Source organism: Castanea sativa, chromosome 1 (assembly GCF_040712315.1).
Source record: "Castanea sativa cultivar Marrone di Chiusa Pesio chromosome 1, ASM4071231v1".
Classification (NCBI taxonomy): Eukaryota; Viridiplantae; Streptophyta; class Magnoliopsida; order Fagales; family Fagaceae; genus Castanea; species Castanea sativa.
The window spans coordinates 43,225,741-43,297,829 of NC_134013.1; the positions used below are offsets into that span (position 1 = coordinate 43,225,741).

Below are 72,089 nucleotides of genomic sequence, written 5' to 3' on the forward strand. Positions count from 1 at the left end.
TGAGATGCATAGTATGTGATTTAGTCACAGAAGATATAAGTCACAAGTTCTTTGTAAACTCAGAATTTATAGTTTGTAGTCGGTGATGAAATTGGGCATTTCATCTGCAAAGACTATAACGTATCAACTAAGATGATTTGTCTTGATCATGGAAGTAGAGACTTCTAGTTGATATGTTGATATGTTTTAAGAGTTTAGACATATTGAACTGGACTGCTGTGAAATTTATTATTCTCCTAACGACTGTCAAATGAATAATAAATTTCACGGCTTCTATCTGCGTGAACTCTTAATCCTGAGAGAATAATGGACTTGATTATGAGGTGTAGGTTACTTTGATATATTAGGAGTGAGATCTAGAGTAACGGTCAAAACCTCAGTATGTTGGGCAGCCACATTAAGTGTTGATGGAACATATATTCTCAAGATGGAATTCATAATCTCTTAACAGAGATATAAAATATTCCCTTGAGATAAGTTTAATGTGTTTGGTAATTCAGAGTGTTAGGCCTAACCACTTTAGTAAAGAGTTACTAAAATATATATTTATGAAATTGGATTTCATAAATATATGATGAATAACTTAAAGGATTAAACCGGGTACTCAAGGATTAAGATGTAGTAATTTTTAAAGTGGCAGTCTATATTTATGACTTTGTATTACTAAGAATATTTTATGAAGGGGTTGCATGTACAATAAAGTCTTGGGATATAATTTATTAATAAGGCCTAGAGTGAAATTATATTTATATAGTGGTATTAAATATAATTAATGGTAACTTTGGACTTGTCAAGAGTTGACGGAAAAGCCCAAGGCTCATTGGAGCTAGTGTCTTATTGGTTCCTTTTGGTCTCACTCCAAGCCGCACTAAAGCCCAATTGGAAAGGCCCAATATGCTAGCCCAATTAGATAATCAGTTAGTTATAAAGGGAGAAACATACAGAATTTTTTATTAAGAAAAAGAATTAGAGAGAGACGTCATTGTGAAATGGTGTGTATGTGAGAGTGAGACACTCTATCATTCTCCCTGGAAAAACTGATTAAGAGACCACACATCTTGGGCATAAAGTGGAATTGAAGTGAAGATTAAAAGTGTTCCCAAGTACTTCTAATCTTTGTTTTGAATTTCTACACACCAAGGTACGCTATCTTGTTCTTAAATTATGAAATTTACATAGTGCATGTTGTCAATCATGAATGAAATAGATCCTTGTTTGTTGCTTCCACTATGTGTTTTGTATGAGATACAAAACCAGATTTTCCTTCAACTATTAGAAAACCTAACCCAAGTCCAATTGCTAAGTTGCCCATTAGTGGGTGTGATGAATTTTGTCCTTCCCTTCTTTAAACGCCCTTAGCATCTTTTCCACCTTTTCCCTCGAACAAAGTCTTCATCTCCACGGCACAATCCTTTTCTTCCCATGGCTTCCATGGGTGTGGTGCCTTGAATAACTCATTAGGGCCCTCTTCTTGATCAAAAAAGGTGCAATCTTCCTCTTCACACAACCAATCAAGCTCAATATTGGTGCAGTAGTCTATGTGGCTAAACTTGTCGTCATCTTCTTCCTCATCATCTTTGTCTTTGCTTGGGCCAAGGCGAAGTACCATTCAACGTCGAGAGGTGGGGTGGTGTCTCATTCAATCAAAATGCGAGCAAGGATGATCTGGGTTGTCCCAACCGTTGAGGCCCAATCTGGCCAATCATGATCTTCCCAAGATCCTACGCTTCACATTTCAAAAAAGTCATTGACATGAGCCCTTGTGAAAGTCCATGGCCCAAGAATAGGCTTCAGCACCAGGAAAAGAAAGCGGACCATTCCTTCAATCGTCACATGGTTAACCTCCTCTTGAGTCATGTCCTCAGACATCATGGCACATGGGAAATCTGGAAGAAGCCATCAAAAGTGTGAAGAAATGTCCCTTAACAAAAGTTTCTTTTATCTAGATGTTCTTAGAAAGTCTTTAAGTTCATTTTAATGGGCTTTCATTAGAACGTGCTTATAGATTTTCAGCCCTTTGTCTCAAATATGGGCCAACAATGTATTAATCACCCTTAGGCTCTTCCTTTCTCATATTCATTATTACCACTCTTTTTGAAGTAACCCTTTTGCTAGAATATATCGTGGCCTTCCTCTCAAAGCCTATGAGTCTCTCATCATTTTGAGCCTTTACATGCAACAAAGAGACCCAAGATTAGGGAGATTCATATTGACTTGGTAGGATCTTGGATGCTAGGTCCATAGCATATTTGTTACCTTAGGCCCAAGGCCTTCTTCCTCGAAAGACCTTTGATTTGGGGCTTATGATAGCAACTAGGCTATGATCCGATGAACCTTTTGAGTTATGACATACCTTTTGATTTTGGGAAAAGCCTCTTATATGTGAGAACTTTTTTTCATCCCATTGTCTTAGGGTATGGCATAACTTTTAGGCCATCCTTTCATGTTTTAAAACTTTTATTTGTCCTTAGAATTAGGTGAACATAAGATATATCGTTGAACAAACAAGTGACATAAAGGGTACCCTCTTTTGATAGGAACTAAGATCTCGCTAAGTGTGGGTAAGCTCCTTAAAGCACGGATTGTGAGTGGGTGGGATGAACTTTTGAAAATTTTGGCCCGAACGGAGCCTCCACTTTCCCACTCATCACCAACCATGGCAAAGAGACAAAAAAAACAAGTGAAAATGTGTGCAAACAATATTAAACAAGCCTTTATCAAGATTAAGAAATGGAACACATTAGAATCAAATTCTCTATCCCCAATAGAGTTGCAACTGTGGGCGCAAGCGCCCATGACATGGTGGTGTCATCCTCGCATGTGGGTGAGTACGCCTTGTGTCACGCCCCAAACCCAAAAGGGTCCAAAGCATGAGAAATAAATCCCAAGGGTACCTATAGATTTTTCCTTTCTTTTCCACAAGATAAGAATATATAACCATACTACAATCTCCACATTACAAGTCAGAGCTCTATAACACATTTACGAACAATAACTAAAAATCATGTGCCTCCACATAATACATGAATATATTACAAAACTCTGATTAAATTATACAAGTCATAATCTTATCAAGAATAAGGACCTTAACATCGAGTCTAGGCCTACGATGCCAAAGGATAACAAACGTCAAGCAACCCACCTCCAATAGAATTAATTAAGGTCTTGTTGAGCATAGCAAGATCGAGTCACCAACCATTTACAGCAAAAGTCTCCAAATTTAACATAGCACTCTAATCATGACCAAAGAAGTAAGCTCCATACCTAAGGTATAGCTAATAAATCTGAAAAACTGTTAGAGGGTGGGATGAGCTAATGCCTAGTAAGTAGCATAATTAATGAGGGTGGGGGAAATGCAAGTTTCATCTTCAATAATAATAATATGACATGACAAGAATGACTAAATAATGAAACACAAAGTTTCTCAAAGTAAATACCTTGAAACTATATACTATAATCTGTGAGCACCAGCAATATAATTTCCAAAGCCATAATATTTAACATATAATAATTTATCACAAATATACCACACTACCACATAGACTGGTCAGGGGATCCACCCATTCACAACTGGCACAATATTGTTCTCTTTGGTATACAGACTCTTGGCCCATGGACAACAGCCACCCATACCCTCAAGGTTTTTCTCTCCCCCCATAGGCAGCAGAGAGAGTGCGTCAAATAGGACCTCTCTTGTATGTGGTCTCTTGGCCCATGGGCAGCAGCCTCACCCACGCACAATCAAGGAACCTCTTCCCCCCCATGGGTAGCAAGGAAGAATGCGTCATCCAAAGTGAAATGGCACTGACCTGGATTTGATTCCGTTATCGCAAAGACTACGGAAACCAAATTGGGTGATCACCGGGAAATCACACATGGCATGGTGTTAAAACCACATAAAGCTCACATGTTACATTACTTTCAAATATACATTTGTATCTAGGCAATTTCAGAAAAACCTTAAATAGTCTAACTTCCACAAAGTTTGTAAGATTTTCAACTTCATTCTTGTCAAAAGATTTTCTATCAATTTCTCAAATAACAAGACAAGATAAACGTCTTTAAATTTCCAATGTACAGTAAAATCCATGATTTCCTTATCAAAGATTAAATAAAAGATACTCATTTTTCCATGTCAACAATTCATGCATTTCCCCAAATGCAATACCAAATATGATGCATTTTCATATATAATAATATATAATAGGGTCACAACACAACACTTTTAAGAAAACAGATATCCATATATAATTTTCCAAAATGTGTTTAACCCAAAAACACATTTATGAAACATGGTTATTTTCTAAAAATTCCATTAAAAAGATACTTACCTTGCAACTCGCAAAAAAGCCTAATTCTCTAAGCTCCAAAGAAGATTAGCTAGAACCTCAACAATATCAAGCAAACCTAACACAATAAGCATAAAGCTTAAAATTTTATCTAGCTACAGTTTAGGAATTGCCAAATATGCACTTAATTAGGCAAGCCTAGTATTTAACATCATCAATAACATATTGCTCTTCCAAAGTTTCTCAACAAATTAATTCACAAGGCATAAACTCCAATTTATAAATTTAACCCATTCAATATCATCTCCAACTTTATGACTAGCTTCCATAAGATTTACACAACATCATCAAGAGACTCATGTAAGTAAAATCAAAATATTCTCCAAGACAAGAAATTTAGAACTTCAACTAACTCCAAATAAACCCAATAGCAATGGAAAAATTAGATTTATGAACCATCACATGTTATAGCTCAAAACCCCTAAATTTCCACCATAAATAAACCTTAAATAGTCATCATTAACACAAACCATAAACCCACTCATCAAATAATTCCACCAATACAAAACCCATACATATAAACACATAAATATCACTTCCAATGCTCATAATTCACATGGGTATCATTATTAAAGCTTAGATAAAAATATAACCTCAAGCAAAATATAAAACTCACCAAAAGGATTAGAAATTTTACCTCAAATAAAAGATGAAGATGCTTAGAGGTTCCTAAGGATTTTCCAGTGACATTGCTAGAAAATTGATGGTGGAGATGGTGGCATGGAGGTACCGGTGGGAGAGTGTGAGGGAGTGTTTGTGAGAAAAAGAAAGAAAACAAATGAGAGGAAAGGGATGGCCGGCCAAAGGGAGTAGATATATTTGTGAGATGAGTGGTGGGGGTTAAATGGGGTAGGTGGGCACATGTGGTCCAAATAAAATCTGACCATTACCTCTTTTTTTCTTTCTCTTTTTTGTGACTGAGACGTTGTACCTTGGCCTAGGGTGGACCATGGAGGAGGATGTAAATAAAGTCACCACCTAGTTTAGGTATAGGAACCATAATTATGGGCCCTTCGTGGAAAGACTGGTCTTTACCAGAGCACGTGTCTGGAGTTTAGGTATGGGGATGGAAATGTCTAAGGCATCCAACCCCACCCAACCTATGGGTCAGCTTCCCCTCATTGTGTTCCAAGTCTTAATCTCATTAAAGGAATATTTAACATAATATTCTAACTCACACACATTCATCTAAAGCAAACGACATGGCATAATCATCCCCTAACCAAACATTCATCTATCATGGCATTTAAAGAGCACATCCAAGGGCAAAACATCACAAGGCAAATCAGGATGAACATACTATAACATCTAAACACCAAAAAAAATGGGATTCAATCAAGAATATTATGTTCATCAACCAAAAATTACCCAACAATCAAAACAAATGCATTTTCATGTGATAACGCATGACTTACCTCACTGCATCATTGTTAGGATTAGTGCCCTTAAATTCTATTCTATGATGCTATGTATGATATTAAGTATGACATTATGTATGACTTAATATTGTAATTAATAAAGTTGTTCTATTATTATCTAAAAATAAAGGTAACATGAATATTGGGACATTATCATATAGTCCATGAGATGCATAGTATATGATTTATGTGAAAAGTCACAGAAAATATAAATCACAAGTTCTTTGTAAACTCATAATTAAAGTTCATAATCGGTGATGAAATTGGGCATTTCATCTGCGAAGACTATAACATATCAACTAAAATGATTTGTCTTGATCATGGAAGTGGAGACTTCTAGTTGGTATGTTGATATGTTTTAAGAGTTAAGACATATTGAACTAGGCCGCTGTGAGATTTATTATTCTTCTAATGACTATCAAATGAATAATAAATTCACGACTTCTATTTACATGAACTCTTAATCTTGAGAGGATAATGGACCTGATCATGAAGTGTAGGTTGTTTTGATATATCAGGAGTGAGGTCTAAAGTCACGATCAAAACCTCAGTATGTTGAGCAACAACATTTAGTGTTGATGGAACATATATTCTCAAGATGGAATTCATAGTCTCTTAACGAAGATACAAAATATTCCCTTGAGATAAGTTTAATGGGTTTGGTTATTTAGAGTGTTAAGCCTAACCACTCTAGTAAGGAGTTACTAAAGTATATATTTATGAAATTGGATTTCATAAATATATGATGAATAACATAAAAGATTAAACCGGGTACTCAAGGATTAAGACGTAGTAATTTACAAAGTGGCAATCTACATTCATGACTCTGTATTACTACAAATATTTTATGAAAGGGTTGCATGTACAATAAAGTCGTGGGATATAATTTATAAAGAAGGCCTAGAGTGAAACTATATTTATATAGTGGTATTATATATAGTTAATGGTAACTTTGGACTTGTCAAGAGTTGAGAGAAAAGCCCAAGGCCTAATTGGAACTAGTGTCTTCTTGGTCCTTTTTGGTCTCACTCCAAGCCACACACTTAAGCCCAATTGGAAAGGCCCAAAAGGCCAGACCAATTAGATAATCAGTTAAATACAAAGGAACAACACGCTTGTGAAATGGTGTGTGTGTGTGAGTGTAAGCCACTCTCTCTAATTCTCCCTTGGAAACTGATTGAGAGACCACACTTCTTGGGCTTTAGTGGAATTAGAGTGAAGATTAAAAGTGTTCCCAAGTGCTTCTGATCTTTGTTTTTTGAAATTCACCGCACCAAGGTACACTCTTTTGTTCTTAAATTCTGAAATATACATAATGCATGTTATCAATTGCGAATGAAGTAGATCCGTTATTTTTCCACAACGTATGTTTTGTATGCAATACAAACATGTATTCATCCAACAATCAGAACACCTATGCAACAAAGTATGTTCATATTCATATGCATGTTCATGGTATTCAAACAAAATAAAAACCCTAATAAGCATAAAAAGATTAAAAAACAAACAAACAAACAAACTAAAGAAAAACAGGTAAACAAAGACTAAAAGATAGGCAAAATGGATTAAATAGAGGCTAAAACAAGTGAAAAAAAAAACAACGGAAACAACATACAAAAAATGAATTAGGGTTTCTGGGCTTGAGTATGCGTGTGCATACATAGGGCATGTGTGCACATCCCAACTGTATGTGTACGCATATTATGAGTATGCATATGCATACTACAGGTATGAGTACGCATGCAAGTTGCATGCACATGCATACACACCCAAAACCCTAATCCCAGAAAACTAGAACTGAAAACAAAGAAAACACAACAAAACCAAGGAAACTAACAACCTAGCATGCTTCTAACACAAACACAAAATAAACCTGAACTAAACAAACATAGAATTCCAGAGCTTGATTTTAACCGTTCCGCTCAATCAATCTATTCACAACCAAATCAAAGATGAGTTAGCAAACATAGAATTCCTAGATCAAGACCAGAAAATGTCTCAATCAAGAAAAATTTGACTTGAGTATGTTTAGTGAAAAACTCCCTCCTTGATTCACTATTTTCTAGTGAATCTTATGTGTTTTTCTGCTAGATTCCATCCTTCTTTAAAAAGTACCTTCTGTGGCTATATATATTCAAAAAATAGGAGTTTGGGCGGTAAATGCAGGCAAATGTAGAAAACTTGCCTTACATAGTTTCAGAAACCCTAGCATGTGCATGCATGCAAGTATATGCGTACGCATGCATGAAGCATGTGCACGCAAAGCTTGAGCATGCATGTGCATACACATGTATGCGCATGCATGCTCTAGGGTTTTCGTGGCCTTTCTTTTCCAAAAATAGTTTATTTATTCCAAAAATAAGTTATATTTTCCATAAACACCTTCCTCAAAGTCGATTTTCATTTGATTGGGCCTTAAACCAACATTGGGCTTTAGAATTCTAACATCATTGGGGAACAAGGGCCCGAGTCATAAGAGGTACAAAATACAGTGTCTACACTAACGAATCAAAAGATGGGTATTTGTAGACACCACATTTTATACCCCTTGCAACTTGGGCCCCTGTTCTCCAATGATGTTAAAATTCTAAAGCCCAAGGTTGGTTTAGAGCTCGATCAAATGAAAATTGATTTAAGGAAATGTTTATGAAAAATATAACTATTTTTGGAAAAGAAAAGCCATAGAAATCCTAGTGTGTTCATATGCATGCTTAAGCTCTACGTAAGCATGCTCTCTACATGCGTGCACATACATATGCATGTGTGCACATACACGTGCATGTATGCGCATGCTAGGGCTCCAAAAACTATATAAGGCAAGTTTTTTGCATTTAAACTAGGTTTGGAATTAATCCCACATCGTCTAGGAGCTGTCCCAAACCCCTATATTTTGACTCTATAAAACCATAAAAGGTACTTTTTCAAGGAGGAAGAATTCCAGTGGTAAAACACATAGATTCACTAGAAAATAGTGAATCAAAGAGGGAGTTTTTCAGAAAACATCCGCAAGTCAAATTTTGCTTCATTGTTTTGATCTTGGTCTTTGAGTACTAAGTTTATTAACTTATTTTTTAATTGGTTTTGACTAGATTGCACGGGAACGGTCAAAAGCAAGCTTTAGAGAGTTCTAGTATTGAAGTAAAGTTTTCAACTTTAGCTCTTCGCTTTTCTCTAATTTTCTTTGTTTATGTACATTTTTATATATGTTTATGTGTTTATAATATGTATTTTTTAGCTTAGGTTGTGTTTGTATTCTAAGCATATTAGAATGTTAGATTCTTTGTTTTTGTACTTCTGTTCTGCAGTTTCTAGTTTAAGGTTGTAAAGTTGTGATTTACAACTATGTTCTATGTTGGCTTCATTCCATGACAAAAAGTGTTGTAATTGCATTAATTTTTTTCCTTGTATTTTTGTGGGATTTTATTGTATTGGGTTTAGTATTAAGTTGGTGAAGACTCAAGTTTAATTGAAGATCAATGCATTTCCCGACTAGCTTGCGAGAAGTTCACGAGAAGGGTTCCCGTGAAAAGGGCATGTGAGAAGCACATGACTGGAAGCTGAAGAGTCGTGTCAGGTTGTCAATTTCGTGAGTGTCTCATGGGTCAGGCCTTCTCGCGAGATACCCGCGAAACTCTCTGCCTGGAGGATTTTTGAGTGTGACCTTCTTACCCTTCACCTATACTATATATACCCTCATTACCCACAAATGTAAGTGAGGCCATTTAGAGAGAAAAACCCTAGATAGGTTTTTTACAACACACACACCCATCTTTTAAAGAGAGAGCTACTCATCCTTAGTGAGAAATCATTCTAGCATCTTCTCCTTCCCTCTCCCATTGCCATACCTTGAGAGGAGATTTGTACCAAACACAACCTACACCATTTCAGAGTGTAGAGAGTGTTTTGGAGCTTGGGAAGCTTTGGGGATTTGCCAAAAGAAGCCGGTGAGGCTTGGCAGATGCAATCAGGCATATTGCAGGATTTGGAAAGCTAGACAAGACACGGTTCCGAGAAGCCTTGTTAGGGTAGGAGCTTGAAGGGCTTAGTACATTGGGTAGATTAGGCTTGGAGGGTCTCTTGCTATTCGTGTATCCCAACTTATTTTCTAGTGGATCGATTTACCGCTTGGAGGGCGGCGGAGAGGTTTTTCGCCGAGTTCTTTGGTTTCCTCTTCGATAACACATCGGCGTGTTATCTTGTGTTTGCATTTCTCTTCCCTACTCTTTTAGCTTCCATTTTACTGTTGTGTTGTGATGAATATGGCTTAGAGTAGTTGTTTTTCTTGTTTGCTTGCATTTACTCTATTCCGCACTTAGTTTAAGTTAGAGTAAAATCAACCGAGCCGTAATTTGTTAATTTAGAGTCTAAACAGCTCTTGTTTTTTTAACACATATCCGAGCTTTCAAAGGTTCTTGGGCTTGTATAAGTGTGCATGCTGCATACATATGTACGCATATTTATAGTATGCATACGCATACAGATGGGCTGCGTATGCATGCCCTATATATGCGCACGCATACTCTTGCCCAAAAAACCTAATTCACCTTCTATTTGATTTTCCTTTGTTTTATTTACATGTCTAGCCTCTGTTTAACCAAGATTTTACACCTGTACACAACTATTACCCTGTTTTATTCTACTTTGTTTGTTTTAATTCTTTTCTGCTTATTAGGGTTTCTTTTTTTTTTTTAAATGCAATAACATGCTTATCCAGGTTTGTTTGGTGATGTTTCTGCCCTTGTTAATATATGTTTATATGTCATGAGACATGAATGTTTAGGTTTGGGATGATTATGCCATGTTGTATGCCTTAGATGCATGCTAGTGTTTGTGTGTGAGTTAGAATAATGTGTTAAATATGCCTAATGAGATTAAGATTTGGAACACAATGAGTGGAAGCCGACCCACGAGTCGGGTGAGGTTGGGTGCCTAACACATTTCCATCCCCATACCTAAACTTCAAACACGTGCTTTGGTAAAGATCAGTCCTTCCACGAAGGGTGCTATATTTATCTTTCCTAGACCTAATCTAGGTGACGACTCCATTTATACCATCTGCCATGGTATACCCTAGGCCAAGGCATACTCACCCATTAATGCAAGGATGAACCACACCGTCGCGAGCACTTGTGCCCACAAGAGCTCTGTGGAAAGTAGTGGGAATTAGCTGGAGGTAGGTGAGAACAAAAAGCTAGGGGAACTTTTTTTCTTTCACCGACAACAAGCGTTTTCACACCTATTTTCTCTCCATTTTAGAAAGAAATTTTTTGTGGGCCCGAGTGGAAAATACCTGGTCCCCACCCAAAAATTTCCTCCTCTTCTCTCCTTACCAAACAACATCCACTCCTATTTTCTATCATATATTCTCTCCTTTAATTTCCATCCATCCTATTCCACCTCTAACCAAACATACCCTCGATGCTTAACTACTAGTCGTCAGGCACCAAGTCTCAAACCACTCTATTCATATTTATGTTTTTCTTGAGTTTTCTTTCTCATTTTCTCACCTACCAAACATCCTAAATTGTACATCTTTCTCTCACACGAAGGCATACATGGCCAAAGATTCAAGCTCCTCTCACTGGTTGCCACCACTCACCACCACCATGGTTTCTTTTAAACTCAAGCCCTCTTATCTCTCTTTCTCTCTCTCACAACTCCCCCATGGTTGAATAAGGAAAAGCTTCTTCTCCGACGTAGCTAGTCACTACTATTAGCCACTGTTGTTGGTAGTGCTACATCTTTGGTTTGATTAGACCCAAATACTCTCTCTTTTGCGCATCTAAAATATTTGTTCGAACTGATTTCCAAAGGTCGCTGAGATCAATTTTGTCACCAGACTTATTTTTCTCTGGAGGTGGCTACCTTAGATTGAGTTTGAGGAACCAAATCTAGATGATCTATCCTTTTTGTAAAATGCTTATTTTCTATTTTTCCTTTGTTTTTTCCTTAAAGCCTTGTTTGGTTGTTAAGAAAGCTTTAGCTTAGGAAATGAAAATAAAAGAAATTGTAATATAGAGGATATGTTATTCACCTCCAGTCATTTTCATGTTTATTTTGGTGTTTTTAGCAATAATGATTACAGTGATTGTTTATCTCAAACTCACTTTCTAATATATATTTTTGTTAGTTAGACTTCGATTATTTTGATTTGTGATTTTCTTGAAATTTTTCTTGGATAAAGAGAAACTAGAGAGATAAAAGGAAATTTCAAGTCTTTGATTTAAAAATATTAATTAAAAATAATTCTTTGATTTTAATGGGTTAAATAAGTGGGTTGAGTATTAAATGGGTTAGGTGAATGATGAGTATTTAATATATATTTTAATGGGTTATAAATAGATAATTAGATAATTATGTATCCAACCCATTTATAACCTATAAAGTTGTAATTTACAACTATTTTGTGTTGGCTTTAATTTTGTGCCAAATTTGATTGTAGATTTTTTCAATCTTTTGTACCCTGTATTTTATGTGGGATGTATTTGTAAGGGTTGTGTGTGAGAGAGAGAGTGTGAAGATTCAAGGCATCTATTGAAGACAAAATGAATTTTTGCGGATGACTCGCAACTAGCCATCCCGCAAAGTGATGCATGTGCCCAGCATATGACTGGAATGCGAAGAGTCATGACAAATGGTGACAGCTGGTTTTCACGAGTGTCTCGCGGGTAAAGCCTTCCCGCGAGATACCCGCGAAACAGTCTGTTTTGCGATTTTGTCCTATCTGCTCCACTACATCCTCATACACACTCTACGAGACACCCGTGAAACGGTCTATTTTGTTATTTGGTACTATCTGCTCCACTACATCCTCATTCACACTAGATATACCATCATTACCCGCATATTGAGTAGAGAGCTTTTCAGAGAGAAAACCCTGGCCTCAAACCCTTGAAAGTGTGAGATTGTCATACCCACAATTCTCTACACCATCCATTATGGTTTTCCTCTACTCCTACCTCTCCATTTCCAAATCCTTGAGAGGTAGATAGCCCAAAGACTTACCACACCCATACTGAGTGTCTAGTGAGGTTTTGGTGCTGCTAGGAAGCATTGGAAGAAGCCAAGTTTTTGCGGATGCAATCGAGCGCATTGCGAGATTTTGAAAGCTAGACAAGACATGGTTCCGAGAAGCCTTGTTGGAGTAGAAGCTTGGAGGGCTTAAGTGCACTGGTTAGATTAGGCTTAGAGGGTCTTTTGCTATTCGTGTATCACAACTTATTGTCTAGTGGATCGATTTACCGCTTGGAGGGCGGCGGAGAGGTTTTTCACCGAATTCTTTGGTTTCCTCTTCGATAACACATCGGCGTGTTATCTTGTGTTTACATCTCTCTCCCCTACTCTTTTAGCTTTCATTTTATTGCTATGATTTGTTGAATATGGCCTAGAGTAGTTGTTTTGTTTGTTCGCTCGCATTTACTCTATTCCGCACTTAGTCTAAGTCAGAGTAAAATCAATCGAGCCGTAATTTATTATTTTAAGGTCTAAACAGCTCTTGTATTTTTAACACAAATCTAAGCATTCAATTGGTATCAGAGCGGGTGCACTTGTTGTGGTTTCATTACCTAAGTGCAATCCAAGACCCCTTTTGTGATGGATTGGTCACAATCTCTCAATGCTCTACCATACTTTGATGGGAGCAACTATGCTTTTTGGAAGGTTCATATGAGGGCATTCCTTTGTTCTTTAGATGAGTCTATATAGGATTCCATTCAGGATGGGTATGTTAGACCCATGACAGCCAAGTCCGAATGGGACAAGGCAGCTCTTGCTTTGGCAAATGCCAATAGCAAAGAAATTAATGCTCTCTTTTGTGGTGTGTCTATTGATGAATTTCACATGATATCACATGTGAAGACCACCAAAGAAGCTTGGATGATTCTTGAGACTACCTATGAAGGTACAAAGAAAGTCAAGGACATAAAACTCCAGATGCTTACCAATCAATTTGAAGAGCTCAAGATGAGTGACGATGAGTCATTTGATTCATTCTATGGGAAGCTCAATGAAATTGTGATTGCCAAGTTCAATCTCGGTGAAAAGATTGAGGATGCTAAGGTGGTAAGAAAGATCTTGAGGTCATTACCGGAGAGCTACTGTGAAAAGGTCACTGCTATAGAAGAAAGCAAAGATTTGGATGAGATCAAAATTTAAGAGCTAATTGGATCTCTCCAAACATATGAGCTGGGACTGTCTTCTCACAAGCCAAGCAAATCACTTGCTCTCAAAACATTAATGAGAGAATGGATGACTCTTCCGAAGAAGATGATGTGGAAATAGAAGTAGCATTCCTTGCAAAGGTGGGAAGTCTTTCAGCAAATGAAAGTTTTCATCATCCAAAGGTGGTAGGAAGGAGTTCAAGAAGAAAGATGGGAAGGACGCCCAACCCCCCCCCCCCCCAAGGAGTTGTGTGCTACGAATTCAACGGCCATGGACACATCAAGAAAGAATGTCCAAACTACTTGAGAGGGAATGGTAAGGTGTTTGCCACTACTCTTAGCGACTCTGAAAGTTCAAATTCAGACATGGAAGAAGAGTGTGACAGTGACGGGAACTATAGGGCCTTCATGACAATTACCTCCGTTGAATCTAAGGATGATTTGAGCAATTTGGTAAATGAACTTGGTGAGGAAGTTGAAGAATCGGAAGATTAAGATGTATGCCACAATGAAGGTGAGAGCAACCTTCAAGAAGCATATGATTCTTTGCTAGAGATTGTGGAAAATATGCCAAGGTTGAGAACCATGCTGTGAGAAAGATGAAGAAGATTGAAGAAGAGTATAGGTATACTCTTGTGCAACTTAAAAAGGCAAAATGTGAAGTAGAAGGACTCAAGGGAGAGCTGGTTGAAGCTTACTCTAAGATCAAGTTTCTTAAGCTTGAAATAATCCAAGCTAATGTCAAGGTTGAGTGTATCTCCACCAAGAAACTTGACAGCGTGTTGTCCTCACAAAAATCTTCACATGACAAGACCGGTTTGGGTTATACCGGAGAAGGAAGCTCCAGTAGCGAACCTAAGAAGGAAGTGAGGTTCGTATCAACCAAGAGTATTGAGAAACTTAAAGAAGTGACACCGGAGACTGTGCCCCTGTTGCTGAGAAGAGAACCACTGGTGTAAAACCAAAAGATAAAGGGAAGTCATTACCCAAAAATCAGAGGGGGCCTCAAGTGAAGCGTATGTGTCATCATTGTGGCGTTCAAGGGCACACAAGACCCAACTGTGTCAAACTTCATGCACTTAAAAAGGCTGACTCCATGCGTGGCCAAGAAAGTTCAAAGAAGAGACCAAAGGGAACACAATCTAAGGGAAAAAATGAAGGACATCTCATTGGAGATGTCATGGAAATGCTGAAGAACATCTCTCTATGCCTTGCTAGCTTCACTCCGAGGTTGGAAAGCTATGTTGGTCGTACCCCTCCATCCAAGGCTCTCATCCAAAACACTCGAAAAGTGTGGGTAAAGAATGGTACTCATGCATGATTATTCCTATGCCTATGCATTAATTCTTTCGATGTTTAGGGTCATAGGTTCATGCATCATGTCATGCAAAATCTTCTTGTGTCATTGCTTCCTATTCATAGCATGTTTCTTTTGCTAGCTGCATTTTGTTTTTTTGATTTTACTTTTCTTGTTATGTTTTTTAGTGTGTTGAAAAATTCAAAAACTCATAAAAATTGAAAATTTTCTAAAAGGTTTGATCACTTGTTTTGTGTATATCACATGAGAGTTTGGCCTAGTACCTTCGTACTAATGGCGTAGTGCATTTACGAGCTTAGCTTGTTTTGTATGCACATCTATCTTTGTGGGACAAATCTTGAAATCTATGTGTGATTGTTATAAATCGATCTTCAAGCTTGTCATGAATGATTAGTCAATAGTCTTGTTGGTCTTGATACATGCATAGACTTGTGCCTATATCTTTTCCCACATTTTTATGTTTTTGCTTAAAGAGCTCATCAAATGTAAATCTCAAAATGAAAAGAGATATTGAGCTACAAAAGCCATCGCACATACTAGTAATTGGCTAGGAAAAAGGGAAAGCGACTTGTATTGAAATGTATGGTGCCTCAAAAAGCCAAATGCTCACTCACAAAGTTGAAATATAAAAAATTTCAGGCATCGATCTCAAAATGAGATGTTTTGTTCAAAATTGATCAATGTTATGAATTGTAAAGAATCCAAATGAAAAGGTTCAAAGAAATGTAATCATTTTCTTGTGAGAGATCATATATGTTCATTTCTATAATTGGGATAGTTCACTTGACTTAGTACTAGTTGTGTATGACTTGATTCAATTGATCATTGAAGCTTGTGTTGGAAAAACACATGGAAAATACGTGTTTGTTTCTCATACAAAACATGCGTAGTGGAAAACTTACATGTACTATGTAAGTTTCAGAATTTAAGAACAAAGAAACGTACCTTGGTGCGGTGAAATTCAAAACCAAAGATTATAAGGACTATTCCACATTTGATATTCACACATAGCACACAAGACTTTGTTCAATGAATGCTTATTTCATTTGTGTGATTGTACATGTTCAAATGTGATGTGTATACTCAATTGCTTGCCGATCAAACCCAAATATATTTTTGAGTATTTTATATGTTTTTTAAAGTGATTTTATACTTTCGTGCTTTAAGTTTTTGTTCAAAATGCATTTTTTTGTGTTATTCTTCAAAAACTGGATTAGAGGCATTTTTGCGAGAAGCTCGCGACTAAGAGCTTCCCGCAAAAAGAGTTTAAGGGAAATCTAAAAATCTCATTCTCATATAGAGAGTATCACGACTGTATCGCGACTATTTCGCGACCAAGCACTTCTTGCGAAATGATTTTTAGGCAAAAACTGGAAAACACATATTTTAGATAGAGACTTTCACAACTGTCTCACGACTGTTTTGCGACTAAAAGCTTCCCGCAAAAGTGTTTGTGCTTCAGTGGTGTTTTCAGCGAGTAATTTCGAGACTGTCTAACCTGCAAAAAATGCGTGTTTTCAGTTTTATAGGGCTGATGTGATTGAGTTTTTAAAACACTCTTAAGTTTACTCCATTTGCATCACTCGAACCACTCTCAACCCAAAACTAATTTTTCACACAAAACCCTCAAATTTCAAGACCAAATCTCTGCAAAATCTCTTCAAAGGTATGTTTCTTAACATTCTTTTAAGCTTTTCATTCTAGATTATGCAAAATTTGTGTTAGGGTTCTTGAATTGGGGATTTTTGATAAAGGGGTTGGGAACTATGATTTTGGGCAAAAAAATTTCAAAATTTTGATTAGGCTGAGTCCCATTTGGTTTGTGTGTATCTGTGTTGGCCCCTTGTGGCATTTTACTCTTGTATTTAGGCAGATTTCTTTGTGTTCATGCATTGTCCATACATGTAGAACAATGTTGCATGCTAAGTGTTTGAAAAAATGTTTAAGTGACATTTTTGTGTTGAATTGGACTCAAATGAGTTCCAATGTTTGGGTTTACCCTTGATTGAACATGCTTGACATGTTTTGATTATTGGGTGTATGTTTTACACACTTTGCCGAATTTGTGCCTCAATGCCATGCCATGCATCACCTAGGCACACACTAGGCACCCACTAGGCACACTCCTTCCATCAGCTCATGCACACACATGCACAGTTAATATATTCTTGCATTTTGTTAGTGTTTACATGGTCTAGGTCTTAAAGCATGTAGTTTTAACACTGTTATGTTCTGTTTTAAGTATTTGTGCTTATTTTTTGGACTAACTTGACGCTAATCAAGTTTGTGTTCTTGTCTTTGTGTTTCTGCATTCTCTTTGTGTGTTTTGTGTCTGTTTATGCAGATGTCACCTGATGAGAATCAACGAGCATTCAAGGATCCATTGCATATTCCAGTTGGGCCTATTACAAGAGCAAGATCCAAGAAGATCAAAGAAGCACTTATTAGGTTGACTCAAGAGATTTGGGTTGATTCTAGCGCAGGACATTCCAAGCTTGGCCCAAAGGAAGATGAAGGCGTAATAAATTTAATTCAAGCTACTGAGGGCTGATTTGGCTTAATTGGGAGCGATTTATGGTGTGGATTAATGTCTGATTGAGTTTCCAGCTCTATATCAGTTAATAGAGATTTTTTCCTATTCTGGAGCTGCTATTTCAAACCAAATCTACCTGAATTTAGGGCTTTTATTATTCAGAACGTTTTTTAGCTATTTTCCTTATTTTTAGGTGCATTTAATGCTTTTTAGGTCAAATTTGATTCCTGATATGGTAAGGTATCAATTAGGAGTTATTTTAGAATATATTTTCTTGTCTGTCAAGTTTTATGGAGCCCTTAAATAGGCTCTTAAGTCTGTAAACTTTTTTCATATAGATTATTGAATAAAAATCAGAAAATGTGAGGCTTTACGCTTCTTTTGGTTCTTCAAGAACTGTGAACTTATTAGAGATTCTTCCTTGTGGTGTTCAAACTTTATACCTTCGGTTCGTGATTCATTATAATCATTGGGTCAAGGTGTCATACTTATACCTTTGGTTCGCGTTCTGATTATAAACGTTGGGTCAGAGTTCAAACAAAAATTTGAATTTTAGCTTTCTTGGGCAAATATTCCAATATTGTTTGTTGGGTTTCAAAGTGTGTCGATTGAGGTTCGCATCATTTGGTATCAGAGCATAGGTTCTAAAATTAGTTTTCTATCCTTTTATCTTTTGTATCTTGATATCATCCTATCATGTTCCTTTTGTGTTCTTTATTCAGTGTTCTTTTTTTTTTTTTTTTTACGTGCACTAGGTTAAAATCATGCATCCAGCTCCCAAAAAAAAAAAAGTGAAAAAAAAGACATCATAAAAGAAATAGAAAAAAAAAATTTAGTTTCAATTTCTCTTAGACTAGACTATCGTTTTCTTTTGTCCTCATCCTTTGACTTAGTGTTTCTGTCATATTTTCTTGCCGTTGGTATTTGTTTAAACAATACAAGTTGAATTTCTTGATCAAGTTTATTAGTTTAATGCAGAACTGAAAAACGGGAAGCTACGAGTGGAAAAAGGCAAGAGAGTGTGAGACTAATATTGGGAAAACACCGATTTAAGAGTGAAACATGAGTGAGAGTGACATAATTTGAGTGCAAACACGTGAGGGAGTGTTGTGAGAAATTATTTCTAACAATTCTCTATTGTTTCAAAAGTATGTCTTCTAGGGGCGAAACATCAAATAGGGAAGGAGGGGAGGGGAGGAGTCGTCCATCATTTTGCAGGCTATGCAACAACAATTTGAACGCATGAACGTGGTGTTTAATGAGATTCGGGATCAGATGGATAGACAAGACACTGTTATTGCTACTTTGCGTGAGAAGCGTCTCCAGAGAGGCCCTAATGCTAGAAGGCAAGAAAGGCGTGCGTGCATGGATGATTCTGATGACTACCATGACAATGAGTTTGAAGATGAAGAAGATCAAGCTTCATCAAACAATGAGGGCAGGTTTGTGCCAAGGGGAGAAAGGCGTGGTAGAGGTTTCCAAAGAGATCCAAGATGGCAAGATGGGATTGATAGAAACTTGGGAAACATAAAAATAAAGATACCAATGTTCCAAGGGAAAAAGGATACAGAAGCATACTTGGAGTGGGAGAAGAAGGTGGAGTTAATATTTGAGTGCCACAACTACTCTGAGGAGAAAAAGGTAAAACTCATTGTCATTGAGTTTACTGACTATGCTATTATATGGTGGGATTAACTTGTGATGAACAGAAGGAGAAACCATGAGAGACCTATTGAGACTTGGGAGGAAATGAAGGCCATCAGGAGGAGCCGGTTTGTTCCTAGTCACTACTATAGGGACTTGTATCAGAAATTATAGAGTCTTACCCAAGGCTATAGGAACGTGGATGACTACCACAAAGAGATGGAGATTGCCATGATTCGGGCAAATGTAGAAGAGGATAGAGAAGCTACCATGGCAAGGTTTCTGAATGGGCTAAATCGGGACATTGCCAACGTGGTGGAGTTACAGCACTACGTGGAGTTGGAGGACATGGTGCACATGGCAATAAAGGTGGAACGATAGCTTAAAAGGAAAGGAACTCGGTCATTTCAAAACTCGGGCTCCTCTAATTCATGGAGGTCAAATGGGAGGAAGGATGAAGGGGTTGCTTTCAAGTCCAAAACCGAACCACCAAAAAGGAGAGATGAAGTTCCCAGTGTCAACAAAGGTAAAAATGAATCCCAGAATCGTAATCGTGATATTAAGTGTTTTCGTTGTTTGGGAGTAGGTCATATTGCTTCACAATGCCCAAATAAGAGGACCATGATTGTACGTATTGATGGAAAGGTGGAAACTGAAAGCGAGGAAGATGATGACCAGATTCCATCACTTGAGGATGCTTGTGATGAGGAAGTGAAGGGTGAGTCACTTGTGGCTAGGCGTGCTTTAAGTGCCCAAGTCAAAGAGGATGACATGGAACAACAAAGGGAGAACATTTTTCACACTAGATGCCATATTAACAACAAGGTTTGTAGTATGATTATAGATGAGGGGAGCTGTACAAATGTGGCTAGCACTACTTTAGTTGAAAAATTGAATTTACCTACCTTGAAACATCCTAGACCATATAAGTTGCAGTGGTTGAATGATTGTGGAGAGGTTAAGGTAAATAAGCAAGTGTTGGTTTCTTTTTCAATTGGGAGGTACAAGGATGAAATACTTTGTGATGTTGTTCCAATGCATGCGGGTCACATTTTACTAGGCAGGCAATGGCAGTTTGACAGGAAGGTCAATCATGATGGGTTCAAGAATAGGTATTCTTTTGTTAAAGATAATAAAACCATTACTCTTGTACCGTTGACTCCAAGACAAGTGTATAAAGATCAAGTGAAACTGAAAAGAGAGAATGACTTGAAGAATTGTGAGATTGAGAGTTCAAAAAAAGATGATGAGAAAGAGAGTGAAAGAATAAAAGAGAGTGAACAAAAAAAAGAAAGTGAAAACATAAAAAAGAGTGAAAAAAGAAAGTGAAAACATAAAAAAGAGTGAAAAGACAATTGAGGGTGGAAAAAATGAGAGAAAAACAAAAAAACAAGGGAGTTTTTATGCTAAGGCGAGTGATGTCAAGAGTGCTTTTTATACAAACCACCCTATATTTGTACTCTTGTACAAAGAGGTGTGTTTTAATACTAACGAACTTGACGAATCTTTGCCTAGTGTTGTTGTCTCTTTGTTGCAGGAATATGAGGACGTGTTTCCAAATGATGTTCCTAGTGGATTGCCACCTATTAGAGGAATAGAACATCAAATTGATTTTGTGCTGGCTGCAACAATTCCTGATGGACCAGCCTATAGGAGTAATCCGGAGGAGACAAAGGAACTTCAAAGGCAAGTTGAGGAGTTATTGACCAAGGGACCTATGAGAGAGAGCATGAGTCCGTGCACGGTGCCGGTGCTACTTATGCCTAAGAAAGACGGAACTTGGAGAATGTGTGTTGATTGCAGGGCTATCAACAACATTACGGTAAAGTATAGACATCCCATTCCTAGGCTCAATGACATGTTGGATGAATTGCGTGAATCATGTGTTTTCACAAAAATTGATTTGAAAAGTGGGTATCATCAAATTAGGATGAAAGAGGGTGATGAATGGAAAATTGCCTTTAAAACTAAATATGGATTGTATGAGTGGTTGGTAATGCCTTTCGGTCTAACTAATGCACCAAGTACATTCATGAGGTTAATGAACCATGCATTGCGTGCATTTATAGGCAGGTTTGTGGTGGTCTATTTTGATGATATTTTGGTGTATAGCCAGAATTTAGATGAGCATATTGATCATTTACATTGTGTGCTTGCTTTTATGAGAAAAGAAAGATTTCCAGTCCTTAGGCAGTCTAAGCTACATCCTAGAGGGGATTGTCCATTTCAAGTCCTTGAGAGAATCAATGATAATGCATACAAGTTGGATCTTCTAGGTGAGTATAACATTAGTGCTACATTTAATGTTTCTGATCTTTCTCCTTTTGATGTAGGTGACGATTCGAGGACGAATCCTATTGAAGAGAGGGGGAATGATAGAATCAATGAGCATTCAAGGATCCATTGCATATTCCAGTTGGGCCTATTACGAGAGCAAGATCCAAGAAGATCAAAGGAGCACTTATTGGGCTGACTCGAGAGATTTGGGCTGATTCTAGCACAGGACATTCCAAGCTTGGCCCAAAGGAAGATGAAGGCGTAATAAATTTAATTCAAGCTATTGAGGGCTGATCTGGCTTAATTGGGAGTGATTTATGGCATGGATTAATGGCTGATTGACTTTCCAGCTCTATATCAGTTAATAGAGATTTTTTCCTATTCTGGAGCCACTATTTCAGACCAAATCTACCTGAATATAGGGATTTTATTATTTAGAACTTTTTTTAGCTATTTTCCTTGTTTTTAGGTGCATTTAATGCTTTTTAGGTCAAATTTGATTCCTGATATGGTAAGGTGTCAATTAGGAGTTATTTTAGAATATATTTTCTTGTCTGTCAAGTTTTATGGAGCCTTTAAATAGGCTCTTAAGTCTGTAAACGTTTTTCACATAGATTATTGAATAAAAATCAGAAAAGGTGAGGCTTTGCTCTTCTTTTGGTTCTTCAAGAACTATGAACTTATCAGGGATTCTTCCTTGTGGCGTTCAAACTTTATACCTTCGATTCGTGATTCATTATAATCATTGGGTCAAGGTGTCATACTTATACCTTTGGTTCGCGTTTCGATTATAAACGATGGGTCAAGGTTTCGAACAAAAATCTAAATTTTAGCTTTCTTGGGCAAATATTCCAATATTGTTTGTTAGGTCTCAAATCTTGTCGATTGAGGTTTGCATCATTTAGGCACACTCCTTCCATCAGCTCATGCACACACATGCACAGTTGATATATTCTTGTTAGTGTTTACATGGTCTAGGTCTTAAAGCATGTAGTTTTAACACTGTTATGTTCTATGTTAAGTATTTGTGCTTATTTTTTGGACTAACTTGACGCTAATCAAGTTTGTGTTCTTGTCTTTGTATTTATGCATTCTCTTGGTGTGTTTTGTGTCTGCTTATGCAGATGTCACCCTTCAAGAAATCAGCTGTAAAAGGGGGAAGTAGCAAAGGAAAAGAACCTGTGATAGATCTTGACAGTTTTACACCGAAGCCAAAGAGGACCAGGTCTTCAATAGGGCTTTATGATGTTGACAAGTTCAGGTTATACACCGCATCTCAAGATTATGAGAAATATTTCAAAGATGCCCCCTTATTGGTTGAAATGGCAGTTGACCAAGCCTCTCTCCTTGATATGAGATTCCAAAATGGTTTACTACCAAGGATTGGAATTTCCTTCTATCAAGCTTTGATGAACTAAATGAGAATATTGTGAAGGAATTCTATGCAAATGCTATTGCTGAGGAGATAAGCTAAAATGTTGGGTTAGTGGAAAGAATTTCACAATAACACCCACTTAACTTGTTGACATTCTACGTATCAACTGGCCTATGTTTCTAAAGCCTCTGGTGTACAATGAGTTAGATCCCGAGCATGATTTTCTTCGGGAAACTCTAGGAAAGAACTTGGAATTCTCTTCCAATGGAAAAGCAGTGAGTGTAGCATCACTATCACCCGAATTGAGCTGCTCACATCAATCATGTGCCACAACTTCTATCCTCTCTCAAGTACTGGTTTCATGAATCTCATTCGGGCCTTATTTCTCCATGACCTGGTCAATGATGAAGAGATTGACATTTGCTCTCATATCTTCCACATCTTACGCAAAACAGCCGAGAGGACTGCCTCAAGGAACTGCCTTCCCTTCAGTTGCCTTATCTCAAAAATTCTAAAGCTGAAAGGTGTTCACTTGTTGGAAGATGAGAGACCATACCCACAGCCTAATCCAATCAATGCCCATTCTCTCAATGCCTGCATTAGTTACACCCAGAAGATAACCAAGCCAGAGAGTAATGCTCCTCATGCTAGTTCAAGCTCTAGCTCTCATGCCCTTGATGAGAAGTTAGACATCATTATGTTATCCATTCAAGACATCAGCACTAAGCTATCCATACTTGCATCTATCATGCACTCTTAATACATTCGCTTCGACAGGAAGTTCACTTTTCTCCAAACTCAATTGGATCAAATTCAAAGGAAGCTAGAGGAAGATGAAGACTAACTCCTTTGGCCATTCCGGTCAAAAAGGGGGAGAAAGTTTTGAGGGGGAGTTGCACATTTTGAGAGGGAGCATAGCGTAGCACATGCACTTCATAGACACATTGGTTAATTTTTGGTGGTTTAGTTGTTAACTTTCTTTTGCCATAGTCTAGAACGCTTTTATTTACATTGCTTTCTTTTAAAGCTTTAAGTACTTTGGTTTAATTCCAGATTTATATTTAGTACTTTGTGTTTATCTCATTGCTTTGTAGCATTTTTTTTTGTACTTTTAGTTTATCTTGAGTACTACACTCTTGTGCCCTTGTTGGATCTTGTATCCTTAATGCAAATACTTTGGTATTTTGCATTGGTTGTGTGTTTTGGACAAGCAATTGATTTTTGCTTTGCACTTAATTGCATTATGTGTCCGAATGATCGTTTACTAGTTAAATGATCATTGTAGTCATTCCTTCATGACTGTTCTTGTATGATCAAGTTATGTTTCATAGTTGATATCTTACTGTTTACCTTGATCACATTGTACTTGCTCCTATACGTTCCTTGTATTCAACTTGTCATGAGCTTAATGAAAGTTTTATTTATGTGCAAGTGTTTCAAGATACAGGTGTATTTGTTCAAGTGCTTCATAGCTTCTGGATTAGGTGTGAGTGAGTTTTGTCATTGTTCACAAACTCACGTTTAAGTCTAGAGTCTATTATCGGGTGTTTTGTCACAGAATAGCCAAAGGGGGAGATTGTAAAGTTGTAATTTACAACTATTTTATGTTGGCTTTAATTCCGTGCCAAATTTGATTGTGATTTTGTTCAATCTTTTGTACCTTGTATTTTATATGGGAATTATTTGTAAGGGTTATGTGTGAGAGAAAGAGAGTGCGAAGACTCAAGGCACCTATTAAAGACAAAAGGAATTTTTGCAGGTAGCTCGCGACTAGCCATCCCGCGAAGTGGTGCATGTGCCCAGCACATGACTGGAATGTGAAAATTCATAACAGATGGTGACAGCTGGTTTTCACGAGTGTCTCACGGGTAAGACCTTCATGCGAGATACCCGCGAAACAGTCTGTTTTGATATTTTGTCCTATATACTCCACTACATCCTCGTACACACTATATATACCATCATTACCCACATATTAAGTAGAGAGCTTTTCAGAGAGAAAACCCTGGCCTCAAACCCTTGAGAGTGTGAGATTGTCATACCCACAATTCTCTACACCATCCATTGTGGTTTTCCTCTACTCCTACCTCTCCATTTCCAAATCCTTGAGAGGTTGATAGCCCAAAGACCTACCACACACCCATACTGAGTGTCCAGTGAGGTTTTGGTGCTACTGGGAAGCATTGGAAGAAGCCAAGCTTTAGCGGATGCAATCGGGCGCATTGTGGGACCCGAAAAGCTAGACAAGACACGATTTCAAGAAGCTTTATTGGAGTCGGAGCTTGGAAGGCTTAGGTGCACTAGTTAGATTAGGCTTGGAAGGTCTCTTGCTATTCGTGTATCCCAACTTATTGTCTAGTGGATCGATTTACCGCTTGGAGGGTGGCAAAGAGGTTTTTCGTCGAGTTCTTTGGTTTCTTCTACGATAACACATTGACGTGTTATCTTGTGTTTGCATCTCTCTTCCTTACTCTTTTAGCTTTTATTTTACTGTTGTGATTTGTTGAATATGGCTTAGAGTAGTTGTTTAGTTTGTTCGCTCGCATTTACTCTATTCCGCACTTAGTCTAAGTTAGAGTAAAATCAACTGAGCCGTAATTTATTATTCTGAGGTCTAAACAACTCTTGTATTTTTAACACAAATCTGAGCTTTCATAACCCAACCCAAAATCTATCCAACCTGCCTATTTGCCACCCTAGACTTATGATGTAGAAGACCAACGGCAATAAAACCAAGCCAAATGTAATATAATTGAGGGCTCGTTCAACTAAAAATAGTATGAGGACCTGTTAAGCTACTAGCATATACATATGTACAAATGTTGGAAAAGAAAAGAAAATGGAAAATTACAACTTACTCCCTTATGGTTTGGCCTAAATTTAAGCTACCTACCCGTGGTTTATAATTTGGCACTTTGCTCACCTGAAGTCCATTCCGTTAGGGGTCCGTAACCCACCTTTGGGCCTTTTCCATTAAAAAAAATAACAAAATGAAAGGAAACAAAATCAAAGAGTGGATTTTTTAAAAATCATAAAAATTTGGTTCAAGAATTTCAATAGAACACTAAAATTGGCAATTTAGGCTCGTAAAGATGATGTTTTTTCTATCTTTTTATCATATCAATTTGTACCAAGAGGATATTATCTCTTTTTTACACACACAAGGTAACCACCACTCTTTCTCTCTCTTAAACAAGACCTGGCTAAAAGCCTCAAATGGTTATTCTCTGCTGCTCATCGCCACTGCCACCAACAGCAGTGGCTTCCCCTTCCCCCGATCTATTAAAGCCCAAGCTCTCTTTCTCATGCCGACCTAAACCCATGGTGGGCCTCCTTGCTCTGCCTCTCGCCTTAAGCTTTCCCTTTTTATCTCATCTTTCTCTCTCTTGGATTTGGCATTTGAAGGGGATTTGGAGCTCAATTTGGTGCGAGGACCACCTAATAGAAATATACATGTTTGTAGCGCATACAAAACATACACAGCGGAAAAATAACGGATCTACTTCATTCATAAAAGTTAACATGTACTATATAAGTTTCAAAATTTGAGAACAAGAGAGTGTACCTTAGAGTGGTAAATTTCAAAGCCGAAGATCAGAAGCACTTGGGAACACTTTCAATCTTCACCCAATTCCACTAACGCCCAAGATGTGTGGTCTCTCAATCAGTTCCAAAGGGAGAATGTCAAAAAATGTCTAACACTTCTTACACCACTTCACAATAGTGTTCTTACTATTCTCTACAGAAAATTCTGTATGTTTCTCCCTTTGTATCTAACTGATTATCTAATTGGGCTGACCTTTTGGGCCTTTCCAATTGGGCTTAAGTGTGTGGCTTGGAGTGGGACCAATAGGGACCAAAAAGACACTAGCTCCAATGGGCCTTGGGCTTTTCTGTTAACTTTTGACAAGTTCAAAGTTACTATTAACTATTTAATACCACTATATAAATATAGTTGCACTCTAGGCCTTATTTATAAAATCTATCCCAAGACTTTATTGTACAAACAACCCCTTCATAAAATATTCATAGTAATACAAAGTCATGAAAGAATACTGCCACTTTGTAGATTACTACATCTTAATTCCTTGAGTACCCGGTTTAATCCTTTAAAGTTATTCATCATATATTTATGAAATTCAATTCCATAAATATATACTTTAGTAACTCCTTATTGAAGGAAAACCTGGTTTTGTATCTCATACAAAACACACAGCGGAAGCAACAAACATAGATCTATTTCATTTATAATTGATAACATGCACTATGCAAATTTCAGAATTTAAGAACAAGATAGCGTACCTTGGTGTGGAGAAATTCAAAACAAAGATTAGAAGCACTTGAAAACACTTTTAATCTTCACTCCAATTCCACTTTATGCCCAAGAAGTGTGGTCTCTCAATCAGTTTCCAAGGAAGAATTATCGAGTGGCTTCACTCACACATACACACCATTTCACAATAATGTCTCTCTCTTATTCTTTTTTCTTAATAAATAATTATGTATGTTTCTCCCTTTATAACTAACTGATTATTTAATTAGGCTGGCCTATTGGGCCTTTCCAATTGGGCTTTAGTGTGTGACTTAGAGTGGGACCAAAAGGGACCAATAAGACACTAGCTCCAATGGGCATTGGGCTTTTCCGTCAACTCTTGACAAGTCCAAAGTTACCATTAATTATATTTAATATCACTATATAAATATAATTGCACTCTAGGCCTTATTAATAAATTATATCCCAAAACTTTATTGTACATGCAACCCCTTCATAAAATATTCATAGTAACACAAAGTCATGAATGTAGACTGCCACTTTGTAAATTACTACATCTTATCCTTGAGCACCCGGTTTAATCCTTTAAAGTTATTCATCATATATTTATGAAATTCAATTCCATAAATATATACTTTAGTAACTCCTTATTGAAGGAAAACCTGGTTTTGTATCTCATACAAAACACACAGCGGAAGCAACAAACATAGATCTATTTCATTTATAATTGATAACATGCACTATGCAAATTTCAGAATTTAAGAACAAGATAGCATACCTTGGTGTGGAGAAATTCAAAACAAAGATTAGAAGCACTTGGAAACACTTTTAATCTTCACTCCAATTCCACTTTATGTCCAAGAAGTGTGGTCTCTCAATTAGTTTTCAAGAAAGAATTATCGAGTGGCTTCACTCACACATACACACCATTTCACAATAATGTCTCTCTCTTATTCTTTTTTCTTAATAAATAATTATGTATGTTTCTCCCTTTATAACTAACTGATTATCTAATTAGGCTGGCCTATTGGGCCTTTCCAATTGGGCTTTAGTGTGTGACTTAGAGTGGGACCAAAAGGGACCAATAAGACACTAGCTCCAATGGGCATTGGGTTTTTCCGTCAACTCTTGACAAGTCCAAAGTTACCATTAATTATATTTAATATCACTATATAAATATAATTGCACTCTAGGCCTTATTAATAAATTATATCCCAAAACTTTATTGTATATGCAACCCCTTCATAAAATATTCATAGTAACACAAAGTCATGAATGTAGACTGCCACTTTGTAAATTACTACATCTTATCCTTGAGCACCCGGTTTAATCCTTTAAAGTTATTCATCATATATTTATGAAATTCAATTCCATAAATATATACTTTAGTAACTCCTTATTGAAGGAAAACCTGGTTTTGTATCTCATACAAAACACACAGCGGAAGCAACAAACATAGATCTATTTCATTTATAATTGATAACATGCACTATGCAAATTTCAGAATTTAAGAACAAGATAGCATACCTTGGTGTGGAGAAATTCAAAACAAAGATTAGAAGCACTTGAAAACACTTTTAATCTTCACTCCAATTCCACTTTATGCCCAAGAAGTGTGGTCTCTCAATCGCTTTCAAGAAAGAATTATCGAGTGGCTTCACTCACACATACACACCATTTCACAATAATGTCTCTCTTATTCTTTTTTCTTAATAAATAATTATGTATGTTTCTCCCTTTATAACTAACTCGATTATCTAATTAGGCTGGCCTATCGGGGCCTTTCCAATTGGGCTTTAGTGTGTGACTTAGAGTGGGACCAAAAGGGACCAATAAGACACTAGCTCCAATGGGCATTGGGGTTTTTCCGTCAACTTCGACAAGTCCAAAGTTACCATTAATTATATTTAATATCACTATATAAATATAATTGCACTCTAGGCCTTATTAATAAATTATATCCCAAAACTTTATTGTATATGCAACCCCTTCATAAAATATTCATAGTAACACAAAGTCATGAATGTAGACTGCCACTTTGTAAATTACTACATCTTATCCTTGAGCACCCGGTTTAATCCTTTAAAGTTATTCATCATATATTTATGAAATTCAATTCCATAAATATATACTTTAGTAACTCCTTATTGAAGGAAAACCTGGTTTTGTATCTCATACAAAACACACAGCGGAAGCAACAAACATAGATCTATTTCATTTATAATTGATAACATGCATTATGCAAATTTCAGAATTTAAGAACAAGATAGCATACCTTGGTGTGGAGAAATTCAAAACAAAGATTAGAAGCACTTGAAAACACTTTTAATCTTCACTCCAATTCCACTTTATGCCCAAGAAGTGTGGTCTCTCAATCAGTTTTCAAGAAAGAATTATCGAGTGGCTTCACTCACACATACACACCATTTCACAATAATGTCTCTCTCTTATTCTTTTTTCTTAATAAATAATTATGTATGTTTCTCCCTTTATAACTAACTGATTATCTAATTAGGTCATGGCCTATTGGGCCTTTCCAATTGGGCTTTATTGTGTGACTTAGAGTGGGACCAAAAGGGACCAACAAGACACTAGCCCCAATGGGCATTGGGTTTTTCCGTCAACTCTTGACAAGTCCAAAAGTTACCATTAATTATATTTAATATCACTATATAAATATAATTGCACTCTAGGCCTTATTAATAAATTATATCCCAAAACTTTATTGTATATGCAACCCCTTCATAAAATATTCATAGTAACACAAAGTCATGAATGTAGACTGCCACTTTGTAAATTACTACATCTTATCCTTGAGCACCCGGTTTAATCCTTTAAAGTTATTCATCATATATTTATGAAATTCAATTCCATAAATATATACTTTAGTAACTCCTTATTGAAGGAAAACCTGGTTTTGTATCTCATACAAAACACACAGCGGAAGCAACAAACATAGATCTATTTCATTTATAATTGATAACATGCATTATGCAAATTTCAGAATTTAAGAACAAGATAGCATACCTTGGTGTGGAGAAATTCAAAACAAAGATTAGAAGCACTTGGAAACACTTTTAATCTTCACTCCAATTCCACTTTATGCCCAAGAAGTGTGGTCTCTCAATCGCTTTCAAGAAAGAATTATCGAGTGGCTTCACTCACACATACACACCATTTCACAATAATGTCTCTCTCTTATTCTTTTTTCTTAATAAATAATTATGTATGTTTCTCCCTTTATAACTAACTGATTATTTAATTAGGCTGGCCTATTGGGCCTTTCCAATTGGGCTTTAGTGTGTGACTTAGAGTGGGACCAAAAGGGACCAATAAGACACTAGCTCCAATGGGCATTGGGCTTTTCCGTCAACTCTTGACAAGTCCAAAGTTACCATTAATTATATTTAATATCACTATATAAATATAATTGCACTCTAGGCCTTATTAATAAATTATATCCCAAAACTTTATTGTACATGCAACCCCTTCATAAAATATCCATAGTAACACAAAGTCATGAATGTAGACTGCCACTTTGTAAATTACTACATCTTATCCTTGAGCATCCGGTTTAATCCTTTAAAGTTATTCATCATATATTTATGAAATCCAATTTCATAAATATATACTTTAGTAATTTCTTACCAAAGTGGTTAGACCTAACTCTCTGAATAACTGATCCCATTAAACTTATCTTAAGGGAATATTTTATATCTCCGTTAAGAGACTATGAATTCCATCTTGAGAATATATGTTCCATCAACACTAAATGTGGTTGCACAACATACTGAGGTTTTGACCGTTACTTTAGATTTCACTCCTGATATATCAAAGCAACCTACACTTCATGATCGAGTCCATTATCCTCTCAGGATTAAGAGTTCATGTAAATAGAAGTCATGAGATTTATTATTCATTTGATAGTCATTAGGAGAATAATAAATCTCACAGCGGTTCAGTTCAATATGTATTAACTCTTAAAACATATCAACATATCAACTAGAAGTCTCTACTTCCATGATCAAGACAAATCATCTTAGTTGATACGTTATAGTCTTCACAGATGAGATGCCCAATTTCATCACCGACTATGAACTATAAATTCTGAGTTTACAAAGAACTTGTGATTTATATCTTCTGTGACTTTTCACATAAATCACATACTATGCATCTCGTGGACTATATGATAATGTCTCATATTCATGTTATCATTATTTTAGATAATAATAAAACATCTTTATTAATCACAATATTAAGTTATACACAATGTCATACATAATATTATACATAGCATCATATATACAATAGGATTAAGGGGCACTAATCCTAACACTTACTAAAGTGGTTAGGCCTAATTCTCTGAATAACTAAACCCATTAAACTTATCTCAAGGGAATATTTTATATCTCCGTTAAATAGCTATGAATTCCATCTTGAGAATATATGTTCCATCAACGCTAAATGTGATTGCCCAACGTACTATGGTTTTGACCGTAACAATAGATCTCACTCCTGATATATCAAAGCAACCTACACTTTATGATCAGGTCCATTATCCTCACAAGATTAAGAATTCATGTAAATATAAGTCGTGAGTTTATTATTCAATTGACAGTCGTTAGGAAAATAATAAAACTCACAGCGGTCCAGTTCAATATGTCTTAACTCTTAAAACATATCAACATACCAACTAGAAATTTTCATTTCCATGATCAAGACAAATTATCTTAGTTGATATGTTATAGTCTTCGCAAATGAAATGCCCAATTTCATCATCGACTATGAACTATAATTCTAAATTTACAAAGAACTTGTGATTTATATTTTCTGTGACTAAATCACATAAATCACATACAATGCATCTCATGGACTATATGATAATGTCTCAATATTCATGTTACCATTATTTTTAGATAACAATAAAATAACTTTATTAAACACAACATTAAGTCATACATAATGTTATAAATAATAACATACATAGCATCATACAATAGGATTTAAGGGCATTAATCCTAACACCACCTAGAATTTTTAGGTTCTATTTGAATGAACTAATTTTGATGGGTATAAAACACACATTTGTTCAATTCACAATGCTATTGCTGGGTAGATTTCTATAACTCATTTTTGCCTCTTATTTTGTTTTCATTTGAGATCAATAGATAATGTAAGAAGTTTGGATTTTGTAAGTGTGTTTGTTGTTTTGTTGAGAGAAAAGATAGACAGTACTAGGATTTTTTTAGTGGGTTTGTTATTTTGTTGAGAGAAAAGATGAAGAGTTGGAGGAAGTCAAGAAGGAATATAGAGGTGGGGTTGGGGTTCATTCTTCTTCACTGATTTCATCCAATTTTCCATCCATTATCTCTTATTAGTGATTATTTTTTGGGTTTGGCTAGTTATGTTGTGTTGTTGTTCTAATTTGTATGCAAGGTTAGTAGGTTTTGGATATGTATAATTGTTGTAGAGAGTGTTAGCAACAGCTGGAATAGTTCAATTGGATAATTCATTAATTCTTGTGTTCTTTTAAAGTTCTTAAGTACGTTTCTAAATTTTTACAAAGCCACTTTTTTATCTTGTTTTCTTTGGTTTTGTTATAATTTTTTATGTTTTTAACGGATAAAGTCCAAACGTGGGTTACAGACCCCTAGCGGAGCAGATTTCAGGTGGGCAAAGTGTCAAATTTCAAATCACAGGTTGACAACTTAAATTTAGGTCAAACCACGTATGCGTAAAGTGTAATTTGCTCAAAAAAAAAATCAATATTAGCAGGAAAACTTTAGAAATGTATACAATACTCTTGTTTGTACAAAGATAATCCCATGGTGATGTTATCAACAATGTTAAAATTAAATAACAAAATTGTTGAGATTAATGTTGAGATGGGGTAGTGAGAGAAAGTGAAGAAAACAGGAATGCAATAGTATGCCCCTGCGGAAAGCTCTTGACGACTATAAATTTGATATTAAATTCTTGTATTACAATCTTCTCAACAATAAATAAAAAATAAATAAATCTTATATTAAAATAACCCAATATATAGTTTCAATACTAGAAAAATCATATGCTAACTCTAGAAAAATTTTAAGGTCTACAATTAAATTGGGTCTCATGGCCATAATGTCACTAACAAACATAATCATGTCATGCCATGACAACATCATTGGTTCAGGAATTAAATTTTGGACTAAAAAAATGAGTCGAACGTCTCCCAAGAGGAAGCTAATATAATAAAAAATTTAAAAATCAAACTCGTGTTATATAAAATGTCTTTTTAACATGATTCAACATATTTTATGATTTTATATTTAAAAAAAAATTATGTGAAAATGATCTTTTTATGACTTAAAATAAATATTTTCTTTTATAAGTTAGCTTCAATTTGAGAAAGTTATGCTCTACTTTATTTTATAGTACTAAAAACATATATAATTGATATGTACGTACTAAATTTCTTAATAATTTTTTTTTTTCTTTTTGTACAGCCAAATAATTTTTTTTTAAATCATTTTTCATGTTGATGGGAACTTTTGTTTTATAATCTTAATGGTTGAAAGTATGTAGTCTCAATCTAGAATTATTTATATAGAAGTGCAATATCTACTTTCTTATATATAAATCTTTGAGCCTTTTTAGGGATACAAAATCTAAAGTTTCAATATTTGGGATTGGTGATTGGATAATAACTTTTAAAACTTGAACAAATTCTTCTAAAGTATGCATCAATGGATGGTTTCCCAGCTTGAAACCTGAATATGAAATTTTATAAAATAATATATAGCCAACCTGAAAATTTTGTGAAGAGTAAGGGTTTGTCAATCTATATTTTTCCTATGAGCGTTATTTGAGTGATAACAAATGATACAAGCAAAAAAAAAAAAAAAAAATGTAAATGGTTTTTATGCTACCTAAGTTGCAGGAATTTTTATGCAATCCATTACATGACGATTAAAAAAAATCATTCACATGTACTTATAGTCACATAATATTTTTTATGAATCGTGTAACTTACTGAAATAATAGATGTGAATGGTTTTTTTAACCGCCACGTAGTGGTTTGCATAAAAATTCCTGCAATCGCATAAAAATCTTTCCCAAAAGAATATAAATGAAAAGGCAACTAAATGAAATATTGGCCCTTTAAATGATTGATTGGTAGTATTAACATCTATTTTATAATATTAATAGTAATAGGAAGGAGGAATTTGCTTTTATAGATTTCAAGCCTATGGCTGAATAACTTAAACATCTGAAAAGTCAGGGGGGAGGAGTAGTTGTTGATTAGTTTGAAACTTAAATGCATTATGAATTAAGGATACGAGTGAATGACTGACATCAACATGCATGCCTGATTTGTTATCCTTTTTGTTTCCAAGACTATGATCACAAATTAAAAGATTGCAGATTAGACTTTCTATTTTTCCACACTCCCAACTTTTTGGCTTGAGAAAGAGTACTGCAATAAATATAATCTCTACAAATAGAGCTATACTTCACAGACACCCAATAGATGATGAAACAAACTGAATATAAGATAAAAACAAAAACAAAAACATAAAAAATTGTTCACACACTAGAGAATAATAAATTGGGGCTTGGGCGAGAAGAAGAATATGGAGGAATTATATAGTCTAGACAATTGAAATTAGTTATATATAACCTTCATGGATTAAGTTGGCACAGTCGTGGCATACTTGATTAGCATGCCAACTATGTCTGATGAGACCCTTGCAGCTGACTTCTTCAAGTTTTGAATCTTCAAGTCAGTTTCCTCTTCAAGTCGTTTTGCATTGGATCCAGAACTCCCACTTGTCTGTAAAGTTTAAGCAGATAGTAAAAAAGAAGAATTAAAATATGAAACTACAGCTCCTGTTTCTTCGGTATAGGAATTTTTGAGAAGCATATATTGATAATAATGCTGAAGATAATTTGATAAAGATAATGAATTGATGACAATTATTACAATCATTATGATATAAATAAAAGTGACTGCACCAATTATATACCTCAGAAATTGTCTTTTGGTATTCAGCTTCCATATGGGAACGATAAAGTGTTGCTTCCCGATCAGCCTCATCTTTAGCTTGCTTCAACCTTCCCATCTTCACTGAAGAATGTAAGATTATGGAGAAGGATGAATATCAGTAAGGCTTGTGACACAGAAGTTCATTTATGCAACAGAAAATGGAGTTCAAAGAATTAAAGAGATGGACTATATTTATTATAGTATTCAATTTAATTTCATATTTGATCAATACTTTGGACAAAATTTCACCATAATATTAGACGACATGTTGCTCTCAAATTAAAATGATAGTACTATGAAGGCGGAGATCTCATGTAGGAATGTTGTCTGAGAAAAGAAGAATTAAAGTGACTTGACAAATAATCTCCGTACCCTATTTATAGACACAAATTCACCCATTTATGGAAGGTCACAGACTCAGTGAAGAGTTGCATCATTCATTTAAGTTGCAACCCTTCACACCGCTTCATGGGGAAACTAATACTATTACAAAGAGAGAGTGCAGTGTATGATCGAGGACACACCATTTTTATGATGTCAATCTTCCTAGGCTTACATAATAGACACATAAATAAAGTTTTTACAGCTTTTAGCACTGGCAACTATGCTTTGAGCTTCCTGTTCTGCAGTCAGCAGCATTTGAATGCCTCCTTGTCCTCTGAAGGGATCCATGGCAATTATACAAGCCTAAATAGTAAAAAAAATCCTCGTTAGAACTTGAAAAAGTCATACTGATGTACACCAAAGAAATTGACGTAAGACAAAAAAATTTACGTTAATGAAAAAAATAATAAGCATTTTTAAAATATCATTACGCCAATTAATATTTGAAAATTCAAGTTTAAGTAGAGCACAAATCATTGTTACAGATATTTACTAGGAAATATCTCATTTCGTGTCCTCGCTAAGAAGTTTTTAACAAGTATCTCGTTCCCTGTGTTTTAAGTTCAGTATGAAATTATCCTAGTGACTTAAAAGAACATCAACCTTTAATCATTATATAGCACAAATCAGAATTTTATTTAGCAAAGTTTAAACTAGAAATCATATGGTGAGATTCCAGATGCATTTATAATTTAATTAAAATTCTCTTTGCCCAAATTTCTTAACACATTGGTCAAAAGTCAAGTCCATCATAGACAACTTTACATTTGATGAGGATAATGTCAATTTTGAGTTGCATTGACATTGTAGGTTCTAATTAACTCAACCGAAAAAGTCTCTTGTCCTTAAATATGGAACTTAGGTTTGAATCTCATTTATGCCAAACTAATTGATATCTTAGCTTGATAATAAAAACCAATTATCATGTGACAAATGCCATAGATTCAAATCCATGATATATATATATATATATATATATATATATATATATATATATATATATATATATATATATTATACATTGACATTGCCCAGCAAGCAACTAACTTTTTGCAAGTTTGGTGCTAAACTATTGTTTACTATCTGCTTTCATGTTCGCTAGGACAATTTCAAACTGAACTTAAAACATAGGTAATGATATATTTACTATCTGCTTTCATGTCCTCACTAAGAAGTTTTTAACAAGTATCACCATCTGTAATACTATTGTAACTCATTCTCTAGCTCTGCAATTCTATATGACCGAAGCTTAACAATCAACTGCAATAATGTTGAAATCAAAAGAATGCAGAAATATGAATATAGTTTGCAAAATATACATAAAATATACATAATCAAAGGCACTGGGAATTCGAAAAACAGTGACAAATTTAAAAATTTTGAACTGCAAGAATCCCAATCGAGCATTAGCGCAGGTGGTTACCATTTAATGGATTGAAATGGGAGTATTGGGTTAGGTTTCTCTACCCAGTTAGTTATATACACAAAATAACCAAACTAAATTACAAAAAAATTAACTGCAAGAGTGCATTTGGAAGATTAATAGAGGCTCTCCATTTTCTTATTTGTAAATTAAATGAGTGCCTAATTGTCTAGAATCCATACCATACCTCCTGTCATACCTTTGACAAATTCAATCATTTTCACACATGGCTTGAACCTTGCTTAATTTATAAACGCATGCAATCTCCCATCTCAAAACGAAGCCAATCAGTTTCCACGATTAGTAACCATGTCCATAACAACATTGTTTAAAGCATGCACGTCTTGACAGGATTGAAATGCACTCGTCAAAGTGAAATGCAAAGATCATCGTGAAACTCAGTAGAAGGCTATCATCCTCTTTAATGTTGTAATTCAATTTATTCAAACATACTAATTAGCACATTTTCCATTTGATATAAAAACGTGGATCTTAACCATTATAAAAATTTATATTTATATTTCATGGAAAACTATTTAGAAAAGAAAAGGTAATAATCAATACAGCTTGAAGATATATGATTTCGTTCATAAAAAAATTAAAAATTAAAAATTAAAAAAAGAAAAGAAAAAGAGATATATGATATCAATACCTGAATGAAAAGAAAATTGCAGATGACTAATTCTCTCGGGAACCCTTTCAAAGGGAAAAATGTCTGGTTAAGAATATAAGTTGGGGGAAATAATGTCAGATAGTTAAAAATATGTGATGGGTACAAGAGAGAGAGAGAGAGAGATGCTATTATTAATTAGCCACATTAGTTTGGTTTGTTCTAAGTCAAATAGATTACATTTTTTTTAGGTGCGTAATAACGAATATGAAAAATTACATTTTAGATCCTATATTGTAGGAATATTTTCAAACTAAACCTAATACAGTAATTTTTTTTTTAATCTTAATTAAATAGAATTTTTTTTTTTTTTTTTGAGAAGACAATTAAATCCAAAAGTTTAATACTATTATTATATAATTTTTTGGATAAATTATAAAGTTGGTCTTTATTCTTTACATGATATTTTAATTTGATCTCCATCTTTTTAATTATGTCGATTTGTTCATTAACCTTATCAGGGCAATGTCGATTTAGTCTCTGTCGTTATCCTTTAGATGGAAAGAACTGATGTGTCAAACCGAACAAAAAAAAATTGGGTTAATTACAAAGTTTGTCCATGTTTTTACACTATATTTTAATTTGGTCTCTAACTTGTTAATTGTGTCAATTTATTTCTTAACTTTTTTCAAGGCTATGTTGATTTAGTCCCTACCGTTATCATTTAGATGGAAAAAACTAATGTGTCAAGCGGAACAATTAAAAATTAATTTTCATACCACATCAACTACCAACTATATAGCCACCTCATATTATTAAAAAATAAAAATAAAAATAAATTAAATTTTGCACACTTGAGATCCGTAACATATATATATATATATATATATATATAACCAAAGCCTCTAAATATATATATAACCACGTCAGCACAATATTTAAATAAAATTATCATTTTATTTAAATAAAATTATTATTTTTAGTTTAAATTTAACCAGAAGTGAAACTCTATCTTTCTAATAAGTCCAACTTAAACTCAAACTCATCATTATCATTTTTTTAAAATAAAATTATTTTTGTTTAATCAAAATTTAATAAGGAGTGAAACTCTATCTCTCTAACAAGTCCAACTTAAACTCAAACTCAAACGTTGATAATTTATATAAAAACAAAAATTATAATAGGAAAAAAAAAATACTAACATTGAAAAAAAAAAAAAAAAAAGCGACTCACGTTGATAATCATGGGTTTAGTTTTTAAGTTGAAATTTCTACTAATTATTTTTTATATTGTAAATGACAGATAAAATATCTCTATTTCTTTGGAAAAAAATCAAAGATGTAACCTATGTCTTCCAGCTTAGGGAACGATAAATTTTTATTTGGTATGTTATATATAAATTTGTTGAATTTGGTTTGGTTCTGAAGTAGAATTTGAGAATTCTATAAATTTTGAAGTTTTAGGTCTTGGAGTTTTTGGTATTTGCGTATCAGTAAGTTGATTTTAACTCTTCACCTTAAATGCTTTTTATTTAGGTTAATGTGATTTTTTTTTTCTTATTAAAAGCTATATTTTTGGTTGATTAATTATTTATTTAGATTTTTTTTTTTAAATGTCCATTTTCTCAGTGTTGGATTTTTTTATTGAATCAATAACTTTTCCGTGCATCGCATGGGTTAGCGACTAGTTTCACTAAAATCCCTAACTTGCTCTCTCTCTCTCGTTAGTCACAACATCAAATACTCATTGACTGCTTAGCACCCCAGACTCACCTTGCTACTATTCTTCAAGATGCAACATCTTTCCTCACTGACTACGAGTCTCTTGTGGTAGTGGGGTTTTTATTTTTTATTTTTTACTTCTTTTGTTGTTTTTATAACTCAAGTTTTCTTTTTGGAGCTCAAAGCCACTAAATGTATTGACCTAAGTTCCCTTTAACTTTTTGTATATGTTCTTTCAATATCATTACAAATTCTATTGACTTTAGAACTAAAGAAAAAAAAAAAAGAGGTATCTTTTTCTTTTCTTTCATTTTCCAGGAAACCAAACACAACAATAAACAAAAGAAAATCTCAATTTCTACAAGAAATATGGAGAAAATCCCCATCTTTGCTTCAATCTTACCTCACTTTCTTAACAACCAAACAATATCAAAAAGATTTAATTTGAAAAAAGAAAAGAAAAAGAGAACTCAAAATATACCAATAAAATCCCCCATTGTTGAACTAAACTTTTTGCTTAGATCTGCAAAACACACCTCCCAAACTCAAAACAAAAAAACAAAACAAAAACAAAAAAAAAATAAAAACATCATTGACCAAAAACATCATTTTTTTTTTCTCAGTTTCTGGGCTACCAAGCACATCTAAAACTACTTATAATTGCTAGCCACTATGACCTACTCATAAAACTACACATCTGAAACCCAAATCAAAACATCATTGACCAAACCCACGGATCTACTATCAACCCAAAACCCATTTTCCAAACCCAGCCACTATGACCGATCTCTCTCTGCCATCGCGATCAGACAAGCCGACCTCTAAAGATCATGCTAATGGAAAAATACATGTTTGTGTCGCATACAAAACATACGCAGTAGAAAATTAACAGATCTACTTCATTCGCAATTGATAACATATACTATGTAAATTTCAGAATACAAGAACAAGATAGTGTACCTCGGTGTGGTGAATTTCAAAACAAAGATTAGAAGTACTTGGGAACATTTTTAATCTTCATTTCAATTCCACTAACGCCCAAGAAGTGTGGTCTCTCAATCAGTTATAAGTGTTTGTTCAAGAGAGAATTAGAGAGTATCCAACATTCACATACAAACCATTTCAAGATCTTATATGATCTTAATGAAAAACCACTTATATGAATTATATTATTAAAACCCCTCAATTAAAATTCTGTATGTTTTTCTCTTTATATATAACTGATTATCTAATTAGACTAGCTTTTTGGATCATTCTAATTGGGCTCTAGTATGTGGCTTGGAGTGGGACTAAAAAGGAACAAATAAGACTCTAGCTCTAATGGGCCTTGGGCTTTGCTGTCAACTCTTGACAAGTCTATAGTTACCATTAATTATATTCAATACCACTATATGAATATAATTGCACTCTAGGCCTTATTAATAAATTATATCCCAAGACTTTATTATACATGCAACTCCTTTATTAAAATATTTGTAGTAATACAAAGTTATGAATATAGACTGCCATTTTGAAAATTACTACATCTTAATCCTTGAGTACCCGGTTTAATCCTTTATGTTATTCATCATATATTTATGATATTCAATTTTATAAATATATACTTTAGTAACTCCTTACTAAAGTAGTTAGACCCAATACTCTGAATAACCAAACCCATTAAACTTATCTCAAGAAAATATTTTATATCTTCGTTAAGAGATTATAAATTCCATCTTGAGAATATATATTCTATCAACACTAAATGAGGTTGCCCAACATACTGAGGTTTTGATCGTGACTTATAGATCTCACTCCTGATATATCAAAGTAACCTACACCTCATGATCGGGTCTATTATTGTCTCAGGATTTAGAGTTGGTGTAAATAGAAGTCGTGAGATTTATTATTCATTTGACAATCGTTAGGAGAATAATAAATCTCACAGCGGTCTAGTTCGATATGTCTTAACTCTTAAAACATATCAGCATATCAATTAGAAGTTTCCATTTCCTTGATCAAGACAAATCATCTAAAACTCTGAGTTTGCAAAGAACTTTTGATTTATATCTTCTGTAACTTTTCACGTAAATCACATCTCATGGACTAAGATAATGTCTCATTAGTTCATTTATAGATAGTCTCATATAATTAAACAATTTAATTATTTATGACATGCCAATAAATTGGATTTTAGGGCATAAACCCTAACACACGCCACCACTAACAATGGCTCCAAAGTAAGAATGAAACAAACCTAGATCAGTGATGATGAACCAACACCAATGATGATGAACCTAAAGAGTAGATTGGCATTGATCTCAACGAAAACCTTTGCAGCTCGGTCTCATCCGCATTAGCTTCAACCTCAACTCTTAAATATAAACTAGATTTTTCTCTTCTTCTTTTTTGTGTGTGTTTTGAGTTTAGGAGGTGTATTTTGCAAATCTAAGCAAAAAGTTTGGTTTGACAATGGTGGATTTTCTTGGTATATTTCGAGTTCCCTTTTTCTTTTTCTTTTTTCAAATTAAATCTTTTTTATAGTGTTTGGTTGTTAAGAAAGTGATGTAAAATTGAAGCAAAGATGGGGATTTTCTCCATGTTTCTTGTAGCAATTGAGTTTTTTTTTTTTTTTTATTGTTATGTTTGGGTTTCGGGAAAATGAAAGAAAAGAAAAAGATACTTCTTCTTTTTTTACTAAAGTCAGTAGAATTTGTATTGATATTGAAAGAACATATACAAAGAGTTAAAGGGAACTCAGGTCAATACCACACAGTGGCTTTAAGTTCCAGAAAGAAAACTTGAGTTTTTTTTTTATTGTCAATTTGTATCAGAACTTTCATTGACGAGGACTTAAGTCCATTGCAATTACATCACTCATAAGTTGGTTCTCAATACAAGGTGGGCAATCTTCAACCCAGATTACACATTCATTCACATTCTTTGTCTCTCTAGCCAATACATAAGCAGCTAAGTTGTTAATTCTATTTGTATGTATTGCCTTCCACGAGCTAAACAGTTGCAGATATTTCCTTGAACCTTCAATTATCTTCAATATTGGTATAGCAAGCGCAGTAGAGCCTTTCAAGGCTTGAATTATCAGTTGAGCATCACCTTCAACGATAATATTCTTTAGCTCCAAGTCCCACGCAAGAAGGATTCCAGCTTCCATAGCTTTGGCTTCTGCTTCCAAGGCCCCCAGTGGGAACTCCAGTTGTTTACACATAGCCCTCATGATTTGTCCCTAATTGTTTCTTATAACCACATCGATACCACACTGTCTTTGTTCCTTAAAAACAATAGCATCTACATTTACTATATACTAGCCTTGTGGTGGGGGGGCCAATGTTTATGACTAATTTTGGGCTTCGAGGATCTGACGTAGGAAGGCATAACAGATTGAACCTCTGCCCAATATTTCCTTGCCTTTGCAGCTATAGATTTACCATTTTTACCAGCCTCACCATGCCGCACCTTATTCCTATTGTTCCATAGGCACCATGCCACAATAGCAAAAAGCTCCAAAACCTTTTCCCCCTTGGCATCTATTATAGCCCATAACACATCTAAAAATTCCTTGGGGGTTAGGGGTAAGATACTATAATTAATCCCCACTTCCTTCCATGTTTCTTTTGCAATCGTGCAGCTCCAAAGTATATGGCCCGAAGATTCACTCTCTCCACAGAACTCACAGCAATCCTCCTTGAAAATCTTCCTATGCATTAAGCACTTTTTTGTAGGGAGTATGTTTTTGCTAGCTCTCCAAAGGAAATGCTTTATTTTATTTGGACATTGGAGGTTCCATATGGTCTTCCAAATTTTAATCATCCTAGAGTTATCTGAGCACCCAGGGACTTCCTCAACTCTTTTCATGGCAGCAAGGCATTTCACCACTACCCTATAAGCATTTTTCACAAAGAAGCATCTGTTAGGAGTTTTTGCCTAAACTAGAAAGATAGCCTGGTTCAGAGAACTAAGGGGGATGCTCAGTATGGTTTAGGCTTCATGGGGTAAGAAGGTGTTTTTGACCAGCGAGGTTCTCCACTCCCCTTTCTCGGCATTAATGAGGTCTGCTACCATTTCACTCTACCCTGATGCTAGCTTTGGAGTAATCACCTTGCTTGATGCTGATGTAGGCAGCCACCTCGCCTTCCATGTCTCAAAACATCTTCCATTTTCCACAACCCACCGAGCCCCCTCATTGATGATGTTTCTTGCCACCATGATACTCCTCCATATATATGATGGCTTCCTCCCAAGGTGAGCCTCCAAGAAGGATGTACATGAGAAATATTTAGCTTTCAAGACTCTATGAGCCAGTGAGTTGGGATTTTGTTGTAGTCTCCATCCTTGCTTGGCGAGGAGGGCTAAATTAAAGGCTTTAAGGTCTTGAAACCCCATCCCGCCCTCTGCCTTAGGGATACATAATTTCTTCCAAGAATCCCATGCTACCTTCTTCTCTCTTCCACATTAACCCCACCAAAAATCACCCATCATTGAATTTAGTTCTGAGCACAATGAGTCTCGAAGCTTGAAAACATTCATCGTGTATGTTGGAGTGGCCTGTGCAATTGCTTTAATTAGGACTTCCATTCCCGCATTAGATAAAAGCTTTCCTTTCCAACTTTCTATCTTCCTCCTAACTTGATCATTTATATGATTAAATGCCTTTTTCTTTGCTCTTCCTATCAACGGGGTTAAACCCAAGTACTTTTCGTGGTGTTGTATGATTTGGGCACCAAAGGTCCCTTTTGCAAATTCTTTTATCTCTTCCTTTGTGTTTTTGCTGAAAAACAAGGAAGTCTTGTCTCTATTCAACTTTTGCCCGGATTCTTCCTCATACACTTCTAACACCTTAGTCACTTGCATACGCTCTTCCTTTGTTGCTCTGCAGAAAATAACACTATCATCCACAAAAAACAAGTGGAAGACTCTAGGAGCTTGTCTTGTAGCCGAGACCCCTCTGATCAGCCCCTCCCTTTCTTTCTTTTTGATCATTGCCGACAAAGCTTCCCCACATAGTAAGAACAAGTATGGGGAGATTGGGTCCCCTTGACGAAGGCCCCTTGATGAAGTTATTGCGCCTTTTGGTTCTCCATTGATTAGGATAGAATAAGTCACGGAAGTTACACGCATCATTATGAGAGATATCCATCTTTCCCCAAAACCCATTTTCTTCATCATTGACTTAAGATACGCCCACTCTGCTCAATCATACGCCTTACTCATATCTAATTTTACTGCCATTAAACCCTTCTTTCCCTTCCTTTTCTTGTCAATGGAGTGCATTGTTTCAAAGGCAACAATCACATTATCCGTTATCAATCTACCCAGAGCAAATGCACTTTGGGCTTCGTTTATAACACCATGTAGAACTCTCTTCAATCTGTTTGCAAGGACCTTGGACATGATTTTATATATCACGTTGCAAAAACTAATAGGGCGATAATCTGTTATCCTTTGGGGGTTTTTTGTCTTGGGAATTAGGCAGATATATGTTTTATTAATTTCATTCGGTATAATACCAGAATTAAGGGCCAGCAATACACAGTTTGTAACAAAGGGACCAACAATATCCCAATAAGTTTGGTAAAAGATAGGGGACATACAATCCGGGCCCGGTGCCTTGGTGGGGTGCATTTGCTTGAGAGCAGTCCACACTTCCTCTGCCTTGAAATCCCTCTAGAGCTCCTCATTCATCTCGGGTGACACTCTTTCTTCCATTGCATTCAAGCTTTCATCAAAATTGGACGGCTGATTAGAGTTGAATATGGACTTAAAATAATCTAGGATTATTTTCTCTGTAGTCTCCTCATCTTCATGCCAAATACCTGTGTCGTTAAACAGTCCACCAATTATGTTCTTTCATCGCCTTTGACTAGCTGTAGTGTGGAAAAATTTGGTGTTTTTGTCACCATGTTGAAGCCACATGACCCTTGACCTTTGATTCCACATAATCTCTTCCCTAGTGTGCAATTCATTGATCTCCCTTTTCAGTGCCTAAACTTCCTCTGCCGTGTCAAGACTCAAGCTGTTGAAGCCTTAGGCCTTCATAAATATTACCAAATCTGTTTTTATTCCAGTCTTGAAGATTCTTTTGGCACCTTTCTAACCTTTCCTGGATGGGTAGAACCTAATCATCCCTGTATGAATCCTAAGCTAGTTCGACCAACTCCTTACACTCTTCCTCTCGAGTCCACATGGCTCAGAAAAAAAACGTTTCTTCCCCTCTGTTTTGCACTGATCCTTCTTCAAAAACAGGGCAAGGAGATAATGATCTGAGGACGACATAGAAACATGGTGGACTTTCGCATTCGGGAAGACCCGTGACCAAGTTTCGTTGGCGACCATTTTGTCTAATCTGATTAGCGTACGTTGTTCGCCAAATCTACCATTACACCAAGTGAACTTCGATCCTACAAATCTACCGTTACACCAACTCAAAAAGGCCACACCTGCTCAGTGTTTCTCTAAACGCACCCATTTGTTCAGCATCCCTATCCTTCCAGCCCAATTTCTCATCAGAGTGAGCAATCTCATTAAAATCTCCACAAACCAACCATGGAAAACTACATTGTGCATTTAGTGTTTCAAGTAATTGCCAAGAGATGTACCTTTTTTCCAGTGTCGAGATGTTCGTAAAAGCTCGTCACTCTCCAAGGACCTCTGCTGCCTTCTCCATGAACAACTACATCAATATGTGAGTGAAAGCAGCTCTTGAAGCGAATATTCGTTCCTTCCCTGCATAGTAAAGCCAATCTGTCACTCCAACCATCACTCGGAACAATTATTCCCTGGGTGAAGCCCAATTTATTCTGGAAACCTTTCATCCTTTTTGTGCTAGCTTTTGTTTCTACTAGAAAGACCATAATGGGGTTTTTTTTGTTTCACCACTTAGGTGAGGGTGCGAACTGCCGGCGAAGCCCCCAAACCTCAAGAGTTCCAAGCAAGGACACTCATTGGACTGGGCGGGGTTGCTTAGCAGCCACCGCCACACCGCCAACCTTTTTCCCAACCTCCTCATGGTTTTTCTCTACTTGAAGCTTTCCCTTTGCCCTCTGTTTGCAATTAACATTTGTATCCAGTTCTGATAGAGAGGTGTCACCTTTTATTTCTAATTTGTTGGATCGGGTTCCACTTGTGAGCTTTTGGTTTTAGCTTGTCTGGCTAGGCACTTCCAATGCCCACTTTTCGGGCCCAATATCTCTATAGTCCATCCCTTTTCTTGGTCATAACTCATAGCTAATGGGCTTGACTCATTGTTGGCCCAATTTTGGTTTTCTTTTTCCCTAGGCCCCATGTTCAACACATGCAGCGTATTGTTTTCCTTAACTTTAGGCTTTACCATTGGTATAATCTCCATCACTTTTTCCCATTGCATGCTGTCCTCATTTTCTATTCTGAGCCATGTGCCCGTCAGAGGTGCCTCCCCTTTTTTGGTTTGAGTTTTTTCAACTTTTGCTTCTGTAAGGTTGACCTTACCATTTCCATGAACCGTCTCCATTCTCTGTTGGGTCTCCCCCCCCCCTGCCTCACACCTCCCGAGTTGTCTTGTTTGTTGCTTGTCTCATTGACCTGACAGAAAGCCTAGACGTTCACGTGCTGCCCACTGGCCGCCGAATTTTCCATTAATCGGAGACTTTCCCGTGCCGGTGGCTCTAATGTGTACCCCTTACGAGCATCGCTGTTCTCTGGTGTATATTTCCCTCCCTTTTCTCGTAATCATGCTCCAGACGTCTCTCTGGTCCCTCATCCATGCTCCGTATTGCATTTGCTCTTCACTTCCAGTAAATTCCTCATCCTTCTTTTCCAGGCAATCTTTCTCCCCATGGTCTAGCATTCCGCACCGATAGCAAAAATTAGGCAGCCGTTCATACTTGAAGAGTATCCATTTGCTCTCCCCCCCCCCCCCCCTTTCAATCGAGACTTTCTTGCCCCTTATAAGCTTCTTTGTAGCATCAATGCGTATCTTTACTCTTAGGAATTTCCCCCACTGCACTCCTTTCTCCGACACATCAACATCTAGGACCTTCTCGAGCTTCGATCCTATCTCATATCCAGATTCTCTTGTCATGCTTTTCAGGGGAAGGTTAAACATTTGCACCCAGTACGAAACCTATTGGAGTTTAATCTCTTTTGGGACCATCTCACCTTCAAACTCCTGCAATAGTATCAATTGTTTCTCATAGCTCCAAGGACACATCTCCATGACCTTTTTCTTGTCTCTCCCATCTCCAAATTCCACAAGAAACAGACCCTCTTCAATTTCAGAAATCTGTATTCCTTTGTTTGGCTTCCAGAGCATCTTCAAATTCTTCCTTAGGGCGTCTATAATGATAGTGCGTTGTGTGAGTATCTTCATGACCACATAGTTTTTCCCGATCTCTCTCGCAGCCCTTGTGCTATTACTCCCCAACACAATGTCTTCATCCTCATCTTCTGTAAAGGTTAGTTTTTTCCATAATTCTTCCAGTTCATCCACCATCACACCTTCGACCTCACACTCTATTCTTCACCGGGGGTAGGGGGGTTACTACGACTAGCCTCACCATAAGGGGGGAGGTCACTTTACTCCTACAAGCTGCGTGCAAGACTCTCCACTACTTCTACATGCAAAGGGCATGAGAGCACTGTATACGAGTGTTTCAATTTAGGTCCATGATAACTAGTTATCTGTTGGGTAAGGTTCTTATTAAAACAACAAAAGAAGTAAAATAAAAAATAAAAAAATAAAAACCCTACCTAACAGGAATACCACAAGAGACTCTTAGTCAGTGAGGAAAGATGTTGCAACTTAAAGAATAGTAGCAAGGTGAATCTGGGGTGCTAAAAGCATCCACAACCGCAATTGGATATGCCAAATATAAGCTCTAATTTACAATTCAATCCAAAAGCAGCCCACAGCCAGACTGGTAAACATGGGATATGCCAAAAATTTTTGGCATAGTGCTACAGTGCCATCACAAATATATGATGGCACTGTAGCAACTTTTCTATATCACAAATTATTATTTTAATGTTACTGTAGCAACATTATATTATTTTAATGTGTAAATATATTATTTTAATTAATAGAATAAGAAAATAAAAGTTAGGATGTTGGGTATATTGTAAAATGGTATGGGATAATTGATAAAATAGTTTTTTGGGATGGTAAAATAGGATAGTTTGGAAATTCTAATTGGGGATGCTCTAAGAAGTCAATGAGTATTTGATGTTGTGACTAACGAAGAGGGAGAGAATGAGTTACGGATTTTAGTGAAATGATACGGACCTCAAGAGTGCAAAATTATATATATTTTTAATAATATGAGGTGGCTGTATAGTTGACAATTGATGTGGTATGAAAAATAATTTTTAATTGCTCTGTTTGACATATCAACTTTTTTCATTCAAATGATAACGGCAGGGACTAAATCGACACAGTCTTAAAAAAAGTTAGGGACTAAATTGACGCAACTAAAAAGTTAGAGATCAAATTAAAATATCGTGTAAAAGACAAGACCAACTTTATAATTTAACTTCTTTTTTTTTAAAGCAACACTATTATAAATTAAACCTATATTTTTGTTTTTTTTTTTTTTTTGAGAAGATAGTTTTGTTAGTTTAAAATCCAAAACTTTTCCCTTAAATTTAAAAAAAAAAAAATTCAATTAGAGTTTTAAAATGGTATCAATTTACACCCTTGAATCAAACCCGAAAAGCCTATGAGTCAAATTAATTTATAACAATTTTAAACTTCAGGATGTATTTGAAACATTTAATTTAAAACTACCCCTAAAATATATAAGATTAAAATCTTAAATTATTGTCCCAAACAAAAAACTTAAATTATAGTATTATACAATTCAAAAAAAAATCTCAAATTATAAGTTTAACATGCGTGTAATTATTGGGCCAAGTGGATCGCATTTTAGGATTTCCACAGATTCGTAGCTATTCAATGATTTTTACAGAACACGGTCATTCATGCAATAGAAATTATCCAGAATAATATATGCCGACCTAAAATATACAGTGTTCTTTGGGGGTAAGAAAGGAAAGTTACCTATGGCCGCTTCAAGAATATATTTTGGGATGGTCATTAAAAAACTTAAATTAAACAAAATTTAATAAAAAGAAAATTCGAACATATTGACATTACCAAAATAAATAAATAAATAAATAGAAGACATAAATAGATGAAGTTTTACAAGTATTAGCAAATTCCCTTAAAAGATGAATCTTGCTATATATGAGTACTGGTATGAGTATAGCCTTTAAAAGATGAATCTTGCTATATGAGTACTAATACGAGTATGAGTACTAATACGAGTATGAGTGCAGTGATATGACATTTCTTGAAAAACTTAGGGTACAACACGTCAAAGATACGAAAATTAATTAATTACTTAATTTTTATTTTTAGGTATTTTTTAAATATTTTTTACATAATTTATGTTTATTTTAGGTTTTAAACTCAAATAGTAAGAATAAAATGCTTGAAAACATATTTAAAATTAATTTATAGACAACATAGCACATGGCCATATTAAATTTTGGATTGTCAAATTCAGTCATTTTATCATGAATTACCATTGGTATAAGATAGGCTAGATTCATGTCCATGACTGGTTTTTTGATACATCTAGAACCAGACACAACACTGGACCAGCCCTCACATTTTTCTATCTCAGAACTTAAGACAGACGAGAAAATCAGAGGATAAAACTAAAAGAAAAAAAAAATCACGGAAGATAACTGGAAGAAATGTCTGAAACAATGACTAGAAGAATCACAGGACATAGAATATATATATATATATATATATATATATATATATATATATATATATATATATATATATATATATTATAAGTAACAATGATTTATTAAAAATACAACTTAAGTGCTCCCCATGTACACAGGAAGTGTACTCTGATACAACAAAGTTTCAACTAAAAGTACACAAATCTAGAAACTCGTCTAGGGTAGAATATGAAATATAACAAGTTATCAATTTTATTCTCCCATGTTGAGAATCCTACAAGCTCTACACCAGTTGAGTAGCTTCAATTGACTAACCCTTAATTACATTGTTCACAAATCACAAGCTAGTATGTCCAAACCTAACCCTTTTATTACAGAGTGCTTATATGAATCAACATGTCCAAGCCTAACCCTTTTTTTCACAAATTCAAAGCCTGACCCTTTCTTTGTTTGGGAGTTCACAAGGGAAGGGAATGAAATTAAATGGAATAATTATGAAGGAATGGAAATAAATAGAATGAAATGGAATGTATTTAAGCAAGGGAAAAGAATGTTAAAGAAATGAATGGAATGAAATTAAGTAACATTATTTGGATGCTTAAAAATAAAGGAATGAAAATAAATAAAATGGAAGTAACTTTGTTTAGGAGTAACATAAAAGAAAACGAATCAAATAATTTTATGATAATATTACTATTAGACCCCTATTTTAAAATAAATTGTTGAATAATAGTGGTATTTTGAGAGTTTTAGTAAAAAATTCATTAAATCTAATTTCATTCCCTATCATTCCTCATAATTTTAAGGCGAATGAGTATTCCCTCCTACCCATTCCATTCACTCCCACTTAAACTCCCAAACAAGGAAAGGGAATAATATTTTAAAATTATTCTTTTCATTCATTTCCAAAACGAGAGCTAAGACTAATGCAGGGCAACTTAATTATAAAAAAAATAGACATCCCCAAATCACAAGAAAATCCCAAATTAGTTGAGAAACACTAATTTCAATTGCTCACCACACCTCAGTAAAAAAAATTTGAAATTTGTACAATGAGAGCAAAATGAACCAAAAAAATCACTGCTTGGGTTGCGGGCAAGAACCATTGTCAATCCACCCATGACCCAGAGACACATAGAGAGAGAGAGAGAGAGAGAGAGTACCAATGTTGCTGGTCTAGGGAGAGAGAAAGGGCCGCTGATCTTGCTGGTCTGGGGAGAGACAGGCCACTGAGCTTAGATTCGTCTCCTTCAGGCATAATTTGGGGCTTACTGGCACGAGAGAGATGTTGCTGGTCTGGGGAGAGAGGTAGGGGTTTCCATTTAATGCAGGTGGTAGAAGCAACATAACTTGCCGTTCTTAGCAGAAAAGGACCGTGTAAGTGAGAAAAGTTGGCTTTTTCAAAAATAAGAACCAAGTCCCAAATGGGGTACCCAGTGTTTTTGGTTCTCAAAAGAGGTGCCAAAAAAAAATTTGGGGAAATTGTGTTCTTTTTCCTAGTTTCAGATTCAGAAATGGATACATGTTTTTAGAAATGAAACCAAAAAAAATGAGTGCTTGGAGGAACCAAATAGGGCCTCTGCTTTTCATATGACGAAAATATCTTTCCTGCCATGGTGATTAAATTTGCAAGGAGAAGAGAATAACACAGTATGCATTTTGTATCCCAACAAGCTTATAAAGGACACATTGAGCAGGCGGAAAAAAAATAATAATTAAAAAAAAATTAAAAAAAATTCAGCACATAGGATTTTGCTTTATATATTTGGTAAAAGTCCCCAATACTGAAACCAGTTCCGGAGTGATATAACAGCACTTTGTTTTAAGAACACATAAAAATCCATGCATGCCTTGAATGGCATCAAGAAAATTAACATGAACTTTTCATTGTTTCCAACAGAAATTATAAGAAGTTATGGTATTATACCTCTAATTCTCATAAATATGGATAGTCCTAATAACATATGCTTCTCTACTAGTATGTTGAAAGCATTTTACTCTGCTTCCTTAACTCCTGCTACTGAACCTTAAAATAAATTCATTTCACGTTTCTGAACATTCAAATTATTAAATGCTTAAATATATGACTTGTGCTCATTATACAGTGAATAATATTGTCACTTCAAAAATCTAAAACAACAATGCTCAAAGACATCAAGTAAAAGTTGATACCATGGTTTGTACATTTTCACAAAATGAAGATGTCTCCATAGCATTAAAGTTCATATTATGAAGTCACAAGGAAATATAAGTAACTTCTTAAAAGTATATATAACAATGAAACACATATCACAGTCCATTCTTGGTACCTCCAAAGTGGGGCCTCGAAAGTAGTAGCTTCAGTGTGGACCTACCCTTCAGTATTTTAGGAAGAGGTGTCCACTCTTAAGAATTGAATCCTTGCACTTGCAGTTGGCAGCCCAAGACTTTATAATTGCAGTAGACAATGCCCTAAGTATAACATTGAAAATGAGACAAATATCACCCAAGCTACATACACTACTAAAAACAAAAATCCTATCCTTCTATCTACAACCTGGGGGTTATTTATTAAATATCTAACACCCTTGGTGCATGTGATACTCAAGAAGTCAAGCCTTGGAACAGTAGAGAAATACGTGTTAAAAGGATTAAGTGATGCATTGTATTTAGGCAAAAATATAAGCTCATAAAGACTCAGATAACATCCTTTTATATTTTAATAAAATTAATTAAATTGCAATCTAACCACATTTCATGTCAAGATTTAGGTAACATAAATGCAAACAGGAAGAATTATACCTCTCTAAAATAGGAGTATATTAAATGACCAAAGAATCTTCACCCACTACCCAATTTAGAGTTCTCAGAGTTTCCTTTACATCATCAATCCTTAAATGGGAAAAATCTCCTATTGTGAATTTTTCAAAACTTCCCTTAACTTCAATCAGACTATGGCCGGGTTCTTTCCTCAATCCACTACCCTTCAACATCTTCCTTGCTTCTGCAACATCACCCCACATCTCATCAGAAGCATACAAGTTTGCCAAGAGAACATATGGTGAACTAGTCATGGGCTGAAGCTTTAGAAGCTGTCTAGCCAAACGCTCCCCAATTACAACATCCCCGTGCAAGCGACATGCTGAAAGCAAGCTCCCTAAAATAACTGGATCATGGCCGAAAGGAAATTTCTTTATGTACTCTTCTGCCTCAGTTAATCTTCCAGCCCGTCCCAACATATCAATAAGACACGAAAGATGATCTATATCAGGCGTAATCCCATAAGTTTCCTCCATCAAATTAAAAAGAACTTTACCCTCGTTCACAAGCCCTGCATGATTGCAAGCCATTAGAAGTCCAACATACGTGACAGAATCTGGCTTTAGCCCCATTGCCTTCATCTTCTCAAAAAGGACTAGGGCCTGTCCTCCAAGCCCATGATTTCCAAATCCAGCAATGATGGAGTTCCATGAAAGAATATTGCAATAGAGCATTTTTTTAAATACATTATATGCATATTTAATGAAGCCACATTTAGCGTATATGTTCACTAGAGCATTGCCAACACCCACATCTTGATACAGCCTTGTTCTAATTAGATAAGCATGAATCTGCTTGCCGTGGTGAATTGAAGCAAGACCAGCACAAGTAGCAAGAACGCTTGCAAAGGTGAAGTCGTCAGGGCTTACACTACAATCATTCGCCATCTCTCTGAAAACACTTAAGCCCTTTGCATGATCAACACAATGAGAACAGGTAGAAATAAAGGTGTTCCATGTAATGACATCTTTGTCTTCAATTAATCTAAAGATCTTCTCCGCTTCATCTATCAAATTGAATCTTGAGTACATTGATATTATCACATTGCCAATGAGAGGCACAGAGTCAAGTTCACGCTTGATTGCTTGGGCATGCAATACCATTCCTGTTATCAAATCATTTAAATCAATGCAAATCTCCAAAACTCCCACAAAAGTAAAACGATCTAGAACAAAACCCAGTTGGTGCATACGTTTGAACACTTCAAACCCTTTTTCAAGTATGTTATTTTCTACAAACCCAGTTATCAGAGCATTAAAGGAAACTGAATTTGGTTGTGGTGTACTATCATAGACTGATAAAGCATCACTACATTGACTGCATTTCATGTACATGGATATAAGTGAGTTGCAAACATATGAGATGGATGCATAGCCAAACTTCAGTGCTTGAGCATGAACTTGTTGTCCGTGTAACAAAGCCATGAGGCTAGCACAAGCAGTGATAGCACTGGCAAATATGTATTCGTTGGGCACAAGACGTAGTTTAGAAAATAGGTCAAGTGCCATCAAATGCTGTCCGGCCTGGTCAGAACCAGAAATTATAGCTGACCAAGACACGAGGTTTCTTTCAGGCATTTCATCGAACACTTGACGGGCAAAGGTAAGGTTGCCACACTTTGCATAAAGATTGAGGATATGGTTGGTTATGATTGTATCAGATTGCAAACCTGTTTTGAAGGCAGCAGCATGAAGGGAAAGACCATTTCGTAATGCCTTGGTTTTGGAGCATCGATGCAACAGCGAAATAATGAGTTCTGGTAGCATTTAGGAGGAGAGATACTTCTTTTAACTAACCTTTTACTACTGCAACACACACTCACAGTAGTAACAGAACCAATTCAGAAATAAAAAAAAAAGGAAAGAGTGGTCGGTTGGTAGGAGTTTAAAGGTCTGTTTGGATACTGCTTATTACTGAAAATTAAAAATATTATAATAAAATAATTTTTAAATGTATGAATACTGCTGTGGGACTCAGTTTTAAAGTTGTTTTTAATTAAAAAAGTACTTGTGGGTCCCGTGAACAGTGCACGAGACCCATTAAAAAAAGTAGCCGCAGAAAAATGCGCAAAACGCGCTTTCCAAACTCACACTAATAATAAGTAAGATTAGAAATTAAATAAGAATTATTCTTTTTATAACTATTCCAGAAGACAAGAGAGTGTTTGGTAATGTTATTCTAGTAACATTATTTGTATTTTTTGAAAATACGTGTAGGTGAAAAAATATATGGAAATACGTGTAATGTTGTTTGAATATTGAAAATTGTTGTTTAAAATACTTTACCAAACACCCCACAAGATTTGTTAAACTAGTGCTCTTATTAGCCGGTTATTTTTTTCTATGATATATATATATATATATATATATATAGACACACACACATACATTAGCTTTGCAATTTTTTTTTTTTTTTGAAAAGGTTAACAATTTTAATCCGTTATAAATTTGGATTACTATAATTTTCAATAACAAAAAAACCTAGGAATGTGATGTGTTATGCCTAGAGAAAGGTTAGTAATTTTAATATTTGGTATAAACACATAACACTCATCACATTCCTGGATATTTTTATGATTGAAAAATGTAGTAATCCAAATTTTTAACAGATTCAAATTATTAATCTTTATAAAAAAAAAATAGCAAAGCCTCACATGCTTACCCAAAGGCTAGTGCAATCTAATAAATTTGTGAATACATCAACCTTGTTAAAAAGGAAATGGAGAAAAAAATTGACAGCTTTTTTATAAGGTAAAGTTCTTCTTTTTTTCTTTTGAGGTAAAATAACTGTTAAAATAGTCACAAATAAAAATAACATCATGGTTTTAATATCAAGCAATGAAAAACTACACACAAATAAACAAACTAAACCTTTTTTTTTTTTTTATACAAGATAGAATTCTACTATAGCCTAATCTAAGTGTAAATGTGTGTGTGAAACTCCTTTTTGGAGACTTGAACTTCGACCCTTGCCCTCCACACTCCACAAACACTTATACTTGTGGAGTGACCATCGCACCAAGGGTGTGCGGTGGTAAACTATACTTTTTCATAATGTCAAAATTCATCTCAAAATCGATCGGTTATTTTTTTACATTTATCAATTTAATGTACAATCAATGCTAAAATTCAATAAAACAATTAGACAATATTAAAGGAACATTCAAAGACTTGCAAACATTGTTTTGGAACATTTTTTCTAATAATAAATTTAATACAACAGAATATGTAAACAATGTCTTCTATAATGGTAAACAGTGGCATTAATTTAAAATGAAAAGAACATGAAAAAAAACCTATATATCATAATTTTTATTGAAGCTACAACATCTTCTTATATATTAAAAAAAAGTAATGGCATAAATTTAATAAATAAATAAAAACGTTATATGATCCTTTTTTGGAGTTATTAAAAAGAATCAAACAATGACATAATTTTTTTTTTTAAAAAGCCTTAAATTTTTATGTCGACATACCTTCTTCATATGAATGATCATGTAGACCTTATGAGAAAATCCTTCTGTCAAAAAACTTGTGAACTTGTGAGATTCTTTACTAAAAGAAGGTGTTGTTATAAATATTGGAAAAAAATCCAAAAAAAAAAGTAATGGTATAAATTTAAAAAAACAAAAAAAAAACACACACACACACACATTATATGATCCTTTTTTGGAGTTATTAAAAAGAAGTAAACAATAACATAATTAAAAAAAAAAAGCCTTAAATTTTTAGGTTGACATACCTTCTTCATATGAATGATCGTGCTAGTTTTAGAAGAAAATCCTTCTGCCAAAAACTTGTTAAACTTGTGAGTCTGTTTATCAAAAGACAGTGTTGTTATATATATATATATATGATCCTTTTTTTGGAGTTATTAAAAAGAATCTGAAAGCTTGGATTTGTGTTAAAAACACAAGAGCTGTTTAGATCCCAAATTAAAAAAAAAAAAAAATACGACTCGATTGATTTTACTCTAACTTAAATTAAGTGCAGAATAGAGTAAATGAGAGTGAACAAAAAATACGACTACCCTAAGCCATATTCAATAAAATACAGCAGTAAAATGGAAGCTAAAAGAGTAGGGAAGAGAGATGCAAATGCAAGATAACACTCCGATGTGTTTATCGAAGAGGAAACCGAAGAACTCGGCGAAAAACTTCTCCGCCGCCCTCCAACAGGTAAATCGATCCACTAGAAAATAAGTTGAGATACACGAATAGCAGAAGACCCTCCAAGCCTAGTCTACCCAATGCACCTAAGCCTTCCAAGCTCCTACTTCAACAAGGTTTCACGGAACTGTCTTGTCTAGTTTTCCGGATCCCGCAATGCGCCCGATTGCATCCGCCAAAGCTTGGCTTCTTCCAATGCTTCCCAATAACACCAAAAACTCATTGGACACTCAGTATGGGTGTGGTAAGTGTTTGGGCTATCAACCTCTCAAGGATTTAGAAATGGAGAGGTAGGAGTAGAGGAAAACCACAATGGATGGTGTGTAGAATTGTGGGTATGACAATCTCACACTCTCAAAGGCTTGAGGCTAGGCTTTTCTCTTCTGAAAAACTCTCTACTCAATATGTGGGTAATAATGGTATATATAGTGTGTATGAGGATGTAGTGGAGCAGATAGGACAAAATAGCAGAACAAACTGTTTCGTGGGTATCTCATGGGAAGGGCTTACCCGCGAGACACTCACAAAAACTAGCTGTCACCATCTGTCATGACTCTTCGCATTCCAGTCATGTGCAAGGCATATGCATCACTTCGCGGGATGCTTAGTCGTGAGCTACCCGTGAAAACTCTTCTGTCTTCAAATGCTTGAGTCTTCACATTCTCTCTTTATCACACAACCTTTACAATAAAAACCCATAATAAATACAGGGTATAAAAGATTGAATAAAATTACGATCAAATTTGGCACGGAATTAAAGCCAACACAAAATAGTTGTAAATCACAACTTTACAATCTCCCCCTTTGGCTATTCCGTGACAAGACACCCTATAACAGACTCTAGACTTAAACGTGAGTTTGGGAATAGTGGCAAAACTCACTCACACCTAATCTAGAAGCTGTGAAGCACTTGCATGAATACACCTGTATCCTGAAACACTCGCACAAAAAAAAAACTTTCATTAAGCTCATGACAAGTTGAATACAAGGTGCGTATAGGAGCAAGTATAATACGATCAAGATAAACATCAAGATATAAACAATGAAGCATAACTTGATCATACAAGAACAGTCATTATGGAATGACTACAATGATCATTTAACTAATAAACGATCATCCAGACACACAATACAATTAAGTGCAAAACAAGAATCAATTGTATGTCCAAAACACTCAACCAATGCAAAATACCAAAGTATTCGCATTAAGGCTACAAGATCCAATAAGGGCACAAGAGTGTAGTACTCAAGATAAACTAAAAGTACAAAAAAATGCTACAAAGCAATGAGATAAATACAAAGTAGTAAACAACTAAACCACCAAAATTTAACCAAAAAGTCTATGAAGTGCATGTGCTACACTATGCTCCGCTATGCTCCTCCTTAAAATGTGCTACTCCCCCTCAAAATTTTCTCCCCCTTTTTGACCAGAATGGCCAAAGGAGTTAGTCCTCATCTCCTTCTAGTTTCCTTTGTATTTGATCCAATTGAGTTTAAAGAGAAGTGAAAACTTTGTGTCGAAGCGAATATGGTGAGAGTGCATGATAGATGCAAGTCCAGATAGCTTGGTGTTGATGTCTTGAATGGATGGCATAATGATGTCTAACTTCTCATTAGGAGCATGAAAGCTAGAGCTTGAACTAGCATGAGGAGCATTACTCTCTTGCTTGGTTGCCTTCCGGGTGTGACTAATGCTGGCATTGAGAGAATGCGCGCTGATTAGATTAGGTCATAGGTATGGTCTCTCATCTTCCAACGGGTGAACACCTTTCAGCTTCAAAATTTTTGAGATAAGGCAACTAAAAGGAAGGCAGTTCCTTGAGGCAGTCCTCTCAGCTGTCTTGCGTAAGATGTGGAAGATATGAGAGCAAATGTCAATCTCCTCATCATGGACCAGGTCATGGAGAAATAAAGCCCGACCGAGTTTTATGTAATCGGTACTTGAGAGAGGATTGAGGTTATAGAACATGATTGATGTGAGCAACCTCAATTTGGGTGAAAGTGATGCAACACTCACCGCTTTTCCATTGGAAGAAAATTTCAAGTTCTTTCCTAGAGTTTCCCGAAGAAAATCCTACTCGGGATCCAACTCATCGTACACCGGGGGCTTCGGAAACATAGGCCGGTTAATACGTAGGATGTCAGCAAGATAAGTTGGACTTATTGTGAAATTATTTCCTCTAACCCAACATTTTAGCTCATCTCCCTCAGCAATGGCATTTGCATAGAATTCTTTCACCATATTCTCGTATGGGTCATCAAAACTCGACAAAAGAAAATTCCAATCTTTAGTAACAAACCATTTTGGAATGCTCGTATCTAAAAGAGAGGCTTGGTGAACTGCTCTTTCAACCAACAAGGGGGCATCTTTGAAATATTTCTCATAAACTTGAGATGCGGCGTATGACCTAAATTTGTCAACATCATAAAGCCCTATTGAAGATCTGGTCCTCTTTGGCTTCGGGGTAAAACTGTCAAGATCTATCACTAGTTCTTTCCCTTTGCTACTTCCCCCTTTGACAGCTGATTTCTTGAAGGGTGACATCTGCACAAGCAGACATAAAAACACAAAAAGAAAGCAACAACACAAAACAGACCACAAAACTTGATTAGATTCAAGTTAGTCCAAAAAAAAAGTAAAAAAAAAAAACTTAAAACAGAGTATAACAAACTCAAAAACAACATGTTATAATTGTTGAAACATGTAAACATAAACACAATGCATGAAAATAAGTGATTGTGCATGTGTGCGCATGTGCTGATGCATGTGTGTGCAGCAGGTGATGCATAGTGTGTGCCTAGGTGATGCATGGCATGGCAGTGTGAGGCACAAAAATGGGCATAGTGTGTAAAACACACACCCATTGACCAAAACATGTTAAACATGTTCAATCAATAGTAAACCCAAGCATTGGAACTCATTTGAGTCCAAAACAACACAAGGATGTCACTAGGACATTCTATCAAACACCTAGCATGTAAGTGGGCAATGCATGAACACATGGAAATATGCCTAAATACATGCTTAGAATGCCACAAGGGGCAAACACAAATACACACAAACCAAATGGGACTTAACCCAATCAAAATCTTGAAAAATTTTTGCTTACAAATCATGAACCCACCCTTGTTTCGAAAATCCCCAAAATGTATAACCCCAAGAAAATTTCTGCATAATCTAAGACAAACATGAAAAGAAAGTTTTAGAAAACATACCTTAAAGTTGATTTTGAAAAAAACAAGCTTGAAAAAGATGGGGTTTTGAGAGAAAATAGGATTTGGGTTGATAGAGGTTCAAGAGAAGCAGTACGAGGGAAAAAAAAATGTTTCAAAACTCAATCACATCAGCCCTATAAAACTGAAAACACGCGTTTTTCATGGGTTAGACAGTTGCGAAATTACTCGTGAAAAACACCACTGAAGCACAAACACTTTCGCGAGAAGCTTTTAGTCGTGAAACAGTCGTGAAAGTCTCTATATGAATTTGTGTTTTCCAGTTTTTGCCTTAAAAACTTTTCGCAGGAAAAGCTTGGTCGCAAAAAAGTCGCGAGACAGTCGCGATACTCTGTGTGAAAATTGAGAATTTTAGATTTCCCTTAAACACTTTTCGCGAGAAGCTCTTAGTCGCGAGCTTCTTATGAAAATGCCTCTGAACCAGTTTTTGAAGAAAAACACAAAAATGCATTTTGAACAAACACTTAAAGCACGAAAGTATAAAAACACCTTCAAAAACATATAAAATACTCAAAAATCTTTTTGGGTTTGATCTGCAAGCAATTGAGTATACACATCACATTTGATCATGTACAATCACACAGATGAAATAAGCATTCATTGAACAAAGTCTCGTGTGTTGTGTGTAAGTATTAAATGTGGAATAGTCCTTAGTCTAGATTGAAGCTTCAATGATCAATTCAATCAAGTCATACACAAATAGTACTAAGTCAAGTGGACTATCTCAATTATAGAAATGAACATATATGATTTCACACAAAAATGATTACATAATTTTGAAACTTTTCATTTGGCTTCTTTACAACACATAACATATGATCATCATTGAACAAAGTACATCTCATTTTGAGATCGATGCTTGAACTTTCGGTATTTCAACTTTGTGAGTCAACCTTTGGCTTTTTGAGGCACCATACATTTCAATACAAGTCGCTTTCCCTTTTTTCTAATCAAATACTAGTATGTGCGATGACTTTTGCAGCTCAATATCTCTTTTCATTTTGAGATTTACATTTGATGAGCTCTTTAAGCAAAAAAATAAAAATGTGAGAAAAGATATAGGCACAAGTCTATGTATGTATCAAGACCAACAAGACTATTGACTAATCATTCATGACAAGCTTGAAGATCGATTTACAACAATCACACATAGATTTCAAGATTTTTCCACAGAGATAGATGTGCATACAATCAAGCTAAGCTCGTAAATGCACTACACCATTAGTACAAAGGTACTAGGCCAAACTCACATGATATACACAACACAAGCGATCAAACTTTTTGAAGATTTTTCAATTTTTATGAGTTTTTGAATTTTTCAACACACTCAAAAACATAGCAAGAAAAGTAAGATCAACAAAAACAAAATAAAAAAGCAGCTAGCAAAAGAAACATATGCAAACATACACATGTGACCTATAAAACATGTATGCACCAAAGAACAACATAAGGTCACATAAGGGATGAAAGTCAAGGGATGATACCAACACCGATGGTCTTACGAAGAGATTCAAATCATGGACTATCAAGGGGTTTGGTGAAAATGTCTACCTTTTGGATGTCGGTGTTGATAAACTCCAACCACACAACTTTGTTCTCCACTAGATCTCAGATAAAATGATACCGAATCTCGATATGTTTCGATTTCGAGTGTTGAACTGGATTTTTTGACAGGTTTATGGCACTTGTGTTATCACAAAACACACACATAGTATCTTGAGTAATTCCATAATCATATAAGAGTTTCTTCATCCACAAAAGTTGTGCACAACAACTTCCTGCTGCGATGTATTCACCTTCAACTGTTGACAGAGAGACTGAATTTTGCTTTTTGCTCATCCATGACACCAAATTATTTCCAAGATAAAAACAACCACCAAAGGTGCTTTTCCTATCATCAATTCACCCGGCCCAGTCATCATCCGAATATCCAGCTAAGCACTCATTGGAGTCTTTTGAATACCAAATTCCATAATTAGAGGTGCCATTGATATAGCGGATGACTCGTTTTACTCTAGACAAATGTGATTCTTTGGGTGCTGCCTGAAATCGAGCACACACTCCTACACTAAAGGCGATGTTCGACCTACTTGCCATGAGGTAGAGAAGACTACCGATTATGCTCCGATAGAGTGTTGGATCAACTTCCTTACCAGCTGGATCAAGACTTAATTTTGCTGATGAACTCATGGGAGAGGATGCATGCTTTTGGAGTCTAAGCCAAATCTCTTTACAAGATTTTTAGCATTTTTTTCTTGAGAGATAAATATCCCATCTTTCCATTGTTTCACTTGAAGCCCTAAGAAGTAGTTCAGCTCCCCCACCATGCTCATTTCAAACTCCTTTTTCATTTCTTCCGAAAATTCTTGAGCAAGATGATCAATTGTGGATCCAAAGACAATGTCATCCACATAGACTTGAGCGACAAGGAGGGATTTCTCATCTCTTTTAACAAACAATGTTCTATCGACTTGACCTCTTTTGAAACCATGATCTACAAGATACGCGGTGAGGCGATCATACCATGCTCTTGATGCTTGCTTTAGCCCATATAAAGCTTTCTTCAATTTTAGAACATTGTCCGGAAAGTGAGGGTCTTGAAACCCTTTTGGTTGCTCAACAAACACTTCTTCGTTCAGAAGTCCGTTCAAGAAGGCACTCTTCACATCTATTTGGTATAGTTTGAAGTTCATAACACACGCTATGGAAAGAAGAATTCGGATTGACTCTAATCTTGCTACTAGAGTAAATGACTCATCAAAGTCTACTCCTTCAACTTGAGTATATCCTTGAGCCACCAATCTAGACTTGTTTCGAACGACCTCACCATCTTCATTGGTCTTGTTCTTAAATATCCACTTGGTGCCGATAACATGTGTATCCTTGGGCCTTGGTACCAACTCCTATACATCATTTCTAACGAATTGATGTAACTCCTGATGCATGGATTCCACCCAATTCTCATCTTTTAAGGCTTCTTCCACTTTCTTGGGTTCAAATTGAGCAAGATAGTAATTGTACGACACATGATTCAAGCTATAGCTCGGTCTTCTTCTCAAACGAAGTCCTTTATCTAAATCACCAATGATGTTGCTTGTGGAATGATTGAGACTTACTCTTGATGATGGTTTCTTGGGTGTAGAGAATTCCTCATCTCGTGAAATTGGAGGTTGAACTTCTAGAGGGGTGAGTGGACTTGAGGGTCTTTGCATTGATCTAGTCTCCCTTCTTGATGTAGGAGGTGTAGACTCATTTTCTGGCGATTCTTTTTCACCTTCATCACTTTGAGACAAGATATCATCACCCTTATTCTTCTTAAGAGTTGGAGCTTCACCGTCCTCATCAACATCTTTTTCGGAGATGGCATCATCTATGACTACATTTATCGATTCTGTCACTGTCTTAGTACGCTTGTTGTACACTCTATATGTCCGGCTATTGGTGGAGTATCCTAGGAAGATCCCTTCATCACTCTTGGCATCAAACTTCCCAAGATTCTCCCTATCATTGAGACTGTAGCATTTGCTTCCAAATACTCAGAAGTACTTCACTTTTGGCTTCTTTTCCCTCCAAATCTCATATGACGTCGTCTTTGATCCAGCCCGAAAGAAAATCCTATTCCCAATGTGACATGATGTGTTCACCGATTAAGCCCAAAATTTCCGTGGATTGTTTTTTATGAGAAGCATTACTCTTGCCATCTCTTGGATCATTCGATTCTTTCTTTCCACCACCCCATTTTGTTGTGGTGTTTTTGGAGCGGAGAATTCCTTTTTGATACCATGCTCATTGCAAAATGTTTCAAATTTTGCATTTTCAAACTCTTTCCCATGATCACTCCTTATTTTGACTATGGGAACTCCTTTTTCATTTTGGAGCTTCTTGCATAACCTTTCCATCTTGTCGCACGCCTCCAATTTTTCTCTAAGGAACTCTACCCAAGAATATCTTGAGAAGTCATCAACCACCACCATGATGTATCGTTTTCCACCCAAGCCTTTGAAGGAAATATGCATGTATGTAGCGGAAAGTAAACGGATCTACTTCAATCATAATTGATAACATGCTCTATGTAAATTTCAGAATATAGAATCAAGCGAGTGTACCTTGGTGCAGTGAATTTCAAAACCAAAGATCATAAGTTCTTGAGAACACTTTTAATCTTCACTCCAATTCCACTAACGCCCAAGATGTGTGGTCTCTCAATCAGTTTTTGTTCAAGGGAAAATGAGAGAGTGTCCAACACTCACTTACACACCATTTCATAATGATGTCTCCCTTTTTTATCTTTTTTTAAAACAATCTATATGTTTATCTCCTTATAACTGATTATCTAATTGGGCTAGCCTTTTGAACCTTTCCAATTGGGCTTTAGTGTGTAGCTTGGAGTGAGACCAAAAGGGACCAATAAGACACTAGCTCCAATGGGCCTTGGGCTTTTCTGTCAACTCTTAACAAGTCTAAAGTTACCATTAACTATATTTAATACCACTATATAAATATAGTTGCACTCTAGGCCTTATTTATAAATTATATCCCAAAACTTTATTATACATGCAACCCTTTCATAGAATATTCGTAGTAATGCAAAGTCATGAATGTAGACTACCACTATGTAAATTACTACATCTTATCCTTGAGTATCCAGTTTAATCCTTTAAAGTTATTCAACATATATTTATGAAATCCAATTTCATAAATATATACTTTAGTAACTTCTTACCAAAGTGGTTAGGCCTAACTCTCTGAATAACTAAACTCATTACACTTATCTCAAGGGAATATTTTATATCTCCATTAAGAGACTATGAATTCCATCTTGAGAATATAAGTTCCATCAACATTAAATGTGGCTGCCCAACATACTGAGGTTTTGACCATTACATTAAATCTCACTCCTGATATATCAAGGCAACCTACATTTCATGATCATGTCTGTTATCCTCTCAAGATTAAGAGTCCATGTAAATAGAAGTCGTGAGATTTATTATTCAATTGACAGTCGTTAGGAGAATAATAAATCTCACAGCGGTCCAGCTCAATATGTCTTAATTCTTAAAACATATCAACACATTAACTAGAAGTCTCCACTTCCATGATCAAGACAAATCATCTTAGTTGATATGTTATAGTCTTCGCAGATGAAATGCCCAATTTCATCACCGACTACGAACTAAAATTATGAGCTTACAAAGAACTTGTAATCTATATCTTCTGTGACTAAATCACATAGATCACATACTAAGCATATCATGGACTATATGATAATGTCCCATATTCATGTTACCATTATTTTAGATAATAATAAAATAACTTTATCAATTATAATATTAAGTTATACATCATGTCATACATAATATCAAACACTACATTATACAATAGGATTTAAGGGCATTAATCCCAACAGCTTTCTGTTCTCATTGGACTCATTAGATCCACATGAAGTAACTCTAAAGGACGAGAAGTAGCCGCTACATTAACTTTGGGATGGGTTGATTTTGTTTGTTTTCCCAATTGACATGGACCACACACATTGTTCTCAATCTTTCCAAACTTTGGCAAACCAATCACCGCTTCAAGCTTTGAGATCTTTGCAACTTGCTTGTAATTTGCATGCCTAAACCGTTGATGCCACAACTCCAAGAGATTTACTCGAGCACTCCGACATGATATGTTTGGCTTGGGAACAACACCATAGCAATTGTCCATGGTTCTAAGTCCCTTCAAGACTTGAACACCTTCTTCATTGAGAATTAAACATCCCTTCTTTGAGAATTGAACTATGAAGTCTTCATCGCATATTTGGGAAATACTCAACAAGTTCACTTTTAATCCTTTGATGTAAAGAACATTAGTCAACAAGGGAAGTCCCGGAATATCAATGGTTCCCTTTCCAAGTACTTGTGAATGGCTACCATCTCCAAAAGTCACAAAGCCGTCTTCCTTCTCCTTAAGAGTTTTGAACAGGGTTTTATCTCCGGTCATGTGCCTTGAACATCCACTGTCAAGATACCACAAACTCAAATTAAACACTTTTAATGCGATATGAATGAAAAGACAAGCATGGGACAAACGCTCTTGACCCTCAAAGATGCACTTCTCTTCTTTTACTTCATTCAAAGATGAGTAAAGTTTTCTTTTCAAACCATCAAGTTTATCACACAAATGTCTATTCCTTCTCTTGTATTCAGCGATTAAGGAATTAGACTCACACAAGCTATTATGAATATCATGATTTCTTTGTTCTAAGGATTTTAGCATGTGTACAAAAAATCTAGCATGTTTCTTAGATTTGAATAACTCTAAAAGTTCATTGCTAGGACAATCTTTATAGATACTCATAGAGTCATTTTCACAAACACATGAACTACACTTCATGTTAGCCTTAGCCATAACACTATCCATATCAAGGCAAGGGGTCTAGGATCGCACTTAGGTAATGAAACCACAGCAAGTGCACCCACTCTGATACCAATTGAAAGCTCGGATTTATGTTAAAAACACAAGAGCTGTTTAGACCCCAAATTAAAAAAAAAATACAGCTCGGTTGATTATACTCTAACTTAAACTAAGTGCGGAATAGAGTAAATGCAAGCTAACAAACAATACAACTACTCTAAGTTATATTCAACAAAACACAGCAGTAAAATGAAAGCTAAAAGAGAAGGGAAGAGAGATGCAAACACAAGATAACACTCTAATGTGTTATCGAAGAGGAAACCGAAGAACTCGGAGAAAAACCTCTCCGCCGCCCTCCAAGCGGTAAATCGATCCACTAGACAATAAGTTGGGATACATGAATAGCAAAAGACCCTCCAAGCCTAGTCTACCTAATGCACCTAAGCCCTCCAAGCTCCTACTCCAACAAGGCTTCACGGAACCGTGTCTTGTCTAGCTTTCTGAATCCAGCAATGCGTCCGATTGCATCCGCCAAAGCTTGGCTTCTTCCAATGCTTCCCAACAGCACTAAAAACTCACTGGACACTCAATATGGGTGCGGTAAGTGTTTGGGCTATCAACCTCTCAAGGATTTAGAAATGGAGAGGTAGGAGTAGAGGAAAACCACAATGGATGGTGTGTAGAATTATGGGTATGACAATCTCACACTCTTAAGGGCTTGAGGCTAGGGTTTTCTCTTCTGAAAAGCTCTCTACTTAATATGTGGGTTATAGTGGTATATATAGTGTGTATGAGGATGTAGTGGAGCAGATAGGACAAAATAGCAGAACAAACTGTTTCGTGGGTATCTCATGGGAAGGCCTTACTCGTGAGACACTCGCGAAAACCAGCTGTCACCATCTGTCATGACTCTTCACATTCTAGTCATGTGCAAGGCACATGTATCACTTTGCGGGATGCTTAGTCGTGAGCTACCCGTGAAAACTCTTCTGTCTTCAAATGCTTGAGTCTTCACATTCTCTCTTTATCACACAACCCTTACAATAAAAGCCCACAATAAATGCAGGGTATAAAAGATTGAATAAAATTACAATCAAATTTGGCATGGAATTAAAGCGAACACAAAATAGTTGTAAATCACAACTTTACAGAATCAAATAGTGACATAATTTTTTTAAAAAAAGCCTTAAATTTTTAGGTTCACATACCTTTTTCATATGAATGATCATGCCGATCTTATGAGAAAATCCTTCTATCAAAAAACTTGTAAACCTGTGAGATTCTTTACTAAAAGACAGTGTTGTTATATATATTGGAAAAAAATCCAAAAAAAAAAAAGTAATGGTATAGATTAAAAATATATATATATATATATAAAAAAACATATTATATGATCCTTTTTTGGAGTTATTAAAAAGAAGTAAACAATAACATAATTTTTTTTAAAAAGCCTTAAATTTTTAGGTTGTCATTGTTAGGATTTGTGCCCTTAAATCCTATTGTATGATGCTATGTATGATATTATGTATGACATTATATATGACATGATGTATGACTTAATATTGTGATTGATAAAGTTATTTTATTATTATCTAAAATAATGGTAATATGAATATGAGACATTATCATATAGTCCATGAGATGCATTGTATGTGATTTATGTGAAAAATCACAGAAGATGTAAATCACAAGTTCTTTGTAAACTCAGAATTTATAGTTCGTAGTCAGTGATAAAATTGGGCATTTCATCTGCGAAGACTATATCGTATCAACTAAGATGATTTGTCTTGATCATGGAAGTGGAGACTTCTAGTTGATATGTTGATATGTTTTAAGAGTTAAGACATATTGAACAGGACCGCTGTGAGATTTATTATTCTCCTAATGACTGTCAAATGAATAATAAATCTCACGACTTCTATTTGCATGAACTCTTAATCCTAAGAGAATAATGGACCTGATCATGAGGTGTAGATTGCTTTAATATATCAGGAGTGAGATCTAAAGTGACGGTCAAAACCTCAGTATGTTGGGCAGCCACATTTAGTGTTGATGGAACATATATTCTCAAGATGGAATTCATAGTCTCTTAATGGAGATATAAAATATTCCATTGAGATAAGTTTAATGGGTTCAGTTATTCAGAGAGTTAGGCCTAACCACTTTAGTAAGAAATTACTAAAGTATATATTTATGAAATTGGATTTCATAAATATATAATGAATAACTTTAAAGGATTAAACCGGGTACTCAAGGATAAGATGTAGTAATTTACAAAGTGGCAGTCTGCATTTATGACTTTGTGTTACTACGAATATTTTATAAAGGGGTTGCATGTATAATAAAGTCTTGGGATATAATTTATTAATAAACCTAGAGTGCAATTATATTTATATAGTGGTATTAAATATAATTAATGGTAACTTTGGACTTGTCAAGAGTTGACGGAAAAGCCCAAGGCCCATTGGAGCTAGTGTCTTATTGGTCCCTTTGGTCCCACTCCAAGCCACACACTAAAGCCCAATTGGAAAAGCCCAATTGGAAAGGCCCAATAGGCCAGCCCAATTAGATAATCAGTTAGTTATAAAGGGAGAAACATACAGAATTTTTAAGAAAAAATAATAATAATAATAAGAAACGGTGTGTAAGAGAGTGTGAGACACACTTTCATTCTCCCTTGAAAACTGATTGAGAGACCACACATCTTGGGCGTAAAGTGGAATTGGAGTAAAGATTAAAAGTGTTCCCAAGTGCTTCTAATCTTTGTTTTGAATTTCTCCACACCAAGGTACGCTATCTTGTTCTTAAATTCTGAAATTTACATAGCGCACGTTATTAATCATGAATGAAATAGATCCTTGTTCATTGCTTCCGCTGTGTGTTTTGCATGAGATGCAAAACCAGAATTTTTCCTTCAGCCATACCTTCTTCATAGGAATGATCATGCTTGTTTTAGAAGAAAATCCTTCAGCCAAAGACTTGTTAAACTTGTGATTCTGTTTATCAAAAGACAGTGTTGTTATATATATACATATATATATGCTAGTTTTAGGTTGCCATTCTGGGTTACAGACTAGGGGTGATTGGTATCAGATGGCTCTAGCCTATTTTATCAATTGTAATATCATGGCCTCAACCGGCCTTTATCTGTATTTTCCGCACATGGCCTCAACCGGCCTTAGTTTGTAACTTACCTCCTTTTGGTATCAGAGCCAAGTTTGGCCCGGTCGGAGTTGTAAGTTATTATTTATTATTCAATTAAGTTGGTCGGCACTGCTGCCATAGTTATCCAAGTTATTTTGAGCATTATAATTATTTTGAATTATTTTATGGATATATCTCCCATACCTCATATATTTTTTTTACATCTATTTCATGATAACTCTTCCATTCCCATTTATTTATTTCTTCGTCTGCTACTATTTCATCATCTTCTTTAACATTTGTAAATAGTAGGCTGAGCCTCCTTCTTAACCATTCTATTTGTTATTCTGTGATTATTTGTTCAGATTAACTCTTGCTTCCTTGTTATCCCCGATTCTTCTTATTTTTGTGTTTAGCCCTAACGTTTGTTGCAGAAATATACTTGTGAGATTTGTTTACTGAACTCTGTGTGGTCTCTAAGCCTTAATTATCCAAAAAATCTTCCTGGTTTTGGTTTGGTCAGCCCGTGTAAGCCAAGGGAAGGCGTTGAAGGGTGGTCCCCATTTTGGAGGAGAAGTATGGTAGGTACGAGTTCACAGATTAGGTGTCTATCTCACTGTTGTATACTCCTATTTCAGATCTAAAGGTTAGATCTAGAAGTTTGAGGATAAAGGTGACTAGGTTGTAATTGTTGATTTAAGCTTGTAATCCAGAACAATGAATAGGTTGTTTAGAAGTTTCTCTTCTACCAGCAGTAGATGTTCCCAACCATCATCCATCCCAGATATACCAGTAGATGTAGGAATACTTAATTCGGAGTCTTATGAGTTATCCGATCTAGATCTAGACATAGGAGATTGGAATATCCCTAAAGTAGCCACCAACCAGATCTATAAGTCTTCATGGTCTTGGAAGAAAGCCTTCAAGACAGATTACCATGTTAAGACCATAGAACAAGTTTATGGTATAAACAAAGAGTACGAAACGTGCTACTTGTTATCTCCTTCAGCCATTCAAGCACATAGGGACAAAGGTCATAACTTCCTACACATAGGTTTAGTCTAGGTAGGAGTTAAACCACTTACTAGAAGAGGTTTGAACAGCTCAATCCTTATGGCCCTCAGAGATGCTCGTCACATCAGATTTAATGACAGCCTCTTAGGAACCATAGAAACCAGCCTTAGCAACAGACCAGTCCATTTTGACTATTTCCCAGATTTCACTATCCACATCCATGATAAGACTGTTATTAAAGCCTTCACACTTAATATCAAGACCCATGGAACCCTCATGATGCAGGGAACTAGTAAGATCGCCTTGATATACAGAGTATACTACAAGTGCATGAGAACGAACATGAATGTCGGAGCACTTGACAGAAGGGAAAGAGGTGAGACAACCCTCATCCAAACCACTGACCCTAGTGCCAGGACTCAGGTTCCAAGAACCCTGAAATGGACAGAAGTCACATTCCCAGCCAATTGGACTTTAGAGAATGAGAACCATACTCTACAGATCCAAAACCCAGCCCAGAATCCAGATCCAGATCTAGAATTTGTCCAGCAACTAGCCGACGGCATGGTTAGGTTAAGTTTTGACAGATCTAGGCTTAGCACTCCTCTAGACTATGAGTCTAAACCACCTCTGGATATATCCTGGTTTAGATCCCTAACAGATCTACACCAGCCCCATAAGCAGTCACCTATCTACCTTAGAGATAGATCAGCATCCCAGTGTAGCTCAACCAGACTTTTAGGATCACCATTCCCAAGGTCTAGAAGAGATCTAAGTGTACAGCTCTAGGGAGTTAGAACCAATTCCCAACTCACTACACCTTGCTACACAGCCAAACAGGATTCGATTGTCAATGAGGAAGACGATCGTGAGCAATCCCCCCCATCCCTATCTGGAACTGATATGGAACAACCTCCATCTCAGCAAAAGTCAATAGATTGCCAGCTTCTGGTATTAAACAGAGAATTTGTTCCTGACCTAAAAGAATTAGGAAAGGAATTTAGTTCTGAGGAAAACAGAACTAAAAGAGAAGCCTACAAAGCCAATTACACCAGAGAGCAAAAAGAAAATGTATTTGAAGCATTGACGA

General features: G+C 35.7%; 4 protein-coding genes and 1 long non-coding RNA gene across 5 annotated transcripts; 1 reads left to right on the forward strand and 4 right to left on the reverse strand.

The window, feature by feature from the left end:
• Nucleotides 1–3,420: 3,420 nt before the first annotated feature.
• Nucleotides 3,421–5,132, reverse strand: LOC142639885 (uncharacterized). The gene is made up of 3 exons (XR_012845168.1): nt 4,987–5,132; nt 4,332–4,407; nt 3,421–3,836 (listed from the first exon to the last, which is right to left on the reverse strand). It is a non-coding gene; the product is annotated as an uncharacterized LOC142639885 (long non-coding RNA).
• An 8,369-nt stretch (nt 5,133–13,501) lies between these two features.
• Nucleotides 13,502–13,921, forward strand: LOC142627600 (uncharacterized). Its single transcript, XM_075801479.1, has one exon. It carries the CDS (start codon nt 13,502–13,504, stop codon nt 13,919–13,921), a length of 420 nt encoding a protein of 139 aa, XP_075657594.1.
• Nucleotides 13,922–35,018: 21,097 nt separating this feature from the next.
• Nucleotides 35,019–36,047, reverse strand: LOC142641960 (V-type proton ATPase subunit G3-like). The gene is made up of 3 exons (XM_075816286.1): nt 35,960–36,047; nt 35,356–35,456; nt 35,019–35,162 (listed from the first exon to the last, which is right to left on the reverse strand). The coding sequence occupies exons 1-3, from the start codon at nt 36,045–36,047 to the stop codon at nt 35,019–35,021; spliced, it is 333 nt and encodes a 110-aa protein (XP_075672401.1).
• A 16,246-nt stretch (nt 36,048–52,293) lies between these two features.
• Nucleotides 52,294–54,832, reverse strand: LOC142608400 (pentatricopeptide repeat-containing protein At2g13600-like). The gene is made up of 2 exons (XM_075780177.1): nt 53,023–54,832; nt 52,294–52,692 (listed from the first exon to the last, which is right to left on the reverse strand). The coding sequence occupies exon 1, from the start codon at nt 54,804–54,806 to the stop codon at nt 53,043–53,045; it is 1,764 nt and encodes a 587-aa protein (XP_075636292.1). The 5' UTR covers nt 54,807–54,832; the 3' UTR covers nt 52,294–52,692; nt 53,023–53,042.
• Nucleotides 54,833–62,628: 7,796 nt separating this feature from the next.
• LOC142627619 (uncharacterized) lies at nt 62,629–66,835 on the reverse strand. Its single transcript, XM_075801498.1, has 3 exons — nt 65,997–66,835; nt 63,397–63,955; nt 62,629–63,345 (listed from the first exon to the last, which is right to left on the reverse strand). Exons 1-3 carry the CDS (start codon nt 66,833–66,835, stop codon nt 62,629–62,631), a joined length of 2,115 nt encoding a protein of 704 aa, XP_075657613.1.
• Nucleotides 66,836–72,089: the final 5,254 nt, after the last annotated feature.

Bases quoted from the DNA above. Each gene is read 5' to 3' on its own strand.
- LOC142627600 (XM_075801479.1), top strand. From the start codon at position 13,502: ATGACAGCCAAGTCCGAATGGGACAAGGCAGCTCTTGCTTTGGCAAAT.
- LOC142641960 (XM_075816286.1), bottom strand. From the start codon at position 36,047: ATGGATCCCTTCAGAGGACAAGGAGGCATTCAAATGCTGCTGACTGCA. The intron at 35,457-35,959 runs GTAAAAACTTTA...TACATTCTTCAG, and splicing joins AGTTGCCAGTGCTAAAAGCT to TGAAGATGGGAAGGTTGAAG. The intron at 35,163-35,355 runs GTATATAATTGG...TAAACTTTACAG, and splicing joins ACCAAAAGACAATTTCTGAG to ACAAGTGGGAGTTCTGGATC.
- LOC142608400 (XM_075780177.1), bottom strand. From the start codon at position 54,806: ATGCTACCAGAACTCATTATTTCGCTGTTGCATCGATGCTCCAAAACC.
- LOC142627619 (XM_075801498.1), bottom strand. From the start codon at position 66,835: ATGGCTAAGGCTAACATGAAGTGTAGTTCATGTGTTTGTGAAAATGAC. The intron at 63,956-65,996 runs GTTTGGAAAGAT...CAAATGCTACAG, and splicing joins GCGGTGATTGGTTTGCCAAA to TCTCAATGATAGGGAGAATC. The intron at 63,346-63,396 runs GTGGAATCCATG...AATGATGTATAG, and splicing joins CCTTAAAAGATGAGAATTGG to GAGTTGGTACCAAGGCCCAA.